Source organism: Tachyglossus aculeatus, chromosome X1 (assembly GCF_015852505.1).
Source record: "Tachyglossus aculeatus isolate mTacAcu1 chromosome X1, mTacAcu1.pri, whole genome shotgun sequence".
Lineage (NCBI taxonomy): Eukaryota > Metazoa > Chordata > Mammalia > Monotremata > Tachyglossidae > Tachyglossus > Tachyglossus aculeatus.
Window position 1 is genome coordinate 95,392,994 of NC_052101.1, and position 72,089 is coordinate 95,465,082.

At 44.9% G+C, this 72,089-nt stretch overlaps 1 protein-coding gene across 1 annotated transcript; it reads right to left on the reverse strand.

The window, feature by feature from the left end:
• Positions 1-22,214: 22,214 nt before the first annotated feature.
• On the reverse strand, positions 22,215-58,075 carry IP6K2 (inositol hexakisphosphate kinase 2). The gene is made up of 6 exons (XM_038771887.1): positions 58,000-58,075; positions 33,322-33,631; positions 30,802-31,024; positions 29,465-29,637; positions 26,296-26,471; positions 22,215-23,007 (listed from the first exon to the last, which is right to left on the reverse strand). Exons 2-6 carry the CDS (start codon positions 33,521-33,523, stop codon positions 22,519-22,521), a joined length of 1,263 nt encoding a protein of 420 aa, XP_038627815.1. The 5' UTR covers positions 33,524-33,631; positions 58,000-58,075; the 3' UTR covers positions 22,215-22,518.
• Between the last annotated feature and the right edge of the window lie 14,014 nt (positions 58,076-72,089).

Here is a 72,089-nt window from a genome sequence, read left to right on the forward strand (position 1 = left end):
TAATAATAATAATAATTGTGGCATTTGTTAAACGCTTACTATGTGCCAAGCACTCTTCTAAGTGCTGGAGTAATCGGGTCGTCCCACATGGGGCTCACACTTTTTTAATCCCCATTTTACAGATGAGGTAACTGAGGCACAGAGAAGTTAACTGACTTGCCCAAGGTCACAGCAGACAAGTGGCGGAGGTGGGATTAGAATTGGCTATTTATTGGTCAACTACCATTTGCTAATAATTGGGGTCCAAGACCCTCCAAGCCTCTTCATCAAGCTCTGTCCATTCTAACTCGTCCCAAGCCCAGCCTCCTTCTCCATGAGGGAATCTTGGGGCCCATTGCCACCACTGACTCCCGCACCTCCGACCTCTTGCGACTGCCCTTTCCCTGCCAGAGAGTTGAGCAAGAAGCTGCCTCAGCTGCCATTCGGGATCCAGCGCAGTAGGTCAGAAGGAGGCCAGATGGGAAGTGGTGAGAGAAGAAGCAGCAATAAGGAGAAACACAAACGGGTCTCTGTCCCAGCCCACATCGCTCCCCACATCCAGGAAGGGAATACAGAGCAGCTGTTAAATCCTGCAGCTCAGGCCAAATGTGCTGGGTGGGGGAAGGGGAAGGGGAGGAGAAGAGAAGGGGGCATAGGGGGATGTTTGTTCCAAAGAGCTGGTGTGGCGGAGTATCGGCCTCACGTGCCTCTGCAGGCTATGCTGACGTTGGCCGCTGCCCCGGCCTTCCCGGCCAGCTGTGTGGGGACTAATTTAGCCTCCACCAACAGCCGCAGTTCCTAGAAATGGAGAAGACAGAAGGTTGGAAGGGGATTTGAGGAAGTCGGGGTGGAGAAGACTCCACACTCATGGTTGGCTCTTTGGAACTTCAGAGGAGCTCACTCCAGGGTCTCCATTCTTGCTCCGGAAATGTCGCTGGCAGAAGTGGGGAAGAACAGGACGCTCACCTAAGTTTAGGCCCTGGGAATCCTGCAAAGCCCAATCTTGCTCTGCCTGCGTGGAGGTGGAGGTGGAGTGAACTTCCTCCCCGGTGGCCTGGCATCCTGAAGGATCTTATTCCAGGATTAGAACCCTGGTGTGAGTCCCTACTTCATCTCAGTCTGGGAGAAGTGGGAATCTGCTGGGCAAAGAGATAGAGATGTCCCAAAGCAAGGACCTTCTATCTGACCACAACCTCCTCACCTGCCTTCTCTCCCACCCCCCCAAATTGCTATTACACTGATCCAAGCACTATCCAAGCCTGATTTGAATATTGCATCAGCCTCCTCGCTGACCTCCCTGTCCTCTGTCTTCCCACTCCAGTCTATACTTCACTCTGCTGCCCGCATCATTTTTCTCAAAAAACATTCAAATACTATCATTATTATTATTAGTTGGGTAGCCATTGCAGAGAAATAGAACAGTGCTTGGCACATAGTAAGTGCTTAACAAATACCAGAATAATAATAATGATAATAATCATTATTATTATTATTAAATGGCCCATTGGAGAGAGCATGAGCCCAAGTGTCAGGAGACCTGGATTCTAATCCCGACTCTGCCACTTGCCTACTGGGTGACTTTGGACAAGTCACTTCGCCTCCCTATGCCTCAGTAAAATGTATTTTATAATCTATAAATTATAGATTATAAATTATTAGATTTAATACCAGATTATTATAGATTATTATTAGATTAAATTATTATATTTAATATCCAATGATAGATTTAATATTAGATTATAGATTATAGATTATAATCTATAATTTTATAATGTATTTTATAATCTATTCAACTCCTGTTCTGTTCTGTTCTATTCACTATTCTAGTGGGCAAAAATAGAGTTTGCCCACTAGATTGTAAGGTTATTGAAGGAAGGGAATCAGACTATTTCTCCCAAGCACGTAAAGCATTGTTGTGCACACAGTAAGCATCCAATACATACGAGCCTCACGGCACTTTAGTATATTTGTACATATTGATTATTCTATTTATTTTATTAATGATGTGTATATAGCTTAATTCTATTTATTTTGATGCTATTGATGCCTATCTCCTTGTTTTATTGTCTGTCTCCCCCTTCTAGACTGTGAGTGGATAGGGATTGGCTCTATCTGTTACCGAACTGTACTTTCCAAGCGCTTAGTCCAGTGCTCCGCACCCAGTAAGCGCTCAATAAATACAATTGAATGAATGAATGGATGAATAAAATGAGTAAAACTCAATACCTGTTCTCTCTCCCCTTTAGACTGTGATCCCCATGTGGGCCAGGGACTGTGCCCAACCTGATTATCTTGTATCTACCCCAGTGCTTAGTGCAGTGTTTGGGACATAACAAACATTTTTATTATTATGTGCTGAAGGATCTTTCAGGAAGATGAGCAGGGCAGAGAGGGAGAGGCTGGAGGCAAGGAGACCAGTGAGGCGGCTGTTACAGCAGCCTAAGCAGGATATGAGCAGAGCTTCAACCAGGGAGGTGGCTGTTTGGACAGAGTGGATGGCCAACTCCTCCTTCCTATCCCCGCGCCCACCAGGACTGCCCAAAGCCGGAGGAGGTAGTGTTTGGGTGGCTGGATGGGTACCCACAGAACAAATATAGTAACCTAGGCAGAAAATACTCATCAAATGAAAATGATACCTTCCACCTCCCCATCTTGGGCACGGCTTCAACTGAGCCCTGCTGCTGCCCACCAACCACGTCGAGGCCTCCAGAATGCCGAAGCTCTCTCAAAATTCTGGGGCCTAAGGCACCTTCCCCCTCCCTTGAGTCCAGCCTGCTCCGACGATCCTGCGGGGCCAAAGATCCAGGGGAGTTGTTTGTGGCTTCTTGGCAGAAACCCTAATGAGAGTCAGTGGAGTAGGAGGGCTATTCTAACCAGCTGTGGCCAAAGCTCCCCAGATCTCAGCTCCCACCAGCAGTGCTCACCATGGTGCCGGGCAAGGAAAATTGCACAGTGGTGTTTCAGAGGGAAAGATAATTGGAACCTGCAGCATGGGGGTTGTGTAAACAGATGACCTGAAAAAACCAAAATACCAGTTCTCAGTGGACCCGGGTGTTAATTTTAAATCACTCTGCCCAGCTGCATGAGAAGGTGGAGCTACCTGCCGCCGGCACCCACTCTCTCACCCTCACCTTCACCACCACCCCATTCTAACTCCCCCCTCCAGTTGCCTTTTTACAGCCTTAGCCCCACTGCTGTTCCTTGCAGCTGTCTGCCTGTTGGTCTCCTCTAATCATAAAAGGCCTCCAGGTTAGGCCTTGCCAGGCAATGTGGGCATGGTCTCAAGCAGGGACCAGAGAGTACGGTGACCATAAAGATCTCTAGAGAGGATGGGGTGTGTGTGTGTGTGTGTGTGGGGGGGGGGGAGAGAGAGAGAGAGAGAGAGAGAGAGAGAGAGAGAGAGAGAGAAGAGCAAACAAAAGGAGATAGGGAGAACAAAGGCAGAAATGTGGAATGGGGCAAGGGAGATGGGAGGGCAAAGAATGGAGGGCTGGGTCAACACACACACACACACACACACACTCTCTCTCTCTCTCTCTCTCTCTCTCTCTCTCTCTCTCTCTCTCTCCTGGCCACTGCCACCTGCCCAGCTGTACCATCATAAGTTGTCTAGGTGGTTTAGTGGAGAGGGCACGGGCCTGGGCCTCAGAAGGACCTGGGTTCTAATCCCAGCTCTGCTACATGCCTGTAGTGTGACCTTGGGCAAATCACTTCACTTCTCTGGGCCTCAGTTACCTCATCTGTAAAATGGGGATTGACTGTGAGCCCCATGTGGGACATGGACTGTGTCCAGTCTGATTCATTTGTAGCTCCCCCAGGGCTTAGAACAGTGCTTAGCACATAGTAAGCACTTAACAAGTACCATAATAACAATTATTTATTTATTATTTTCTTGAAGTCTTCAGGGTAGGCAACTCCTTTGACCCGGCAGCCTATACCCAGACCCCACAGATCTAACCCCAGCTCCAGCCTTGGTGGGGAGTTCAGCTGTTGGCCGCAGAGATCGCTGGGTTCCCTCACCCAGCCGGGGCCTTAGGAGGCATCGGCAGGTCTCCCTTCTTCTAGGGCCAGTGTGGAACTTCCTTCCTGTCCTAGCTTCCTCCACCAAGTTGGCCCAAGGCCTCCTCATACTCCCACATACACAGGGAATCACCTGGCAGCACACTCACTGTTGGGGAAGGGAGGGGAGCCCCACTGCAGAAGGAGAAGAGATGGCTATAAGAGCTGAAGTGGCAAAAACATAGTTCGTCTTTCCCTGTGAGTTTGTCAGACTTTGAATGTCTAGATTGGTGCCTGTCCTCTCTTCTCCACCGGACTGCAAGTTCCTTAAGGACAGGGACTGTGGCTTCTCCTTTGGTGTAACGATCTCAGAGTTCAGCAGTGACAGATCACTCACAACTGAGAACAGCTTTAATATAGAGACCAGTGCGTGGTGTATCCCCTCCTAAAGGGAGATCTGAGAATGACCAGGTTAGTGACTGCTTCTCTATTCCCAATCTAGCAGAAGTATTATTAAGTCCATTTTTAAACAGTATTTACGAAGTGCTTAGTATGGGCCAGGCACTGTACTAAACACTGGGGTAGGTACAAGCTAATCAGGTTGGACATTTGTTAAGCATTTACAAATCAATCAATCAATGGTATTTATTGAGCACTTAGTATGTGCAGAGCATTGTACTAACCGCTCGGGAGAGTCCAATAAAGCAGAATTAGAAGACACTTTCCCTGCCCATAATGAGTAAGCCCTGGGGAAAGGTACGAGGATATGAATTCAGCCTGGTCTAGTCTGTAAGCTCATTGTCGGCAGGGAGTGTGTCTGTTATATTGTTGTATTGTACTTTTCCAATCTCTTAGTACAGTGCTCTGCACACAGTAAGTGCTCACTAAATATGATTGACTGGCTAACTGACTGGTCCCTGGCCCTCGGGGGTTTGCAATCTAAAAGGTGAGGCATCTGCCATCAGAGCCCTGGCATGGGCGGGCACGGAGCAGGCAGGAGTTGACTAAATAAGGAAGTGTCTCTAACCACCCAGGGCCTCGTACGGGGTCTGTGGGTAATCAATCGTGGGGGTGGAGAGCAACACGCATAGGGGTTTTCCAACCGTCAGCTGGGCTGTGTCATCAGGTTGGTTTGGCTCTGCCAACCCAGTGGGTTGGTCTGATTTTCCCCGACTCGGAAACCCTGTGGTTCCTAGACCTGGTTCTGCTCTGTGGCTGTTTGGAAAGCAAACAGGGTACTAGTTTTCGGAAAATCCCCTATCACTAATTTCCAGAGCTTTCGGGTCCCCTTAACATCTCGATCACTCCTCCCCACTGCCAGTTACTCACCATCAAGACTGGGTTGAAAGTCCCCTTTGGGTGGAGGTCGTGCATGGAATAATAATAATAGTAATAATAATAATAATAATAGTACTTATTATTTAGTGCTATTATATAGTGCTTATTATTTAAGCACTTACTATGTGCCAAGCACTGTTCTAAGCACTGGAGTTTACAGGTTGGACATAGTCCCTCTCCCACAAAATCCCCATTTTACAGATGAGGTAACTGAGGCCCAGAGAGGTGAAGCGATTTGCCCAAGGTCACACAACAGACACGTGATGGAGCCAGGATTAGAACCCATGACCTTCTGACTCCCAGCCCGGTGCTCTATCCACTAAGGCACATTGCTTCTCTAATGAGTGGGAGGGGCTCAGCAGCATCTCTCTGGGGCCACTGACGCAGGCCCCAGGGCTCATCAGGACCGGGAGGCTCAGGAAAACCAGATTGGACATCTTGGGATGGGGCAGCAGTATAGGCAAGGTAAAGTCAGGTCACTTGAGAAGCAGCGTGGCTTAGTGGAACGGGCTTGTAAGTCAGAGGTTACGGGTTCTAATCCCAGCTCCGCCACTTGCCTGCTGTGTGGCCTTGGGCAAGTCACTTAACTTCTCTGTGTCTCGGTTACCTCATCTGTAAATGGGGATTAAGACTTTGAGCCCCACGTGGGACAACCTGATTATCTTGTATCTACCACAGTGCTTAGAACAGTGCTTGGCACGTAGTAAGAGCTTAACAGATACCAATAATAATAATCATTATTATTATTTAGTGCCCGGAGCCCCCATTCTCCTCTCCTGGCTGCTTGACACTGCTGCTCCTGCCCGCTACCTGCAGTTATGGGGAGGGCAGGGAGGGACATCTGCTTTGCTTTGCCATACACCTCCCCTCCAGGATTATCTCCTTTCCTACAGCTCCAAGCTAAGCAGCAGCAGCAGCGGTGGTGGTATTGAGGATCGGGACTTTGCTACTGCCAGCAGCAAAGGCCCCCTCCCTCCCCAACTCCCACCGCCTTGGGTTCACACACCTCCCCGTCACCCTGACAAGTAGGGCTGGACGGCATCTACCAGGGGTTTGCATCCATGGAAAGCAGCGTGCTTGGCACACCCTCCTGCATGGCTGGGCATGGGGAAGCCAACGGGGACAGGTGGGTACATGAAGCCTGCATTCAGTTTCAGGTCTCAGGTGGAAAAGGATGATCTTCGCTGGCTCTGTCAGCACCAGCTTGGTCCGAAATGGTGATCTCAGGGCCAAGGCAATCTTCTCTTTCTCGTTTTCACCGGGCCAAATGCTCTCGGCTCTTGTGCCTGTTCACTGTTAGATTGTCCTCTCCCGAGAGCTTAGTATAGTGCTCTGCACACAGTAAGCGCTCAATAAAACCTATTGACTGACGAGGGTGGGCTCTGGATTTCTGCGGTTGTGTTTCAGGCAGGGTTGCGGGCCGTTGAGGCCCGGAGGGGTGGAGTGAGCGAGCCCCTGGTCCACTGTGACTGGGGCAACGGTCTCTGCTGTCTCCTCTCCCGACCACGCTAACCAAGGAGATCCAGGCTGGGTGCTGCTGCTTTCACTTTCCCCACTAGCTGCCCTGTCTTGCTGCCTTATCTCCGCCAAGTCACTACGGCCAACAGTCAGCAGAGGGAAGGAAAGAACGAGATGTCCCAGGGAAGAGGGTGCTGCCCAAAGGGAGAAGGAGTCTGGGGTTTTCCCTCTGTCTGCCCCACCCTGTCAGTTCCTCACGCCCCTGGGTGTTGGGTGGCAGCGGCAGCTGCAGTGGAGCAACTGATGCTTGCTCCTTCTCCCTGCTTGAGTGTGACTGGCAGAGCGCCCAGGACTGGGCAAGGTTGAATCTGGCTCCCACTGGTCTCGGCGTTGGGAGTTTCTCCCAACTTCCACCTCCAGCCCATGAGGACGGTTTGTTCAGAAGTGTTGAAAGTCCTGTTGATCCCAATTCTCTCTTCACTTTCTGGAATGGCCACCCCTCCCAACTTGGACAAACCACATTCCTCCCCTCCTTCAAAACCTTTCCTTTAAAGCCACCTCCTCCAGGAGGGCTTCCCTGATTGATCTCCCACCTTCCCAGTCAGCTTGTTGTGGGCAGGGAATGTGTCTCCCAATTCTGTTATGTTGTATTCTCCCAAGCGCTTAGTATAGTGCTCTGCACACAGTAAATAATAAATACAATTGATTGATTGATTGATTGATGCCACAAACCCACAAGTCACCTCAGCATTCGGGTGTTTAAGTTTAGTTATTGTTGATTGCTTGATTCCCTTGGCTCTCTCATTCTCAACTACTGAATATTCCTCAATTTCTTATCCACTGTCCTCCTCAGTTCACAAACTCTTCAAGGGCAGGTTTCACATTTTATACTTCTCCATGTGCAGTGCCTAAAACAGCTCTGTGCGCGTAGTAGTTAGGTGCTTAGTCGATATTGTTAATACTGCTTTTTTCCCCCATTGGACTGAAAGTATTCAGGGCCTGGGTCTGATCTTTTTTCTACTGTACCCTCTCAAGTGCCTCGTACATGGAAAGAGCGCGGGCTTGGCAGCCAGAGGATGTGGGTTCTAATCCCAGCCCCGCCACTTGTCAGCTGTGTGACTTTGGGCAAGTCACTTAACTTCTCTGTGCCTCAGTTACCTCATCTGTAAAATGGGGATTAAGACTGTGAACCCCACGTGGGACAACCTGATAATCTTGTATTTACCCCAGCGCTTAGAACAGTTCTTGGCACATAGTAAGCACTTCACAAATACCATTATTATTATTATTATTATTATTATTATCATTATTATTACATGGCTTTGAGCCCAGTGAAGGTGATGATGCTGACGCTGATGCTGATGATGGCGTCTACCATGGAGAAGGACAGAGGAGCCTCAGAATTGATCGTAGAGCTTGTGACTTGTACCGTGCCAATCAATCAATCAATCAATCAGTGGGATTTATTAAGCATTTGCTGTGTGCAGACCACTAGACTAAGCATTTGTACTAAGCACTGTACAGTATAACAGAGTTGGTAGAGTACAGAGTTAGTGGGTGTGTTCCCTGCCCACAAGGAGCTTAGAGTCTGGGGGGAAGGCAGACATTAATGTAAATAAAATATTTTATTTATTATATTACCACGGATCATCCCAGCCGGTATGCTCCTACATGGAGAGCTGGAACTAGGGTCCAGAAGAAGATGCTAAATAAATCGCTGCTGCAATATTACTTCTATTGGACCTTTAGAAAAAGCAGGCCTCTGCTCTCCCCTGCATCCCCTTTCCCCCTGCCCTCCCAACAGTCCCAAAGGGCCTCTGGGCTGCCTCATGTCCATATGTGAGCAGTCAGTGTGTGAACCCCAGGTCAGCCCACTACAATCAATCAATCAATCATATTTATTGAGCGCTTACTGTGTGCAGAGCACTGTACTAAGCACTTGGGAAGTACAAGTTGGCAACATATAGAGACAGTCCCTACCCAACAGTGGGCTCACAGTCTAAAAGGTGGGTGGGGGGGACTACAAGGAGCAGAGCACTATACAGGGCTTTTGACAATGCAGCATGTACTAGAAACACCGAGCGGAGGTGTCCCAACTGTATGCCAACATGCCCACAAAGAAGATAAGCACTACGGAAGGCAGAGCAATAATGGTGATATCTGTAAAGTGCTTACTATGTGCCAAGCGGTGTATGAAGTGGGTGGGGTAGAAACTAGAAAATAAGGTTGGACAGACCCTGTCTCATTCATTAATTCATTAATTCATTCAATTCATTCATTCATTAATTCATTCAATTCATTCAGTTGTATTTATTGAGTGCTAACTGTATACATAGCACTGTACTAAGCATTTGGGAGAGTACAATATAACAAGAAACAAACACATTCCCTTCCCACAATGAGCTTACAGTCTAGAGGAGGAGACAGATATGAATATAAATCAATACATTACAGATAAGCCCATAAGTGCAGTAGGCCTGGGAAGAGGGATGAATAAAGGGAGCAAATTGGGGCTATGCGGAAGGAAGCCCCGCGTCGTGCTCATAGTCTAAGTAGGAGGGAGAATGGATATTGAATCCCCATTTTGCTGATGAGGAAACTGAGGCCAGAAGAAGTGAAATGACTTGCCCAAGCTCACCCAGCAGGCAAGGAGCAGAGTCAGAACTAGAACCCAGGTCCTCTGACTCTCAGGCCCCTATTCTTTCCACACTAGGCCACTGTCATAATAATAATAATAATAATAATAATAATAATAATAATAATGGCTTTTGTTAAATGCTATGTGCCAAGCACTGTTCTAAGCACTGGGGGGATACAAAGCAATCAGGTTGTCCCACCTGGGGCTCACAGTCTTAATCCCCATTTTACAGATGAGGTAACTGAGGCCCAGAGAAGAGAAGTGACTTGCCCAAAGTCACACGGCTGACAAGTGGCAACACCGGGATTAGAACCCATGACCTCCGACTCCCAAGCCTGTGCTCTTTCCACTGAGCCATGCTGCAGAGCATCAGCTGTAGGCTTGGCCCTGCCCATGGTGGGGGATGAGCAGATTTCTGCAGGCCACAGTAGTAACCTTAGCCTTGTCAGGGATGGTGGGGAACACTGGGTTGCTGCCTTCCAGGATGTGGCTGTGGTGTTGTAGTGCCCACTGCTATGGCAGGGAAATTTTTCCTGGACTTCCAACAGCCTTGACTTCTCGGCCTCTTCTTCTTTCCCTCGTTTGCTCTTCTCCCACTCTCTTCCGCGTTGCCTTTGCCTTTGGATTTGCACACTTTACTCACCTCTCCCTCAGGCCCACAGCACTTATGTATCTATCCATAATTTATTTATTTATATTAAATGAATGTCTCCCCTTCTATCAATCAATCAATCAATCGTATTTATTGAGTGCTTACTGTGTGCAGAGCACTGTACTAAGCGCTTGGGAAGTACAAGTTGGCAACACATAGAGACAGTCCCTACCCAACAGCGGGCTCACAGTCTAGAAGGGGGAGACAGAGAACAAAACCAAACATACTAACAAAATAAAATAAATAGAATAGATATGTACAAGATAAATAAATAGAGTAATAATATGTACAAACATATATACATATATACAGGTGCTGTGGGGAAGGGAAGGAGGTAAGATGGGGGGATGGAGAGGGGGACGAGGGGGAGAGGAAGGAAAGGGCTCAGTCTGGGAAGGCCTCCTGGAGGAGGTGAGCTCTCAGCAGGGCCTTGAAGGAAGGAAGAGAGCTAGCTTGGCGGATGGGCAGAGGGAGGGCATTCCAGGCCCGGGGGATGACGTGGGCCGGGGGCCGATGGCGGGACAGGCGAGAACGACGCACGGTGAGGAGAGTAGCAGCAGAGGAGCGGAGGGTGCAGGCTGGGCTGTAGAAGGAGAGAAGGGAGGTGAGGTAGGAGGGGGCGAGGTGATGGAGAGCCTTGAAGCCGAGGGTGAGGGGTTTCTGCCTGATGCGCAGATTGATTGGTAGCCACTGGAGATTTTTGAGGAGGGGAGTAACATGCCCAGAGCGTTTCTGGACAAAGATAATCTGGGCAGCAGCATGAAGCATGGATTGAAGTGGGGAGAGACACGAGGATGGGAGATCAGAGAGAAGGCTGATGCAGTAGTCTAGACGGGATAGGATGAGAGCTTGAACGAGCAGGGTAGCAGTTTGGATGGAGAGGAAAGGACGGATCTTGGCAATGTTGCGGAGCTGAGACTGGCAGGTTTTGGTGACGGCTTGGATGTGAGGGGTGAATGAGAGAGCGGAGTCGAGGATGACACCAAGGTTGATGACACCCTTCTAGACCATAAGCTCGTTGTGGGCAGGGAAGGTGTGTACCAACTCTGTTATGTTGTACTTTCTCAAGAGCTTAGTACAGTGCTCTGCATACAGTAAGTGCTCAATAAGTGTGATTGAATGATTGATTGGTTCTTGGGAAGGAAGAAGGAAGCCAGTGGTTAGACAGGGTCAGGATGAGGGTGGGTAGGAGACTAAAGGGGTCCTTATAAGAAGCCACAGGGAGAGAGGCACGTGGAAAGCTCACTCTTGGCCCAAGGACCCTCCACAAATAAGCAGGATGCTTCAATCAATCAGTGGTATTCATTGACCACTTACTGTGTGCAGAGAACTGTACTAAGCACTTGGGAGAGTTCAGTACAACAGAATTGGTAGATACGTTCCCTGCACACCATGAGCTTTCAGTCCAGTCCTGGGCTCAACTTCTGCTCCTTCTGACCAATATCAAGACAGAAAAAGAGGATCAATCAATCAATCAATCAATCGTATTTATTGAGCGCTTACTGTGTGCAGAGCACTGTACTAAGCGCTTGGGAAGTACAAGTTGGCAACATATAGAGACAGTCCCTACCCAACAGTGGGCTCACAGTCTAGAAGGGGGAGACAGAGAACAAAACCAAACATATTAACAGAAGAAAATAAATAGAATAGATATGTACAAGTAAAATAAATAAATAAATAAATAGAGTAATAAATATGTACAAACATATATACATATATACAGGATGGGGAAAGGGGCTTTTCTGGAAGCTCTCAGAGATGGCTGAGTTTGGGGCTGGGAAGCCAAATTCCCTCAAAATCCTCTCTCTCCTAGCCCCTGACTCACTTGACCTCACCATCCCAACAGCACCTCTCCCCCCCTCTGCTTCCCCTCATCTTGGGTACACAGCCAAAGTTAGCTCTGTAATTGGCAGCTGACAAGTCAAAAGGACAGTATTTGTGGATTTGCAGTGTGCAAGAGAACATTGGTCATGCATTAGTCTTCTCAGCTGCACCCACATAGCAGGATTAAGTGATCCAGCATTGGTCATGCCACCTTCTGAATCAGAAAAACTATTCTACGTCGTTCATGATAATGTGACTATTCTGCCTTTCTCTGACATGGAGGAAATGAAGAAAAAGCATTTACTGCTCTCCTTTTCTCAAATGAGTATGATGAAATCCGGCCACCCATTTTTTGTTTAGATGAACTCCCAACCCCTTAACCGGCACCCTCCTCACCCACTCCTTTCCCTTCCTCCCTCCCTCTCTTCCCCATTCCTTATGGACACGGGACATGCTCCTAACCACCCGAGCCGAACTCCTCTCTCTCAGTGGACAGCTGGACCGCAGGGAGGGCCCTAGCAGGTCAGAAACGTGCAACTAGCTGAGGGGTGAGAGATGCTGCTGTGATTTCATCACTTATGTTTTCCTCAGCCTCCTACTCTGTTCCAGATACAGAGTCTTCAGGCCCAACCTCACAGGCCCCATAGTAGAGGCTGAAAAACTGCAGGTTAATAATGATAATAATAAAAATAAGAGTAATCATGGCGGTGGTGTTCGTTAAGCATTCACCATGTGTCAAACACTGGAGTAGATATAGTGGAATCAGATACAGTCTCTGTCTGGCATGGGGCTCACACTCCAAGGGGGAGGGAGACATGGTTGATGTAGAGGCTGTGGGAGAGAAGGTTCTTGCTACTAGGCCAGTTGAGCAGACCAAAGGAGAAGCAGTAGTTCTGTGGTTCCAATCCAAGTAGCATAGCCTAATGGATAGAGTACAGGCCTGGAAGTTAGAAGAACCTGGGTTCTAATCCCAGCTTTACCACATATCTGCTTTGTGGCTGTGGGTAAGTCGCTTCACTTCTCTGGGCCTCAGTTACCTCATCTGTAAAATTGGGATTAAGACTGTGAGCCCCATGTGGGACAGGAACTGTCTCCAATCTGATGATCTTGTATCTACCCCAATGCTTAGTACAGTGCCTGGCACGCAGTAAGCGCTTAACAAATACCATTTAAGAGAGAGAGAAAAAAAGCAGCACTCCTCTGCCCGGGAGGCAGTTGTGTTGTAAGAGAGCAGGGTGGGTGTGGTGGTGATGGTTATAAATTTTTGAAGTTTCGTCTAGACTTTGAGCTGTATGGTTGCTCACGGATGGGTGGGGCCCTGTGACAGGGGCAGAGCTTGGTGTGTAGTGTACTTGATAAGATTCCTCAGTGAGAGAGGCCTCCGGGTCCAGGAGGTATGTCCAGAAGACTCCTTAGCTATACAGCCCATGGCTGGTTGCAAAAAGGTCAACTGTCCTGCGACGAAAAGCAGCGTGGCCTAATGGATAGAGCATGGGCCTGGGAATCAGAAGGACCTAGGTTCTAGTCCCAGCTTGGCCACTCATCTGTTGTGCGACCTCGGGCAAGTCACTTAACTTCTCTGTGCCCCCATCTGTAAAATGGGGATTGAGACTGTGAGCCCCACATGGGACATGCACTGTGTCCAACCTGATTACCTTGTAGCTACCCTGGCACTTAGAACAGTGCCTGGAAAATAGTAAGTGTTTAACAAATAGCATAAAAAAAAAAAAGATGTGCTCTGACCAGGGATCAGGAAGCAGGCGGCCTCAGTGCCACCTAAAGAGGTAGAAACTAAGATTCCAGCTCTTGAGAGACCGATTTGTCCACTCCCAGTTTTGGCTGCTGAATTCTCCTTATTGGACCCTTGAGTTCACAGTGACTAGGAGCAGCCTAAAAACTGTGCCCATTCAGGGTGAAGGGGCCCCCTCTTGTTAAGTAGCACCCCAACCCCCCCAATCTTGGGGCTCTGCCAAGGCCTGACCAGATTGGATCGGTCTCTGGGGCTCCTCATGCAAGTAGAGGGGCAGGAGGCAACTATTAGAGACACATTAAAGGGACCATCTTAAGTCCATTTGTGCCAACCTACCCTTGCCTTTAGGAAATCCAGTGCCAGGGTTTAAATCAATCAATCAGTGGCATTTATTGAGCACTCAGTGTGTGCAGAGCACTGTAATAAGCACTTGGGAGAGTTGGTAGACATGTTCCCTGTCCCCAACAAGCTTACAGTCTAGGGGGAGCTTAAAGAACATTGGGTTCTACCTCTCCCCAGCCCGTCATCTCTCTCCTCTTGCCTTTCACTTATCCTGAGGACCCTTCTGCCTTTCTCTCCCCTCCCCTTTGGAAAAGCACCTCACCTGGGGAAATAGCTTATTATTTTGTCTTCTCTTTTTGCCCCCATTCTTGGGTTCGACTTGTGCCAGGGAAGCTATGGGGAATTGTGTTTGGGGGGAAACCGAGTGGGTTTAGTGGCCTCTCCTGTCAGTGGAGGGGTGCACGGGGTGGGGGGGGGGGGACTAGAGAGGGTAGAGAGGTGGTAACACTGAAACATCTGAAGAGGGCTTAAAATGAGCTTTGGCCCCTTTCCAGTCTGAGACCTCTGGAAGTGATGACTCCGTCATCCCTGTTCCCTCTCGATCGCTTTCCTTTACTCTTTCAGAGGTGACTTGAAAGCTTTCCATCCTCCCGAAATTTTCCACTGACTCACATGGCTGCTGATGTGCACTCCCTGCAGCTCTCCCCATCTCAGTGACTCATGCATTATCAAACGGATTAGAATGATTTTGACCAGTCTTGTGCTGCCCTTGGAAGCTGCTCAGAGACTATTAAGTAGCTGTTAGAACTGAGGAGACCAAGGGAGGAGGGCAACTGAAAAACAATTGGTCGGGAAATGCAGCTTTTTCTCCCCAGGACCATCCAGTGACACTGTCACAGTTTTGAGGTCAAATTTGTTCAGAGCAAACCTTGCTGCAAAACCTCTCTCAGTTCAATCAATCAATCAATGATATTTGATGAGCGCTTATTGTGAGGAGAGGACTGTACTGAGCACTTTGGGAGGGTACAATACAACAGAGTGGGTAGACACATTCCATTCCCCCAAGGAGCTTATAGTCTAGAGGGAGTCTGGGCTCCTCTATATTCCACCCATGCAGTACTGGGTCAGGAATAATTCAGGTAAAGGAAGGTTCCAGGACAGGAAACAGGGGAGGGAGCAGAGCAGGGGCACAAAGTAATTTAATCTCCATGTCTGAGAAGATGGCATCGCTGAAGCAGCGTGGCTCAGTGGAAAGAGCACGGGCTTGGGAGTCAGAAGTCATGGGTTCTAAACCCAGCTCCGCCACTTGTCAGCTGTGTGACTTTGGGCAAGTCACTTAACTTCTCTGTGCCTCAGTTACCTCACCTGTAAAATTGGGGTTAAGACTGTGTCTGTGTGCTATCTTTTAAATGTCCTCTTTCTGTCTCCCCATTCCAGGTGTACCAGACAGGCAGTGGCCAGCTAATGTTCATGAACAAGTACCATGGGAGAAAACTTTCAGTTCAAGGTTTTAAAGAAGTACTTTATCAGTTCTTTCATAATGGCATGCATCTTCGTCGAGAACTCTTTGAACCTGTCATTAAAAAATTGACTGAATTAAAGTCAGTGTTAGAAACCCAGGAATCCTACCGCTTCTATTCAAGCTCTCTTCTCATCATTTATGATGGCAAAGAATTGCAGGAGGTTGCTGTGGATTCAGATCTTGAGGACCTGTCAGAAGAATCATCAGATGAATCAGTGGGTGCATTTGCCTACAAGTCTCGGGCTAGCACCGTGGACATTCGTATGATAGACTTTGCTCATACGACTTGCAAATACTATGGGGAAGATAGCGTTGTACACGAGGGTCAGGATACAGGTTACATTTTTGGGCTCCAGAGCTTAATAGCTATTATTACAGAAATAAGTGATGAGAATGGGGAATAAGCGGTTAAATGCGCACCTGTTTATAAAAGCACTATTGTGACTTTGTAATACAAAATTATTAGCCACTTTATGGTGGTAAAACTCTGGAACAGTTCAAGGAGACTGGTTCAGAAGAGGCATTTACCTACAGGGTGCTGGAGCTAGCACTAGCAAATCTGAGGCTTTAAGTATTTCTTAAAACATTCCATATTTGTTGATACAGATACCTCTTTCTCGTTGTGTGTTTATGTTCTAATAAAATCTTTTTGTTCATTATAAACAATACAGTGATGGTTCCTGGTATGGACTATTAGTAGTGGTATGTGCTAAGTGCTGGAGTAGGCCCAAGTTCAGATGAGACACGGCACCTGTCCCACCTGGGGAGGGAGAACACGCGGTCAGTCCTCAGATGAGGAAACTGAGACCCAGAGCAGTTGGCGACTTGCCCAGTTGTCACACAGCAGGCAAGGAACCGACCTGGGATTGTGAACCCAGGTCTCCTGATTCCCAGGCCCGTCTATGTCCCCACGTGGGACAACCTGCTCGCCTTCTATCCCCCCAGCGCTTAGAACAGTTCTTTGCACATAGTAAGCGCTTAACAAATACCATCATTATTATTATCCTGGATAGGAAAGGAATCCTGAGGATATTTCCCTGACCTCCAGGATGCATCTTCCAGTATCACCACTGAGGCCCAACAACAAGCTTATCAAGCACTTGGGCCGTGGATTGCCATCTGTAGCTCAAAGAGGACAATTGGCTCAAGCAGGGAAGTGCAAGGAGAGAGAGATGCAGCTGGCATCTTTCTCCTGCAGCCTGACTGTTGCTCTGGGCTGAAGGAGCTGCCCTGGATTGGAGGAGCAAGAGGAGTGTGTGGTGCGGTGGGGTGGGGTGTGGAGAGAGAGAGACAGAGAGGGGGAAATGCGGCTGTCTCCACATCTATCTCTATGATTCCCTTCCCTGCCTTCTCCCTCACTAATCTTGAACTATGGCTTTCACCTCTATGAAGTCCCCACCCCTAACACTGCATCTGCAGGAAAATAGTGAGCATGGAGATAGTTTTGTTCACCAGTTTCATTTCCTTTTGTTCCATTTAACAAGCACGTATTAGGTTGCTCAGCGTTTTGCAAAGGCCTTATTAGTAATTTGCGGCTTCCTAAAAGTGTGGTGGCCTGCATACATTGACAATAGCAGCATCCATCTCATCCTTAGGAATGAATTTGATGTGCCCGCTGATTAAGAAGTGTTGAGGACTTACCAAGATGCCGCGCTGGGAGGATAATAATAATAATAATAATGATGGCATTTATTAAGCGCTTACTATGTGCAAAGCACTGTTCTAAGCGCTGAGGAGGTTACAAGGTGACCAGGTTGTCCCACGTGGGGCTCACAGTCTTAATCCCCATTTTACAGATGAGGTAACTGAGGCCCAGAGAAGTTAAGTGACTTGCCCAAAGTCACACAGCTGACAATTGGCGGAGCCGGGGTTTGAACCCATGACCTCTGACTCCAAAGCCCGGGCTCTTTTGGCCAAGTCAGTCTGGGGTGCAGCAAGAAGATTGGGGATGCCTTTGGGGGTCAGCTAAGAGCCACAGTTGCCAACTGAGCTACGCCCCGCTCAAAGCCACGGCAGCCACAAACTAAAGGACGGGTTTTCACCTGGCCTAGGTTGAAAGAGGGGCACATTACACATTTCCCAGCACCAAAAGCAGCAATCTGAGTAGTGTAATTGTCAAATTATAGAAGATGAAATATATATCACCTGCTACCCTGCCACCCTGGAGTTAAAATGTGAGCTGCAGTTCCTTGCATCTATACCTTCATCTTGCCATGTTCATCTCTACTTTCATTCATTCATTCATTCAATCGTATTTACTGAGCACTTACTGTGTGCAGAGCACTTCCTTCTGTTCACCTAACAGTCCTCATCGTTCTGCTTCTTTCACCTCTAGGCTGTAAGCTCGTTATGGGCAGGGAATATGTCTACCAACTCTGTTATAATGCTCTCCCAAGCACTTAGTACAGTGCTCCGCACACAGTAAGCACTCAATAAATACCATTGACTGATTGATTGATTGACCTTCTTGTACTTCTCCCCCACCTCCAACTATCAAAATCTCCGTGACAGCTCTACCTTGTCCTTGGCTTTTTATTTTGGCATCTCAATCAATGGTACTTGATCATATCATCACATGTAATATCCAGATTTCCCCTCTCCTTTAATCCTGGACTAGTTGAAGTTGGGGGCTGATCTAGAAATGGCACTGCTAATGATCTTGTGACCCTGTATGTGCTGTTCTTATGGCTGCCCCATAAATCCCACATACAAATGGGGCAGTGCCACCCAACTCCTTCCAAGTTAGGTTCTCCCTATCACCTCGAACCTATCTTTGTGTCATATTAACCTACCATCCCTCCTTTTTAGATTAGGTCTGGTGCATTGGCTCTGAAGGGGGCACAAGGGTGTAGAGAAAACTTTTGAGTCTGTAATAGAGCTCAAGCAACTCACAGGAGAGGAATCTCTCTACAAATCTAATTGGAACTGATTTTTGCACATATGATGGGCTCGCTAGCAAAACTATCACCTCCAAGGAAGGGCTCTTACCTGGGAAATGTATAGCTCACCACCTTGTATTTATACAGCAACTTTATCAAAATGTTCCCCAAATATCTTCAGATCATCTCCATGAGGTAGGCTGGAGAAAAGTTGTAGCCCCATGTTGACAGTGTGGCTTAGTAGCTAGAGCATGGGCTTGGGAGTCAGAAAGACCTGGGTTCTAATCCCGGCTCTGCCCCATGTCTGCTGTGTGACCTTGGGCAGGTCACTTAACTTCCCTGTGCCTCAGTTACCTCATCTGTAAAATGGGAATTGAGACGGTGAGCCTCATGTGGAACAGGGACTGTGACCAACCCGATTTGTTTGTATCCACCCCAGTGCTTGGTACAGTGCCTGAAATAGAGTAAGCAAACACCATAATAATAATAATAATAATGATAACAATAACTTCTCTGGCCCTCAGTTACCTCATCTGTAAAATGGGGATTAAGAATGTGAGCCCCATGTGGGACATGGACTGTGTCCAACCCGATTTGCTTGTATCTACTCCAGCACTTAGAACCGTGCTTGGACCATAGTAAGTGCTTAACAAGTACCATAAAAATAATAATAATCATCGTTATTATTGTTATTAAGGCAAAGGGAAGTGAATTGGCTTGCCCAACATCCAATTGAGCCAGAAATGGAAACACAGGTCTCAACTCCCACTCATTCTACTGTTTCCACCCCTGTTCTACAGAAATGTAGTCTAGTGAGGAGCAAGAGGCAAGGCAACTGGATGGTCCTACCAAATCTGGTCAACCACACCAGCCTGACACTAAAACCTGGGGATCGGGAGATGATGTAGTCAGAGAAGTGAACTGAGTGTCGAGAATTTAGAAGTCTCTAGGAATACCTTTTCTAATGGAAGTTTTGAGGCATGATCCTCATTAGGAGTGTTTATCAAATACTTCCCATTCTGGGTTCATTGCTTCACCCTCCTTTGAGATTGTAGAAAAACAAACAAAACCTCTCTACCATGACACACACGTGACTGGCATGTGCAAGGCCAGAGAACTACCTCTGCTTACATTTCCGGATATTGCCATTATTCAGTCAAACATATTTATTGAGCATTTACTGTGTGCAGAGCACTGTACTAGGCATTTGGAAGCGTACAGTATAACAAAGTACTTAGTGCATGTCAATAGACATACCCTATCAACCCGATTTACAAGCTCAAAACTTGGATGTCACATTACCTGTATCTAAACTCTCCTGTTCTTCCTCTGTTAATATTTCCCAGATGTGTCCCCTCCTCTCCACCTGTATTATCACCACTCTGGTACAAGACCTTATTACTTCCCAGCTGTAATCTGCTTCTTACTGGGCTCTCTGTTTCCAGACTCTTCCCTCTTGAGTCTCTCACACACAACCACATAGATTATCTTTCTACTGCCCTGATGGAAACATGTCACCCCTCTCCTCAGAAATCTCCAAAAGCTATATATTGCTTTCCACATAAAACCAACTCCTAACTTTGTACTTCAATACTCTTCGTTGGCTGACTCCTTCTTACCATTCTCCCTTCCCACTGTACCACAGCTTATGTTTTGCCCCACCCAGACAAACCAAATAACCTCGTTCACAAGTCTCCCATCTCGACCCATTGCTTTCAAAGCCTGGAATGTCTTTTACCCTTCCCTCAAAGCCCTCTTAAAAAAGCCACCTACCCCAGGAAGCATTCCCTGACTAACCTCTCACCTTCCAGTTCACACCATCCTATCCAGCAGCCACCCTAATCCTTGTGGACACATTTCTTCATTTGTGCTTATCATTTGGTTCTCAAATGAGAGAAGCATCGTGGCCTACTGGATAGAGCACAGGGCTGGGGGGGCGGAAGGACCTGGGTTCTAATCCCAGCTCTGCCACTTGTCTGCTGTGTGATCTTGGGCAAGTCACTTCACTTCTCTGTGCCTGTTACCTCATCCGTAAAATGGGGATCAGATTGTGAGCCCAATGTGGGACAGGGACTGTGTCCAACCCAATTACCTTGTATCTACCCAACCACTTAGTACAGTGCTTGGCACACAGTGAAGTGCTTAACAAATACCACAATTATAATCATCATTATCCCTCATCACCTAGTGAATATTTGTCAATTTGTGTCTGCTTGTGCTCCCCCCCAATCCCCTATTAGGCTCGTTGAGGGCAGGGAGCATGTCTTCTCTATCTTTAGTACATCCTCCAAGTGCCCAAACAGTCATTTCGGGCATTATGTGATTTGGCTAGAAGGCTGTTGAGGAATTAAGGAACATTCTTTCCAAAATGCCCAACTGAATAGAATGCAACATCAGAAGGAAAGGATGTTCTGCACACAGTAAGCATTCAGTGAATACTATTGATTGTGCACATATGCAGTTGAGGTCTAAGAATAGCACAATGTTCTCTTAACCCAAGGTTCTTGCAAGAATTTAACTCCTGTGTTAGAGAACTGACTGTACAGTGTTTAGCCCACAGTAGGAGCTTGAAAAATGCAGCAGATAATTCATTTATTCATTCAATCGTATTTATTGAGCACTTACTGTGTGCAGAGCACTGTACTAAGCGCTTGGGAAGTACAAGTTGGCAACATATAGACGGTCCCTACCCAACAACGGGCTCACAGTCTAGAAGGGGGAGACAGACAGCAAAACAAAGCATATGGACAGGTGTCAAGATAATGAGGCACAGCCCATGCTGGCCATCCTTAATGGGGCTGGGGCAAAACGGAATAGTATGCAAAACTGAAATTAGGGGTTGGGGCCTAAAACCCCTGTAAGTTTAACATCACAGGCTTCCTTTACAGCCCCAGTACCCTGAAGCTTAACAGGTCACTCCACCTAAAGATACATAATGGTGATCAGTTAACAATAAAGTTACTGATAAATTAAAGAGGTGGTACTGGTAAAATTCAGTCATGCTAAACACCACCACCCTAGACTGTCCTTTTTTGTTTCTCCACTTCAATAGGTAACCCTATTGTAGAGCCTGGCATGGGCCAAAGTTCCAGGGCCAAATCCCAGCCCACTATCCATTTTTCTTTAGATTGGCCCTTTTGACTTCAGGAGGGGCTGGAGCCTCCTGTGGAATCTCCTTATGTAGGCATACTGATAACCTTTCTCTTGCTCAATAGAATATCAGGCGCCAGACAGAAAACTAAAGGTTTCACTTCATACAGACTTCTGAGCATGGATGAAATTACCCCTGGTTTTGCGCAAGTCTCAGTGGACTGCAGCGGGGTGGGGGCAGAAGATAAAGAGGGTGCCTAGCCCAAGGCCCACAGACCAGGCCTGTCACAGGTAATAAAAGAGGACTGGCTTCAGTGGAGGGGGCAGGGTGGTCCTGGGCCCCAGAGGCCCCAATATTTTCCCTTTGAAATTCTCTTTCTACTACTCTTCCTATTCCTTTCAAGTGCCATTATGTCAAATCCTTGATGTTGATCCAGGGTTCTTTGCAGATGTTCTGCCCAGAACATGTCAGATCAGCCAATATACAGACTTACAACCCCTCCCCTGCATCCCTCCACGTCAAGAAACCAATGCTTGGTGTGAGCTTGCTATGTCTGGGCTCTTGGTGACCGAGATACCACGGGGCCTAGCGGAAAGAATACGGGCCTGGGAATCAGGAGACTTGGGTTCACAACCCCAGGTCGGTCCCCTGCCTGCTGTGTGACAACTGGGCAAGTCGCCAACTGCTCTGGGCCTCAGTTTCCTCATCTGCGAGGACTGATGGCCTGTTCTCCCTCCCCAGGTGGGACAGGTGCCGTGTCTCACCTGAACTTGGGCCTACTCCAGCACTTAGCACATACCACTACTAATAGTCCATACCAGGAACCATCACTGTATTGTTTATAATGAACAAAAAGATTTTATTAGAACATAAACACACAACGAGAAAGAGGTATCTGTATCAACAAATATGGAATGTTTTAAGAAATACTTAAAATAAATAAAGCCTCAGATTTGCTAGTGCTAGCTCCAGCACCCTGTAGGTAAATGCCTCTTCTGAACCAGTCTCCTTGAACTGTTCCAGAGTTTTACCACCATAAAGTGGCTAATAATTTTGTATTACAAAGTCACAATAGTGCTTTTATAAACAGGTGCGCATTTAACCGCTTATTCCCCATTCTCATCACTTATTTCTGTAATAATATCTATTAAGCTCTGGAGCCCAAAAATGTAACCTGTATCCTGACCCTCGTGTACAACGCTATCTTCCCCATAGTATTTGCAAGTCGTATGAGCAAAGTCTATCATACGAATGTCCACGGTGCTAGCCCGAGACTTGTAGGCAAATGCACCCGCTGATTCATCTGATGACTCTTCTGACAGGTCCTCAAGATCTGAATCCACAGCAACCTCCTGCAATTCTTTGCCATCATAAATGATGAGAAGAGAGCTTGAATAGAAGCGGTAGGATTCCTGGGTTTCTAACACTGACTTTAATTCAGTCAATTTTTTAATGACAGGTTCAAAGAGTTCTCGACGAAGATGCTTGCCATTATGAAAGAACTGATAAAGTGCTTCTTTAAAACCTTGAACTGAAAGTTTTCTCCCATGGTACTTGTTCATGAACATTAGCTGGCCACTGCCCGTCTGGTACACCTGGAATGGGGAGACAGAAAGAGGACATTTAAAACATTTTCTGAACTGAAGAAATTCCATTAAATATTGACCTACATAACACCGCAACACCAGACTACTTACTTAAAATTCCTTGGAAGATGGACACAGACTTTTTTTCCTGTTGTTGTCAAGCTTGTGGTGGTCAGGGAACAGGCCTACCAACTGTTGTATTGTACCCTCCCAAGCATTTAGCATAGTGCATTGCACACAGTAAGCACTCAAATACCATTGACGATGGTGATTAAAATGAAAAGGCTACAGGCGGAATAAGAAGACCTCAGCTACAATTCACCATTTTTTCCAATATATTCAGGAGTAACTGAGAGCTACTAGCAACAGAACCGTGCCCTTTTGAGCCCTTGTCCTCTTGAGCAGGTGTTTAAATGGTGACAGAGGCACATACAGCCCGAAGGTAGGGATAATAACTACTAGTTATGGTACCTAGTATACACTTACTGTGCTAAGTGCTGGTGCAGATTTTACAGATGAGAAAACAGAGGCCCAGAGAGGGTGATTTGCTCAAGGTTACACAGCAAGCCAGTGGCAGAGCTGGGACTAGAACCCGGATCTCCTGATTCCTAGCCCTATGCTCTTTTCACTAGGCCACACTGAGTAGAGAAGATACTATTCTGGCATCTCCAAGTTCCAGAGAAGCAGCGTGGCCTGGTGGAAAGAGTACGGCCTGGGTGTCAGAAGACCTGGGTTCTAATTCCACCTCTGCCACTTGTCTGCTTGTGTGTGACCTTGGAGAGGTCACTTAACTTCTCTGTGACTGTTTCCTCATCTGTAAAATGGAGGTGAATTACCTGGTCTCCCTCCCCCTCCCATCCTCCTAGCCCCATGTGGGCTGACAGGTGGCCGAGCTGATGCTCATGTCCACCCCAGCGCTTAGTGCAGTGCTTGGCACCTAGTAAGCGCTAACAAATACCACCACTTATTAACACTATTGTTACTCCTGGCTGTCCCTCATACTTTTAGTGCAAAAGCAGTCCTCAAGTTACTCAAATACAGATTCTCCACTTTGATGGATTAAGTTGGATGCTCTTTTGTCGATCTTCTAGCACCTTGAGGCCACCCAACTTTAAGGGTCCTGGTGCGAGAAGAGACGCCGTTCCTTTAGGAGCGGTCGGCAATCTAAGACCACTGCCCTTGTACTTCCCTATCCCAGCACTCTCAAGTTTAGGCTTAGATTTTCTGGCACCAGGTGTCATTCTTTCCATTAAAATTTTCAGCAGCTCCTACCAATTGGGCCACTATCTCTTCCAGGAAGGCACGTGAGAGAGATGCTGAGGTGAGTCAGAAAAGCAGGCTTTTGGGAAGAACCAGAGGAATGGAATGGTTATTTGTATTGGACAATAACGATAAAATAATAATAATAATAATAATAATGGTATTTGTTAAGTGCTTTCTGTACACCAAGTATTGTACTAAGAGCTGGGACAGATGGAATTGAGTCACAGACTCTCTGCAAGTAACCTTTCCAGCAGTGTTCAAATGTACTAGGTAAGCAGGAGCAAACTTGCTTTTCAATGCTGTACAAGCCCACCGACTAGGTTCCACCCAAACATCACACCCATGGAATACAACTACTTAACAGCAGAGCAGCTAGTCAGTGTCATAAGCCAGACAAAAAAAACCCAACAACACATTTTCTTCCTAAAATGATTTGTTAACAGGAGGGTAAATCCTTTCAGTGAAAGGATAAAATGGGTCCTCCCTTGTTTCTAAGCCCCAGTCTTATCTCCCTTGCTTAATAATCAACCTCTTATTTGCCCTCTGCATCAAATTTGCTTTCGGTCAGGGAGAGCCTTTCACAAGTCTCTGAACTGCCGATAAGAGTTCTTTCTTTGGATCTTAACAGGTGCAAGAGGGAGCGCAGGCCTAAAGTGGGGGAGGGAGGAGGATGAGGGGTTGATTGTGCTAAGAACAACTGCTGTTATGCTAACTCTATATTAACTGCAAACTATTTGGAAAGCCTCCCATGGGTCAACTAGCTCTCCAATGGTATCTATGTAGATTCAAGGAGGAATTGCTCTATCAAATATCATGCTGGGCTGACTTCCTCCCACATCACCGGCCGGCTGCACTTTGGACACCCCCGTGCCTCTCCGCTCCCCCACCCTCAACAAAGCCTGGCCCAACAATGATCCATTTATTGAGATTCTGGGGAGGAAGGAGGGAGAGCTGGGACTCAGGACATGCCATGTCCTCCCTTCTCCCATGAAAGAAAAGTGCTGCGTGGGCACCCCTTCGGTGCCAGGACCATTAAGCTTTCCTGTGCTTCAACTCTAAGTGAACTGAAGAAGCTAAATGGTGAGAGACTGGGGTTTGAGAAGATAATCCAGGAGGGGAGTAAAGGGGGCCTGTCTGCACGCTCCCGGATGTAAAGGGGGAGAACTGGAAAGACTAAAAAAAGAGGTTGAACAGATGTAAGCCCTGAAGGTTTCACCTCTTGGGAGGAAGGTGGACACAACGGAGACCGGAAAGGAGAAGTGAATGGATCGTAGTGAGCGATAAAATCCTATCCCTACTGTTGGTATTTATCTAGCAGCCCTGCTCCTACAAAAACCTCAAACACTCCACCAGTCTGTAAAAGAGCTCTGGGAGTGAGCCAGAGGGGTTACACAGGAACCAAGGGGATAGAGAATGACTTGACTGACTCGCTCTAGGTCTCAGAGTCCTTTGGCAGTGGAGTTGAGAGATTATAACAATCTACAGCTCCTGACCTGTATACACCAACAGATCTCTTAGAGAAGCAGCACGGTATAGTGGATAGAGCACGGCCCTTGGAGTCAGAAGGTCATGGGTTCTAATCCCGGCTCCGCCACTGTCTGCTGTGTGATCTTGGGCAAGTCATTTCACTTCTCTGAGCCTCAGTTACCTCATCTGGAAAAATGGGGGTTGAGACTGTGAGTCCCACAAGGGACAGAGACTGTGTCCAACCCCATTTGCTTGTATCCATCCCAGGGCTTTAGAAGGGTGTCTGGCACATAGTAAGCGCCTAACAAATACCATCATTATTATTATTATTAAAGACAGCAAATGCTCTTATCACCATTCTGAGGGAAGCCAGATGACCAGAGACAACACGTATTGGGTGTTTCTATCTCCACCATAGTCCTAGGCTCCTTATGCACTTTTCACACTGGAAAGACTAGCGTTTGCTCCCTGCCACAAAGATTCGACCATCCATCCAGATCTTACGGCCTCCTCGTCTACCATTCAATAACAGTGCAGGTTTGACTCCCAAGGCTGGGTGAGACTCACCTGCATGCCACAAACTCGGACCCCAATAACTGCAGAAGTGCTCTGCTGACACTTCCGTATCTGATTTGCTTTTTTTTCCTCAGAGGCATCATCTCCGTGTTGCCGGGTCCCCATCTTTAGGTCCAGGACACAGGGCACCTCATATCGGGAGGTTAAATTTTCCAGTAAGATAAATTCTGGATGGTTAAAGAAAAGCCTCACACAGAAAACACCATTTTTTAAAAAAGTGCACATCAAACACCTCCAATCTTAACAGTGCCCAGGAAGTGCTAATACCAGTTGTTTGTAGCTTAGTAATCTACTTTCACACCAGAGAATTTCAATTTATTACAGATGCTATTTCCTTTCCATTAAAAAGTCTGTAAGAAAAATGAAAGTGGTAAGGGAAGGAAAAAAGTGCTGGGGATGGGGGGGTAGGATAGGGAGAAAATGGGTAAAAATTATCTCCGGCAAGGCTCAATTCCATAAGACTTGATCCTCAAAAGGCCTCAGAGTTACCCATACTAGCTGAAGGTATGATATGCCTAATGAGCAATGAATACCTGCTTTTCTTGGGCCCTTCTCTTGGACTTACAATAGACTGTACCAGCCTCCTCCCTTGGAGCCTGCTCTCTGATAAATAATAAACCCTGGAATTAACAGAATTCTGAATTGGCACACCTGATGTCTGGTGAACGAGATTTAGCATTTCACACAACCAGAAGTGGAGCATCAGGCTTCTTGAGTCCCCGGAGAAGCCAAACTGGTCAGAGAGTGTGCCAATTCCGGGTTACAAGAACAGACCAAAGTTTGGGGCACAATGCTATGTTACACACTTTCCAAACCACACTGGGCTGTTTAAATCCAACATGCAATTCACTGAGAGGGATCTGACACAAAGGGAATTCATCTCCCAAAGCTGAGTAATAACTAGAAGAATTTCAAGATCAGTAGCGGATTCTGATTTGCAAGCTTCCTGCCCCCTTGAATTAAGAAGTTTCACAGTCAAAATTGCCCCCCAAAGTCGGCTCTACAGGAGCACTGTAATAATTTATTCTAAGACCTGCGGAGTTAAAAGATAAAAAAAATAGTGACTCTTGTCCCTCGATAAGTATTGAAAACTCTCCATGAGCATTTGGCTACTTATACATACTAGTAAGACAGAAGTCAGGCTTGTTCTAAAAAGCAGCGCTTCATAGGCAGTGCATTTTTATTTCCTAAGAAAAACAACTGTCATTTGGAGAATTTGGAAACATTTAAGCATTCCAACACAAAGGGAACATGTACGGAACATGTGCACATTATTCAAACGGTAGTCAATCATCTCAGAGGTGGGTAGGTTGAACACCTCTTCAAATTGAATCTTGACAATGGGTACAAAAAGGCTTATAGATGGTGGCGTGACACAGCATAAAGGTTAACACTAGGTTTTATTCTGAGTTTTATAAGTGCTTGTACTCAGTGTCTGCACAATCACCTTATACGTACATTTTACCTTCTTAAAAAGGCTATTTCTACTAAAGGACTTTGAGTGGTCCAAATCAGAGTTTCAGCATAAATGAAAACTCCACATTTTATAAATGACCATATTAAAGGACAATGATTATGTCTATAGCCCTCACAATATTTCTGTTAAAAAAATGAGCTTGATGGGACAGGAAATATTTTACAACTAAAGAAACCCAAATTCCACCTTCATTGGGAGATTAAAGCATTTCAAGTGAGATTTAAAAGCAAACATCTGTAAGTCTTTAAATGCTCTGGTTTATTTTTTGAGGAAGAGGTAGTGGGGGCTAGAAGTCAGACTTCCAGAAAAACACCAAAAAGAGCCAGCTCACTTATGCTTCAAGACTGCCGATAGCACACAGACATGAGTTAAAAATAAATAAATAAATAATCAAGCCCAGGTTAGACTTCTTCCATCACTTACAGCAATCATCACAATCGATACATTCTCCCTGGTAACAATCCAAATACCTCCCCTTTATGTACCATTATCATCAAACTCTGTCTCTGATAATTTGATTTCACTTTTTTCTAAGCCCACAGAGGAAACTGAGATCACAGGGTAGAGCTGGGTGTAATGGCCACCCAGAAAGTCCTTTACTTTCTCAGTTTGGAATCAATATTGTCTCCCATTTACTCATTTTACTTAACCACCACCTGCAACATTCCCATGGAGGGATGCCGGGTGCTCCCACCCTCATGGTTGACAGGGAACACCACCCTCCTGGACTTACCTTAGCATGAGCAGCAACATTTCTGCTCCTCGACCCCTGGGGTCCCCAGCGCATTCCCTGCCCAAAGCAAAAATCCAGCTGCCAGGACGAAAACCCCAACTATTGGGACCGCTGATTATTTTCTTCCTACACTCTAAGAGGCACAAAACACTGGGCTGATGAAGTCCTCGGCCTGTTAAACTGAAATGGGAGATGAAACCCCTGACATCTTCCTATTATCAGCCGAGATGCAAGCAGCATCATGGGTGCAAAGGGAGCAAAACAGACATTGCACTCTTCCATGGGCTTTTTTGCATGTACATTTTTCTGACTCATGTTCTAGGCAACCCCCAATATGCATGCCCAAAACGTTCAATGATCGTGAGATGTTGGCCTGAAGTTAGATAACTATGCACACAGATGATATAAATTATTAGTCCTTTTATAGCTCATCAAGAAGATGAGAAGCAGCGTGGTTTAGTAGCCAGAGCATGGGCCTGTGAGTCGGAAGGACCTGGGTTCTAATCCCAGCTCTGCAACACGTCTGCTGTACGACCTTGGGCAAGTCACTTATCTTCTCTGGGCCTCCTCATCTGTAAAATGGGAATTAAGAGTGTGAGCCCCATGTGGGACAGGGACTGTATCCAACCTGATTAACTTGTATCTACCTCAGTGCTTAGAACAGTGCTTGGCACATAGTAAGCGCTTCACAAGTACCATTATTATAATTATTAACATCTTCAGCTTTGCTTTGCAAGAAACGCATTCCTGGCCTAATCAAATTTCAAGCCACAAATATAAGTGATGTATTTACATTTACATACAAGTCCCTGGATAGCAAAACATTGCTAGATCAGTTAAAACATAGCACTCGTTCAACGCCATTTATCAAGATGGACAAAGCCAAAGGAGACGGACTTCCCAGTGACCATATAACCAGATGCAGATAGATTGCTTTTAGCAAAGGATACTATATTGGTTTCGATGCTTTGCATTTTCCTTCATTCGCTGTAACTGCTGCTGGTGACACTGCATACTCCAAGGATTGTGATGTTTAAACTGTGAACTTATAGTTCCCTTTTTTTCTACGCCGTAGTATAAAACTTCAGATTTCTTTAGCCACTCAAATTCTTCTAATTTATGACTGTAAAAGAGATAATGATCTGGTATTAAAGTATTATGTTGGAATCGGGATGTCAAGCAATGCTTTCTAAAACAATCAGCAACTGAAGGATAAGAACAGCTTCCCCCCTTCTAGACTGTAAGCCCGGTGTGGGCAGGGATTGTCTCTATTGCTGAATTGTAGATTCCAAGCACTTAGTTCAGTGCTCTGCACACAGTAAGCGCTCAATAAATACGACTGAATGAATGAACTTCTGCTATTGAGTGCAGGCGGGCAGGTTCAGAGAACTACACGTGGGAGACACAAGCATGAACAAGGAATTGGCTCCTAAGACTTTGTTCTGACCTTTTCCAACTGAACCCTGCTAACAATTTCTGACCTCAGCCCATTCGCTGTTTCTAAGTTGGCTTACTCACTGACATTTCACGCTGCTTTTACCCATCAGCTGACATAATGTATTGTGTCTGGGACCAGGCAAGTCCCGTACTGAAATTTCATCCTTAATCGAATTAGCTCATTTAGTCCGATTAAATACTTTGATTGATGAGCACAAATGTTCACAGACTATTAAGCGGTGACAGGAAAAGATTTCTACCCTGAAACGTAGGGTAGCCGTTTACCATTACAAATGTATCAGGTTTCCCATTGAGCCACATACACACGGGACTGTCCCCATTTGGGGGCACAAGATCCCAGTTTGAGGAAAAATGAAACCACGTTTGGGATTTGAGGAATCCCCACACTCAGCTATGCCCCTTTCACAGTAGTGCTAATGGTGGCAAGGTTCTTAGATTGGATGATTCTGTTTCCATCAGCTGCTGAGACAAGGATAACAGACATGGCAGGGAATGTGCCTGTTACACTGTTAGACTGTACTCTCCCAAGCATTTAGTACAGTGCTCTGCACACAGTAGGCACTCAATAAATACGACTGACCGACAATTGGACATGCACAGTCTTAAACCTGGGCACTATCTGGGTGATCCAAAACAGATCAAAATAAAGTCACCCTTTAACATTCTCGGGGGCTAAACTTCCAGAAGGGATGAGAGAGCACATACTGGAAATCCAAGACTGAAATTAAACTGGGTTTGTAGACTTCAGGGCTGAATTCAGGGCACTGGATTATTTAAAATTATTATTATTCCATTAAAATGCAGTTTTCCTTTCAGTTTGCATACCCACCTTTTCATTTTTTCCTCTTTTCTGTGTTGTCGGACCCATTCCTTGGTGATCTTTTCATTTTCTAATAAGAGAGTCTTTTTGTTAGTCCACCTCAATAGCTTATTTTTGGGTTCGCAGTCTGAATTATCTATACTGTCCAATTTACCATGGTCCCCTTTTAACGGATATGCTATTAAACACAAATTTCCAACTTCATCCTCTTCAAAGCTTACTGATACCACACCTACAGGGGGGAGGAGGAGGAGAAAAGAATTTAGGATTGTCCAGAAAGTGCATTTTATATAACACAATTTTAACAACTTTTGTTTTTGTTTTTTTCTCTTACCCTGGTCCTTAGTTTCTATCTTGCCAGAGGCTCAAAACTCATCTGCCAACCTAACAAATATCAAAACATCTAGACAAGATGACACCTCGGAGAAGATCATTTAATCATTGAAGCAAAACAATGCTGCAGCAGGAGTCTTCTCTCGCTGATCAACTGAGTCATACAGGAATCAAATAATAACAGGAGACGTTTTCCATTATTGAAAATGTTTATTAATTTAAAAGTGATTGGTCTGACTCAAGGAGAGATGTAAAAACATCGGCTATTTACATCTTTCTGTGGAAAATATAATATCCTGCACAAATACCAAAGGCTTTAGGTTTTGCGCTAGAGCAAAGCCCAAAGCATTCACTTGGACACAAGTTTGGCAGAAGGTTAAATAGCTTCCTAGGGAAAGGAAAGACTTGCAAGCAGAGCAAAACAAAGAAAAGAAAAAAAAAACCCAAAAAAACCAAAAAAAAAACAAAAAAACAAATCACACAATACAACAGATACTACTTCAAAGGCTTCCGCTCAGTATCACCACGTTTAATTTCACAGGCCTTTTTCTTTTTTGAGAAATTTACTTTATTGATGTTGCAGTCTCACGAAATAAAAACAAAATGCAATACAAAGCAAATCGGATTGAGGTACACAGAAACATGGTGAACCTTGAAAGCATTTTTTTTTTTCTCCTCTGAGTCTCTAGAGCACTGCATTGTTTTTTTTTAAGAGTCTTTGAGGAAAGTGCTGACAGGGTTGCCCCCAGTGCCAGATGAGAAAGTTTCAGCGGTTATCGAAGAGCGTTGCAGTTACAACTGGCTGAATGCTTTTTCTCACAGTCCTCTCTCTTTGCCCCAAATCAATCAACCAATCTGCTCAGTTCTTGCCGCTCTCATCACTCGAGTTCTCGGCGAGAGACTGGCACTTCTGAGGTGGGCTGGCGGCTCTGGGGCCTACAGTAGCTGGGGTAGGGAGGTCAGAAGCTCTGACTGACAGTCCTGCTGCCACATAGGAAAGGACTACAGGAAAAAGGGGGCAAGTGGCAGCGAGCCAGCTAGCAAATGGCCTTTGGCTTTATCCTGGAAAAAAACAACAGAGAAGGACCAACAGAGAGGCCCACCCCCCTCCCCCCTAGTCCCTCCCCTGTTCCCAAAAAAGACTCAACACATACACACACACGCACACTCACACACACTCTCTCACACACACACACAAGCACATTGAAGTACAGATGTCCATTACATTTTTTGCTTGGGAAAGCAACAAATTCGACAGTTCTAGAGAAATTTGCGCTGCTCCAATATCTTCCACACAAAGACAACACACAAATTTAAAGTGTCTCATAGTGACTTCTTTTTCCTCAATTTACAAGTAATGTGAAAAAAAGAAAAAGACTGGTGACTCTGAAGTCCAAAAAATGAACTGTTTCAGTACTGACTTTACAAAACAAATTCTCAAGAACAGAGTTTAATAAGTGGCTCTCCGCCGGTTAGCAATTTCTGAGATATTCCACAACAGCAAAGGATTTCAGTTAACCAATGCCATGCTCAACAGAACTGGAATTTCCACTCCTACATTCCTTCTGACTCAGCCTCTTCAGGCTACTTGACCCCTGCCTACCTAATTTCCTTGATTATTTTTTTCCATAAGGGCAAAAACTGGCTGAAAATATTAAAAAAAGGTTTAAAAAAAAATTTAAAATTTTCCGTTATCCCAGGACTACATTAGTGGCTAAGAGTGTGTTAAAGGGGACACGGACACAAAACACAGTTCAACTTGGACCAAAAAATAAATCTACAAACAAAAATTTTTTTAAAAAATATTGAGCAATCTTACCCAATGCTTGAAAACAGAGTGTTTGTGCGGGAAGAGGGAAGGAGGGAAAATATAGAGAATGAAATGTGACGTGTCAGTCAAATCATTACGGAGAACATTTACAAGCAAACACTTACCTGATCTCGCCTAAGGAAGATATGACTATCACCAGCAGAACTGTTCTATTCTAATGCTGTTAGCCAGCCCAGAGACCCACTGGCAAGACATCTCCACCCTTGCATCACCACACAGCCTGGCTCGAACAACATCAAAATACACGAAGAGAAAAAAAAAAAACCCTAAAATCTCCTCAAGTTTGAAGAGGCTTTAAGGAAGGCGTGATCCTAGAACGTACAAAAGAGAAAAATCCAACACTTTACAGCAGATTGCTATCTTACCTTTATACTGGGGAGTAAATTTACGCATTTCTCCTGGGAGAGTCTCATAGAACTGGTGTTCCCTCTGGATGAGGGGCTTACAGATGGTTTTTTCATTAAACCGGAGGACACAGGAGTGACCCCCAACCTGATGGACAAAAGGTTCGAGCAGGACCCCACTTGCATAATGCTCCACTTCCATGGCTCCAAATGCTGGGCTCATCCTTGTAGCACATTAGATGGAGCACTGTGGCAGTTGCTGAGGGTAGCTCAAAAGAAGAGATTTCCAAAAGTCTGTCCCTTAAAAGCTTCCTTTTCCAGCTCAGAAACTCTGTTGGAAACAAACACAGTAAAATCCTCGGCCGTAAGTTACTTCATACAGAAAGAGTCCTAGTCCAAGCTAAGGCAATCGGGAAGAGAAAGCTATTCCATAAGCTGCTCCACCCTCCTCTCCTGGGAGGCAGAAACTGAAATGATCCTTTAGAGCCCTGAGCAGCTAGACAAATAAGAATGAGATCATCCAGAGAAGACAAACAATACGGCAGGTTCCTCCCATTTCAGGGCCAGCCAATTGGGAGCAGAACTCAGCTGCTGGAAAGGACCATTCCAGAGGCAGAGGAGGAAAAACTAGGAAAAAAAAAAAAAGGAGTGCTAAGAGGAATAGGCTGAAACAAACAAGCACGGGCTGCACGCAGCCCCTTCCTTGCTGTTCTTCGCCAACCCTCACAGAATTAGCAAGAGAGGCTCGTAGCGGAGAGCTGGCACTTTCAGCCCGGTTATTTTCATTGTAGAGATTGGAGTCAAAACAGCTTAGATCCACGAAGACCGATGGGAATTAAGGTGGACGTCTTCTTTTACAACTGACAGTTACTTGCAATTAGCTTTCAAAAATAGAGCGGACTAAAAACCACGCAGATTATACAGTAAAGCCCCCACCCCTTAATAAGCAAGGAAAATTGGAGTTGTTGTCCCATTTTGCCAATAGATCAGTCCAAAGCCATTTAAAAACTGAAAATCCATAATGTTCTTATACAATTTAAATCTTGGTTGAAGACAACGCCTGAGTGCATTTGAACCGCTTGCCATATTGATGATTGTTTTTTGTTTCAACTTCTCTACAGAGTCCTGTCACCAAGTATATTTTCTGTGACTGTCTTTTAGCGGGTCTACACGCATCACCCTCTCACCGAACTACAGGCTGAACTTAAACCTCAATAACCTCATTAGCAATGCAACACAAAACCCAGCTGTAATGATTAACTCATTTAAAAAACCACCTAGCTGCGGCCCCTTAAAGAATTATATTCTAACAATAGTGCACTTGATTAAAAGGAAAAGACACAAAGTTTTCTAGGTCACTGGTTATTTTTATCCATTCAATCCTGATGGGCAAAACCCTTAATACCAAAGTCCTTCGACTTAGGATGCTGACCACAGCTCTGATACGCAGTGAACTACACATTGTGAGAGTCCACTTCATACATCCAGATACTAAGCTATATACTATCTTAATTCAGATAAAATCCAATCAAATTCTGGTAATGGGAAAATATTCACCTGCATACCTGACATCTGAGCACTGACAAGGGGAAAGGTCTATGACACCTAGAAATATGAATTTTCAAAGTGTCCTAATGCAAGAAAGGTCAAGCCCATTCCCAGTAATATTGAGAGCTGCTTCAATTCGGGTTAGATTCCAGTCAACTTGCATTCAACATTTATATACCTCTGTGGGATAGGTCAGTGATATTTTTTTCAAATTTAACAAATGGAGGCAGCAAAGTTGTAGAATCCCTCTCTGCAAACTGAATGTCCCTTCATTTTCTCCCTCCACATACCTGCCCCTCAAACCTCTGGTCTACAGAAATACCATTTCCACCAACAAAACTAAAGTCACAGAACATCTGTAGCCAGGCCAATAAAAACCAAGTTTCCTACACTGATTTGATTTACAAAATTTGTTTCTTGAGAAGAGGTCAAGGAGTAAGCTTATTAAAAATGGGCATTTTCTGAATTACTGGCCTATCAGCCTGTGAAATAAGCTCCTGGAAAATGAATTGAACCAGTAATTTCAGCAGTACTATTGATGGTCTCTTTTACAGTACAACAAAGTTTACAATGCACTTGCTGCTTGATCAGTTGATACTGATTCCATGCAAAGCACCACAGTAAGCGCTTGGGAAAGTGAAACAAAACGGGTAAGACAATTCCTGTCCTCAAGAAGCCTACGACAGGATGGCAGAAACAGCCACCACATAATTTATTTAGGAGGTAAGAGAATGGAAATATAGCTATTTGAATAAATATTTTCAGAGTGGAGCATAGCATGTAAGCTCCTTGTAGGCAGGAGGCAAAGCACTGCCTTACTCTGTACTTCCCAAGCACAATATCAAGTGGGAGCTCAATACACACTACTGCTAGAGTGTGTAGACGTGTACTGCTGATCCCTTGCCAAAGTCCTCCCTCTGGCCTGGAACTCCCTTTCCCTCCCAATACTTGCCCATCTTCAAAGTCCTCGATAATCGTACCTCCTCCACTAAACCTTCACTTCCCCTGTTCGCCGTCTCACTGACATCGCCTATACACTTGGATCTGTACTTGGATCACCCCACCTCTAGCTCCACAGCACTTAAGTGCTTATCCTTTTATACTCTGCCATTTTGCCAATCTGCATTTCAATGCCTGTCTCCCCCTATAATAATAGTGGTATTTGTTAAGCACTATGTGCCAGGCACTGTACTAAGCACTGGGGGAGATATAAGATCATTGGGTTGGACACAGTCCCTGTCCCATATGAAGCTCACAGTCAATCCCCATTTTACAGATGAGGAAACTGAGGCACAGAGAAGATGAGTGACTTGCCCAGGGTCACGTAGCAGACATGTGGTGGAGCTGGGATTAGCTTGTAAGCTCCTTGTGGTCAGGGATCGTGTCTACAGTTCCCAGGTGCTTAATTCAGTGCTCTGCGCACAATAAGCACTCAATAAATATCATTGACTGAGGTGGGATTTAGCACGAAGGAGGTCACCGATGACCTTGGAGAGAGAAGTTTCCATAGAGTGAAGAGGGCGGAAGCCAGATTGAAGGGGAGCAAAAAGAGAATTGGAAAAGGAGTGCAAAGATTAGGGGACCCAGACGAAACTTGGGGGGGCCTTCAGTTGGGGGTTGAGAGGTAGAAGAAAAGCCAGCAAATGGGAATAAGACGGCTTAATACTGAGGAGTTTGCATTCGCTATTTCAATAGGAACAAATAAGAAAATGTTCAGTAGATATTGGCAGACAGGATTCCAAAAAGCATATCATGAAAGGAGCAGTACGGCCTAGTGGATAGAGCACAGGCCTGAGAGTCGGAGGACCTGGGTTCTAATCCTGGCTCTGACAACATTATCTGTTGGGTGACCTTGCGCAAGTCACTTCACTTCTCTGTGCCTCAGTTCCTTCAACTGCAAAATGGAGATTCAACACCTGTTCATCCTACTTAAGACTGTGTGGGACAGGGACTGCGTCTGACTTAATTGCCTTGTATCTTCCCGAGCACTTTGAACAGTTCTTGACACATAGTAAGCTCTTAACAAATACCACAATTATTATTGTTATCATTAGTAGTTGTAATAATAATTTAAAAACTGTTTTCATTTATGGTACACAAGTAATCACATCTACCTTCAGATGAGCTTGATACAATAAGCTTGAATCTGGCCCAATTTACCCCATTTCTTGGTATTTGGTAGGCACTTAATACCATCATTATTAAAATATTCATTCACTTTTGTGAACTGGACGAAGATAAAACTGTTAAGAGATTATCAGTTCGATATTTTAATGAGTACTTTTAAAGTAGTGTTAACAGGGATGTAATGTAGTGTGCAGTTTTGGGGAAGGATTCCTTGAGGGATCTGCTCAAGTGTCCTGAAGACACCATAGAAAGCTCAGATCTCTAATATGTACAGTTGGAAACTTTGGGAGTTTTATTTTAACTTTGGGTTGCCCAACTTTTAATGACAAGATCTTCTCACAAAGCAAAAAGATATCTGAGGGAGAAAAGTTTGTTGAAGAAAGGGAACAAACTCTAAACGACTTTAGGTCAAGCAGTTTCCCCATATCCCCAGTGAGCTCATTATCTGATGTTTGACTTAGCAGCTTGTTTGCCTCCCTCAAATGTACAGGAGGCAATCTGTAGGGTATTTGTTCCCTGTGCATTTAGGTTACACTAGAGTCATCTGGGTTTGGAATGATCATGTACAATGACTCAGTAGGAAAAATAATGCTAACTTCACAAAATGGGCCTGAAGAGTGGACTGCATTTGTTGATTGGGAATTTAATCAATCTATATTATTTACCTTCACTCCGCTGCCAATTCCCCTTCACCCTTATTCTTAGATTGTGAGCCCCCTGAGAACTATGGGACCATGTCTCACATCCTTGCATCTACCCCTGCCCCGAGCACTTAGTACAGTGCTCTGCACACAGCAGGTGCCCAACAGATACCATTAAATGAATTCATACAAGTGTTGGGTTATTTAGGCAGGCAATGGTGATAATCTCTAAAAACATAATCTAGTGGAAAATCCAGAGACCTACTTGCTTCAATAATCAAGACTGCTTAGGTTAAAAACTACTGTTGGCTATTGCAGCAAAGGTAAATCCAAATGATCAAGTATGAACAGCTTCACCACCAAAATATGGTTTCCTTAGTTTCTCTGCTCTATCTCTGACTCAGTCTCCATGACAAATATGATCCCACCTTGTCAGAAGAACAAAAACAGCCACACTAGGACAGACCAATGGTCCACTCAGCCCAGTGAATCTGCAGAATGCCATCTACACAACTTTCCGGGGAAAATGATTCCCTATGCGTTAGCTGCTCCTGGACTAGAAAGGCATACCTTCCATTTTGAAACCACCTCTTCCAACTGCAACGGATGTCCCTACTTCCTGATATCATTGTACTTCATCAGCAGCCTTATTATGTTTTAAATACCAATCACGGCTCTTTATCAACCTTCATCCTTCTTAACCTTGTCCACCTGTCCTCTTACTGAAGCCTCTCCCTTCCTCCCGACCACTGTGGTTGCCTTTCTCAGATGGCTATGTCCTTCCCCAAAACTGCACACTACATTACATCCCTGTTAACATCACTTTAAAAGTACTCATTAACATAGTGAATCTCTTTACAGTTTTATTTTCATCCATTCACAACAGTGAATGAATAGTTTAATAATGATGGTATTTATCAAGTGCTTACTAAATACCAAGAAATGGGGTAAAGATTCAAGTTTATTGTATCGGGCACAGTCCCTGTCCCATGCAGGACTTAGGTTTAAGAAGTTGGGTGAGCAAGGATCTCATCCCCATTTCACAGATGGGGAAACAGAAGCCCAGAGAGGTGAAGTGCAGCAGACCAGTGGCAGAGCCAGAATTAGAACAGGGGGCTCAGGGAGCTCCTAACTTCCAGTTCCATGCTCCTTCCACACTGCCTCCCATCCTTCCTACACAAAGATGATGCCGCAGATGCTGAAGTTTCCCAGTGGACACAAACCTGGCTGAAAAGGCCAACACGGACCGATAGGTCAGACCCCACCATAGACAGTCGCAACAGCTTCTTATAACGGGCAGATTTTTGTTCATGTCCTTCTCTATAAAACATGTGTCTTTTTACAAACACACACAAAAAGGTTGTTTTAACTGGGTGCACACTCTAATCTTTCCAATGGCTAGCATATTAGAGAGCACAAGATTGTTGTCCTTTTGCAAAAAGATGCCATTGCCTCCGGTTGAAATTACATATTCCTTTCAGAGAGGAAGAGGGAGTGGGAGAAGGAAGATACATGCATAGAAAGGGCCCACAGGCAGCAGAAGGGTCTGGTAGAGGTCATAAAGAAGGAATAGAGACCAGTAACCTCTCATATTTAATGAATGGGTAAGAATGTCCTCCTTCTGAGTTTTGAAAATCCTGACGAATGATCTCCAGGCAGCCACCGAACTGATGCTTATCAACGAACTTCTCAAATACAATGTAGACTGGAACTTATGGTCATATTGGGTAATCAACAGAGTTAAGCCTGGACTTCTATTTCATGCTTCAGAGGAAGTATTTGTTCATGAATTCAATGCATAAGGTACCTTGAGAAAGTTCCTATAATTTGCTTAGCAGGCAGACATGGCAAATCAATTTCTTTTTATCATGAACACTGTTCATTCCCTTAAGCACACCCTCTGCCTCCATAGCTTCAACTTTGGCTTTAAAATGCTAAACTAATGCCTTCTGGCACAAAGGATTTCCAGTTACCAGTTACAATGAAGCTCCCAATCTCCCATAGCAAAAAGGCAGCTACTTATGCTACCTTATTCTTTTTTAATGCTATTTGTTAAGCATCTACTACGTGCCAAGCACTGTTCTAAGTGCTGGGATAGATACAAGTTTACCAGGTTGGACACAGTCCCTGTCTCATATGGGGCCCACAGTCTAATAATATTAATAATAATAATAATAATGATAATAATGGTATTTAAGTGCTTACTATGTGCCAGGCACTGCACTAAGCGCTGGGGTGGATACAAGCAAATCAGGTTGGACACAGTCCCTGTCCCAAGCGGGGCTCACAGTCTTAACCCCCATTTTACAGATAACAGAGGCACAGAGAAGTGAAGTAACTTGGCCAAGGTCACACAGCACACAAGTGACAGAGCCGGGATTAGAACCCATGACCTTTTGACTCCCAAGCCCATGCTCTATCCACTATGCCATGCTGCTTCTCCACTACTACTAACTATTCTTACTACCACCTACAGTTGAAATTTGAATCTAGTCCCCCCTTTCCTTCCAGGCTTCATTTCAGAACAAGCAGCAGTGAGTTGCAATCCATCACAGCATGATACATGGCAGTCTAAATTGGAGGAAAGAAGATTTAATCCCTATTTTACAGATGATAATTTTTTAATGACATTTATTAAGCACTTACTATGTGCAAAGCACTGTTCTAAGCGCTGGGGAGGTTACAAGGTGATCAGGTTGTCCCACATGGGGCTCACAGTCTTAACCCCCATTTTCCAGATGAGGTAACCGAGGCACAGAGAAGTTAAGTGACTTGCCCAAGGCCACACAGATGACAAGTGGCGGAGTGGGGATTTGAACCCATGACCTGTGACTCCAAAGCCCGGGCTCTTTCCACTGAGCCACGCTGCTTCTCTGTGTTAACTGAAGCACAGAGAAGTTCAGTGACTTGCCCAGGGATACACAGCAAGCACTCGGCAGTGCTGGAATTAGAATCCAGGTCCTCTGACTCCCAGGGCATCTGAGGACAGACCAAAATCTCATTAATGAAAACTGATGAACCTTGGACAAAATGTGCACCTGCAACCACTGCCATCACAGCAAGTGGAAGTGTTACAAAATTCTATCTAATCTGCACTACTGACCGTTAACCAACCAACTTAGTTTTCATTTAGAACATCTCTGTGAGAAGGGGTTCCTCTATCTACAGGTGAGATTAAGTGGTTTTACTGAGGTCCCAAAGCACATTAGGATCAAAGCTAGGATTAGAATGTGTGTGATTTTTATTCCCACGTATTTTAGATAGCCTGGAATCTGCCTAAAACTCCTATGGCCAGTCCAAGCGGGAGCCCGCTGTTCTAGACTGTCTATTCTAGACTGTGAGCCTGCTGTTGGGTAGGGACCGTCTCTATATGCTGCCAACTTGTACTTCCCAAGCGCTTAGCACAGTGCTCTGCACACAGTAAGCGCTCAATAAATATGATTGAATGAATGAATGAGCGGACTGCAGACTCCTTTGGCCCAACTCTTCACCCCAGGCTTGGCTCAGTACCAGATCAGTGCCCATCTGGCTGAGTGAATTCAGGGTTTTGTCAGATAGGGCCCCCACATATCTTCAGAATGATTTTCAGCCTCATTATAAGCAAAAAGGTTATTCCTCAGATTTTCACAAAACCCACATGCACACAAGTAACAATTCACTTATTATTATGGTATTTGCTAAGTGTTTACTATGTGTCAAGCACCATTCTAAGCGCTGGGATAGATACAAGTTAGTCAGCCCCTGTCCCATATGGGGCTCACAGTCTAAGTAGAAGGAAGCAAGAAGAAGTAGAAGTAAGCTCAGTGTGGGCAGGGAGCTTGTCCATCAACTCTGCTATATTGTATTCTCCCAAGCGCTTAGTACAGTGCTCCGCACACACTAAGCACTTAATATGATTGATTGACAAGCACTGAATCCCCATTTTACAGATGAAGAAACCGAGACCAGAGAAGCAGCACGACCTAGTGTTAAGAACACAGACTGAGCCCCTTCCTTCCTCTCCCCCTCGTCCCCCTCTCCATCCCCCCCTTCTTACCTCCTTCCCTTCCCACCTCCTTCCCTTCCCCACAGCACCTGTATATATGTATATATGTTTGTACATATTTATTACTCTATTTATTTATTTATTTTACTTGTACATATCTATTCTATTTATTTTATTTTGTTAGTATGTTTGGTTTTGTTCTCTGTCTTCCCCTTTTAGACTGTGAGCCCACTGTTGGGTAGGGACTGTCTCTATATGCTGCCAATTTGTACTTCCCAAGCGCTTAGTACAGTGCTCTGCACACAGTAAGCGCTCAATAAATACGATTGAATGAATGAATGAATGATGAACACAGGCCTGGAAGTCAACAGACCAGGTTCCTAATCCCGGTTCTGCCACCTGTCTGCTGTGTGACCTTGGGCAAGTCACTTAACTTCTCTGTGCCTCAGTTACCTCATCTGTAAAATGGGGATTACAAATGTGAGCCCCACGTGGGACAACCTGATCATCTTGTACCTCCCCAGCACTTAGAACAGTGCTCTGCACATAGTGCTTAATAAATGCCATTATTATTATTATTATTATGACTTGAGAGCATAAGACAAGACCCCAGCATTTAGTATAGTGCCTGGCACATAGTAAGTGCTTAACAAAAACCATTAAGGGGGAAAAAAAAAAAGAAATAATTTGCCCAAGGTCACCCAGCAGGCACCTGGCATAGTTGGGATTCAAACCCAGGTCCTCTGATTCCCATGCCCATGCTCATTCCACTAGACCATGCTGCCTCTCGGTTAAAAGAGATTTTATAGTTATATATTTTGAAGCAGCATAGTTTAGTGGGAAGAGCCCAGAGGAGTCAGGGGATCTGGGTTCTGAATCCTGGCTCCACCACTTGCCTGCTGTGTGACCTTGGGCAAACCGCTTCACTTCCCAGTGCCTCAATGCCCTCATCTGTAAAATGGAGATTCAATACCCATTGTCCCTCATCAGACTGTGAGCCCCAGGGGACTGTGTCCAACCCGATCATCTTGCATCTACCCCAGCTGCTTAGTACAGTACTGGGCACAAGAGTATGGGTTTAATACCACAATTACTACATATTAATACTTTATTCACAGGCATAATAAGGACAGATGACTTTTCAAAGAGCCACGACCAAAATCAAGCCCCTTTTGAACAGGAGGAGGAGTTTTATAATAAGAACACTGGTACCAGTCGGGCTCAGTTCCTGTCCATTTCCGTGCTTAATTTTCCTATTACAGTTGTAATGGTTAATGGGAAATATCCATACCCAATATTTCCACGTGCAGTTAAATTGCTTTCTAAAAAGTTTTGATAGTCTGAATACCTTAACATAACATTGTCCCTTTCCTATGGAGAAGAAAAAGCATAGATCAGGCAAAATACAATTTCAGCCCTCAAAATGTACCAGTACTGAAAAAGTGAGGACACTATAGCCTAGGAACGTTTGAGTGGGGACGTGATTGAAGTTAACAAAATCATGCATGGTGTGGAGTTTTTACAACCTTACAGTATTTAATGCAAAGCAGTAACAGGTAGCCAGGGATTAGAACATTCTGCTAGTGGCGGACATAACAAAATGGAAATTTGTACCAAAAGTTGACAATCATGTTCATATTCTCAAATCACATATTCCCACCCCATTAATAAGTCAATGGTTACTACAACGTAATTTTACTGTAACACGAGGTTCATCAAAAATGCAACTACCATGTTATAGCAAGAAGTGACTCTACTGGGATATTATGAGGATGGTTTATAAAAAGTGCTAAAATTACAGGGGAAAGAGGGTTATTAATTCAAGTTACATTAATGCAAATGTAATAATACATTTCCCACCCTAGAGAACTACTTGGCTCTCTCTCTAGAATCTCATCCAAACTGGGCAAAGCACAATAAGACAGTCAAGAACAGCCTCACATATTCAACACCTAAAGTAAATAATGCCACACAGAAGAGGATTCAATCTGTGGTCATCTGATTTCCCTGTTACCATTTCAGTTTTTCAGAAAATGACAGTCATGGGTCAAATATACTCATCTACTGGGAGTGAAAATTTGTGACAGACAAGAAAGTAATCCTTTGTGCTGTGGGAGGCAGAGAAGTACAAAGATAAAACATCAAACAACTAAAACCAACAAACCCTTCAGCCAAAGACAACACATACAAACAGAGGCTGAGAATAGCTGACCAGTGGTATTTTTGTTTAAGAGATGAATTAAGCCAACAATTGTTGAGCCCTGATTATAATGAAAATATGGCTCTGCTCCAACAGCCCAGCCCTGCTACCCTTTTTCCGCTTTCCCTCAGCTCCATTTCGGGTTCAGAAAAACAGTCAGGCCAGAACCAGAGAGGGCCGTAATAAGTAATTTCTTATTCCCTGTATGGCTATTTTATGTCATAAAAACTCTCACGCAACGATTAGTCATACATAAATAGGAGCCTGCTGGAAAAAAGAATCATTTGAAAGTAGAGCTCTAATTTGATGCTGCACTTTTCCTATCATCTTTTAGAAATTCTTCTGAAACCAGCCAGCAGTAGAAATAGTTCATGTGGAGGCTGCCACATAAAACAGGGGAAAGCTCTACAAGACTGGAAAGGCCCAAATGTAGGCTCCCTTCTCCCTGCAAGTGGCCAGATCAAAGCTCAGGGAAGCCAGTCGAACCAGCTCTTCACTGGAATCTTCAAAAGATTCTGCCAAAGTGCAAAACTGACCAGGCAAAAACCATATTCCTCCCAGTTAAAATGTACTTTAAGTTCCTCACCTTCCGTAGCTTCATTCTAGGGAAAGCAGCCAGTTATAAACGTGCTGCAATTTAGGTAGAAGCAATCCTCGGATTTACGAACACTGCTTCCTGAAAACTGTGCCGTCTTTAAGACAAACCATTAAGTCAAACTGATTTTTTTCATAGGAAACCGTGCTATAAATGGGGGAACCACAATCAGATACTTTGCTTTCATCAAAATTACACAGAATTGCGTACTCAATTATAGCGGAGCAATATAGCTACATTAACGTATTTATACTGAAGCAGAGAGGTGCCACGATAGGATAGCTGGGTTTTACTTCCCCAGAAAACAGACATGTTGACCTGCCTGGCAATCAGGAAACCAACCCCACCAGGTCTCTCCTGCTCCGCCCTCTTTATAAACTTTCCTCTCAATTTCCTGGTGATTCTCAATCAATCCATTGCATTTACTGAACACTTACTTGGGAGAGTGCAATGCAGTTCTAGACAGACTCTCTGCCCTCAAGAGGCTTAGAGTCTAATGGGGGAGACAGACATCAAACTAAGGGAAGCAACTGAGTATAAGGATATGCACCTAAGTGTTCCGGAGTGGGGAGGATGAGAGCTTGGGCTGGGAAGAGATGTGATTTCATTAGGGCTTTGAAGATGGAGAGAGAGTCAGTCTGTGGGATATGTGGGGGGAAAGGGAGTTTCAGCCAGGAGGGAGAGTGAGCAAGGGGTTAATGGAGTGTGAAGCAAGAGCGAGGGACAGTGACTAGGTCAGTGTTAGAGCAAATTGTGCAGGCTGGGTTGTAAGTGAAAGAGGAGTAAAGGTAAATAAGGGGGAAGAGAGCTGATTGCATGCCATGAACTCAACAGAGAGAAATTTCTGCCTGTAGCAGAGTTGGATGGACAACTTGAGGAGTGGGGAGATATGTGCAGAACTTTTTTTTTAGAAAAATGATCCTGGCAACAGAGTTAAGTTTGGACTGAAGAGGGGAGAGGTTGGAGATAGGGAGATCAGTGAGGAGGCTGATGCAGTAGTCCAGACAGTACATGACAAGTGCTTAAACCAGTGTTTACAGAGAGGAAGGAGTGAATTCTGGAGATGTTGCAGAGATAGTATCGACAAGATTTAGTGACTGACTGAATATGCAGGTTGGAGGAGAGATGGACGAGTAAAGAAAAATGCCAAAGTTGGTGAGTCAGGAAAGACGGTGGTATTGCCTACACAGTGATGGGAAAGTGTGTATGCGGGGGTGTGGAGAGGAGAGAGTTTGGGGAGGAAGAGGAGTGTAGTTTTGGACATGCTGTGTCTGAGAACAGCAAGATATGCGGGACTACAGAGAGGGGGAAGAAGCTGACTGCTATGCACCCTCTACATGGTCTGTGTTCCTGGAACTAGTGCTGTAAACGGTATCAGTGTTGTAAAGTCAAAACCAAACGTGCTTGAAACGACTTAAGTCCAGGACTGCCTGCATACATTCTTTATGTGATATAATTATTTAAAGAGTACACCAAGTCTCTTTCCTCCCTAATTCTGTTTGAAGTCAACAAGGTATCAAAGGATCTTTTGTAAGAAGGTAATTATTGTTCTTTTAGAAGTTCACCTTTCACCTGCCTGAAATTAAAGGCGTGGGCCAAGTATTTAATCAATTTTTTTGAGGAGGGCACTTTCTTATGCTTAAGGTCAGCTGTGAGAAGATACACGATATCTAGGAACCACCAGAACAGAAATGCACACTAGTCATTCAATTTTGTAACCCACTCCAGGTCCATCCTTCTAGACTGCGAGCCCACTGTTGGGTAGGGACCGTCTCTATATGTTGCCAACTTGTACTTCCCAAGCGCTTAGTACAGTGCTCTGCACACAGTAAGCACTCAATAAATGCAAATGAATGAATGAATATCAGGGAGGGGCTATGATGAACGGCACACATCATAAATGCATTACCTGCCCCTGACCTCCAAAGGATTGGCTCCCTCAAGAGACTTAGGTCCAGTAGCTACATAGAAAACACCCACCAAATCAGATTAAGAAATAACTGGACGAAGATCCCTCTTCTAAAGGCTGTAGAGGAAATGAATTGGGTCTGCTGCCTAGCATTCATTCCATCATATTTATGCTTTCAATTGCAGAGCACTGTGCTAAACACTTGGGAAAGTACAATATAATAATAAAAAGCACATTCCCTACCCACAATGAGCTTAGCAGCTTGGAGGAGTGGGCCCATAGACAGGAGATGGGCCCACTTTCCCGGGCAGGGAGACTGGAGATCATCCGGACACCAGGGCAAAAATAGAGTTTATCCCATAATCTGATCAGGTGGTAACCCGACTTGGGAAAACAAGAACATGATCGGGGAATCCGGGGTAATTAGACTAGATTTCCAAGAACATGAGTAAGCGTCCCAAACTGTAACCAGAGGAACTGGGAGACGGGCAGTTTCGGAGCATTTGTGATGAGGTTCAGGCCTGGGTTTGTGAAGGTAAGTCAGAGGTGGAGGTTGGAAAGAACAGCTGCACTACTCTGCTCCCCAAACCAACAAGCAGAAAGCCCCAGAGCTCCCATAAACGATCGTAGGCAGCATGGAAGTCAGGATCAGGAACCACCTCCTCACACAATGCCCCACTTTTGAGTCTGTTAGTTGGTTCTCTCCAGATACATGTGTTTGCTACGCTTTTTAAAGAGAATGCTTTTGAGAAATACGGGAAAGTTCTTCCAACAACACACATCTGTGATGTCAGACGAAACACATACAGGAGGGTTGGTCAAGATCAATCCTATTTATTGAGCATTTACTGTGTGCAGAGCACTGTACTAAGCCCTTGGGAGAGTACAACATAATTAGCAGACACGTTCCCTGCCCATAATGAGCTTACACTCTAGAGAGGCGAGACAGACATTAACATGAATGTTAATTCAAGACATTACATTAAGATGTAAAAACTAGGATGAGATTCTTCAAGAATTTAACTCCCACAATGTTAGAGCAATGGCTCCTCTCTGATGTTTTATTTTGTCCCCTTTAAAGATATCTGATGAAGCAACAGTTGTAGCCAACATAGGAAAACTGTGAAGTTATTTTTGTTTACGAATGTCTGAATATAATTTCACACTCCCCACCTGGCTTTATGAGGCCTGAATTCTATTTGAATTCAGGGGACCTGTTAATGTTCAATGTACCAAGTTCACAGACTACTGGCAAAGCAAACAAGAAGCAGAAGCAAGGAAGCAATTTTTAGAAGCAACACTGATAAATCTCAGCCCCTTTGGCTATTAAGACAAAGCACAACTAGTCTTCTCTCAAGTTACTTTATACAAATTAAGACTACTGCTGAAATTCATGGAGAATGGAGATGGAGACTCGACGGGACCCAGAACTGAGACTTGAGGGACACCCACATTTGGAAGGTGGGAGGTGGAGGAGGAACCTGCAAAAGAGACTGAGAAGGAATGGCACTAGAGATAGGAGGAGAACCAGGAGAGGACAGTGTCAGTGAAGTCAAGGTTAGACAGTGCTTCCAGGACAAGGGGGTGGTTGACGGTGTCAAAGGCAGCCGAGTGGTCAAGGAGGACTAGGAGTAGAGGCCGATGGATTTGGCAAGAAGGAGGTCAATGGTGACCTTAGAGAGGGCAGTTTCCATGGAGTGAAGGGGGCAGAAGCCAGATTTGAAAGGGTCTACAAAAGAGTTGAAGTGGGAGCAAACAACTTGCTCAAGCTGTTTGGACAGGAATGGTAGGAGAGAGATGGGGTGATAGCTAGATGGGGCATTAGGACCACTGAAGGGTTTTGTTTGTTTGTTTTTAGGATAGGAGATACATGGGCGTGTTTGAAAGCAGAGGAGAAGGAGCTGCTGGAGAGTAAGCAGTTGAAGACATCAGTGAAGAAGGGAAGAAGGATGGATGCCAATGATCTGCCGGTCATCACCAAAAAATAAAATACATTAGTCTTCCTAATTCGGGAAATGGGAGAATAAAACGTTATGAGACATTATTACCAAAGTTACAGAAATGCTGAGGGGGAAAAATATTATTCATGAAGCTCCCCCAAAAAGAGGCTTCTGCAAGAAGTACTGTTTAGAATTCTAACTACACAAAATAGAGCATTAAAACTGCACAACAGGACAGTGCTTTCTAGTTCTCTGGAGGAAATTACTAACTTTTTGCAGAAAATTTCTGGACAATGTCTTAACTCTTTGTTTAGCCCAGGATCCTTTTTGTAATAGGAGCCTAAGTTCATTCATTCATTCAATCGGATTTATTGAGCGCTTACTGTGTGCAGAGCACTGTACTAAGCGCTTGGGAAGTACAAGTTGGCAACATATAGAGACGGTCCCTACCCAACAGCGGGCTCACAGTCTAGAAGAAGTACTACTCAACAACTAAAAATTGGTAATTATATTATGCAGTCCATAAATCCAGCTATGCAATTTTAACTTGGCACTAAGAGCTTACACACTCTTCTTGACTATCTGCTCTAATTGCTGGCCAGTGTTAAGATCTTCCAGGTACCACATAATCAAATGGACACACTTTGCAGCATTTTGGCGGCCCCAAGGATGAAAATATTTCTCTGAAGTCTTAGCCTTAGCATTCTATTTAACACTCTTGAAATGCAGCTTCCAGGCACATTAAAAAAGTGCCAATGCAACTAGGTTTATTTACTTGCACCATTTCAGTCTCCAATAGATCAAATGAATATAAAATATTAAGCCAAGAAAGGGAAATGAAAATAAAAGGGGAAAAAAGGGCTTTTACACAGCCAACATGTTAAAACACTGTGAAATACTCCTATTAGGCAAGTTATAAAAGTGTCTTGACAAACCTTCTGGTACCTGTACTGCTATGGCCAATGTTTAGTTGAAAACATACACAGTATTCAGTGGGTAGAGGAAGTCATGGAATGTAATCCACATAGTGACACCGACTTCACAATGCAAACAATTTATTGCCTCGCCACCAAACAGTAATCGGCAGATTGGGCACTCAGAGACTGGAATGCCACTCTACGACCCAATGGTCTCAGGATCCAACACTTAAGCTCCATCTTTTGCACAACATGATCTGAACACAAACACGTCGGCATTTCACACGATATAATCCTTTTCAACAAACACCACAAGACTCAGCTCATATTTACTGTCTCTAGTGTACACCAAGCACTTACTTCAGTGCTCTGCACACAGTACACTCAAATATTTACGATTGCTAACTCAAGAACTCACGCCCTTGCTTCATGTTTTGGATAAAATGCTGTTGGGGAATTAAGTTACTTCTTAACATGGAGCTCGTCAGGAATCTAATCAAGTTACAATACAGTAGAATGTACTAAGAAAATGGCTTGGGTTGTGCTGTTTGTGGCAGCAGATATAGTTTTTCTGCTATATCCTACGTCCTGCTGCGCTCCCTGGGAAAAAGCATTATTGCTATGCTGAGACTACTCAGATGTAGACAGACTCTAACACACCACATTTAAATTACATTCTTTAGGAGAGTCGGCATGCTTGACTGTAATTTGAGCAAATGACTATCAAGATGTAGAATGTGCATATGTTGTGTTGCTACTTTTGAAAATTAAACCCTGTCACTTTAGACAAGCAGCAGGAAAAACATTAACAAAACCACTTCGAAGAATCAGAATTGTTTAAGCCTGCTGTTTAAATTAAGTCACCAGTTTTTTTTTTATAAAGCACCAGTTAAAAGGGGCTGTTGATCCACATAAATCTGTAGAGGGAATTCAACCAAAATCCATCAACTGCTTACTTAGTCACTCTAGTCTGATTCTTTAGCGTCTAGAGAAATATGGTGATGTCCCACGGTTTAATTTGGTTACCCACAGGGGCAGAAGATGAAGAGAACTGTGCCTGAGTAGCCTGGGTGGCAGGACAGTAGCAGAAGATAAAGTTATCTAGGAAGGGTGAACGACAGAACAAGGGCCCAGGAACATGGCAGAGGTAAGTGGGTGGATCATCCAGTAAACAGGCACTAGAAGTGCATTAAAACTATGCATCAGTTTGATTTTTCCTGCCATCCAGTGACAGATTCAAAAACTGTACACGTCCCACCTGCTAGCAGAAGTCGTCTCCATGCCGATGGGGAACCTAGTTCCTCATGCTGCATTTGGTACTGTACAGTACATAATAGGCAAGAAAACTAAGCCTTATATAAAGGCAGAAAACCAATTCTCATAACATATTTGCTAAATGATGTGCACATTAGGTATTAAGATGTCACAAAATTACCTTCACTACAATATATTAAAGATAACTATTTAGCATTTAACATACCATCAGCAACACATCACACAAACTCCAACAGCTGAATCAAAGTGAAAGCTTTTTGAAACTCTTTGAATTCAAAGAGTTGACAATTGACAATTCTTGATATCACAAAAGCCTTCGGCATCCATCACCCCGCTGCTACTTAAGTATTCCGATCAGTGAACTATAGCCACATTTTAAAGAAAGCTGGGAAATCAAAGGACAAGGGCAGAAAACCATGACAAATTCTAATGATTAGAGTATTATGTAAAAAAAGCTAAGTATAGATCATTTCATGATGGTACCTTGGGGCAAAAACAGCTGGGGAAATATACTTCAAGTCATAGACAGTGCCTATCAAAAAATTATTTAGAACTCAGGGGTTGAGTCTGGGCAGGGAAGAGGAGAAGTGGGCACTTAGCCAATTGATCAGTTAGCCCAAGGGATAATTCAGGAAAAATCCACTCTGAGGTCCAAATGATCCATATGGACTGTCTGCATTGAGCAAATCAAACGGATAATCTGCCAAATTATCTATGTCATTTCAGCTATGCAAACCTAGCCAGTGTTAGAAGGAATGTACAAAGATATGGAAAGTTGAAAACATGTAATGTTTCTTTCTCTCCAATCAAGTGTTATTTGAGTGTTCAATTTGTGGAGAGCATAGTACTAGATCACTGGGGAATTATGAAGTTGAAGAGAAGCAGCATTGGCCTAGCGGAGCATGCGCTAGCCTGGGAGTTGGATGACCCATAGTAAGTGCTCAATAAATACGATTGATTGATTGATTGATTGACCCGGGTTTTATACCCAGCTCCGCAACTTGCCTACTCGGTGACCTCGGGTAAACTGCTTCATTTCTCCGGGGCTCAGTTTCCTTATCTGTAAGACTAAAGTTCAAGCACTTAGTACAGTGCTCTGCACATAGTACACATTAATAAATACTACTGATTGACTGATAGAAAGAATTGGTCAACAGCAGAGCCAAAAACTAGAAGCTAGGTGTCTTAATTGGCTCATTTGCCTCAAAGTACGAGCAGGAAGCATCTGAAAAAAAAAAACAACAAAAAACCCAACAACACTGCAAGATGTCTTTTCTGTCAAAGCTCAATTTCAAAAAAAATCAAGCGTTTCCTCTTTAGCGCTAAGAATTTATCAGATAATGCTACTCATATGATACATTCTGTCTTCTCCGTAAATTATTAAATTACAAGGCAACTGGGCAAGGATAGGAATTAAAGTGTATTTTAAGTTTAAAAAAAAGATACGAGTAAATTAAATTACTTTTAGTTAATTTACCAGGTTAATCTGCAGATCTTTTCAAGTGTGCATTTCATAGATAGAAAGAACCACTTTCTGCTCAGTTTCAAAGGATAGAACCCTGAGTGTCCAGTCATAAACGGACTAGAAAAAACAAAAAAAAAAAAAGAGGGAAAAAAAATCCTCTTTTCTTACACTCTCTTTATAAACCCAGCAATGGAAATTTTTAAACTGCAAGCAAGCAACAGAGATGCTTAGCTAATCTTGGGTTGCTTAGATACCAGTGACATGGCATTACTAATACAGAGAACTATGCATCACCCACATAAGATTGACAAGTGGCTCATCTACGCTAGTGGGTGGAATTTCCTCTTAAAACGCCCTTAGAGTTCTAACCTACAAAGACCTCTCCATTAACTTCACTATTTTATCACATTCCAAGCTTCATAAGTGCAACTAAGCATCAATTCCACTTGATAAACTTTGTTTCACATTAAATTCAAACAGAATAGGCTCCACACTTGCTCTCAGGAATTGTAACACTACAGACCTAGACTGTCTCCTCTCCCCATCAGCACCATTCCTGAACTTTCCCATTAGTAATCCATTACGGACTGCACACTCATCCAAACTTTCTTAAATTACGTAAGATTAAAGATCTTTCAAAAAATACTTAGATCTCCAGAATAGTTTGGAGCATTTGTCGATACCGTCCCCAAATCCCAATAACCTTTTAAAAGAAAACTAATTCCTTTCCCCAAGACTATTTTATTACCCTTTGAACTACAAACCCCAAGTGGGAGAGGTACTGTGTCCAACCTGCTACCCCAATGCTTAGTACAGTGTTTGGCACAGAGTAAGCATTGAACAAATATCACAACTATTATTATTATTATTACTACATCTGAACTTTGCTTAGCAGCATGATCTAGTGGAGAGAGCACGGGGCTGGGAGTCAGAAGGACCTGGGTTCTAATCCCAGCTCTGCCACTTGTTTGCTGTGTGACCCTGGACAAGTCACTTCACTTCTCTGTGCCTAAATTACCGCATCTGTAAAATGGGGATTGAGACTAGGAGTCCTATGTGCCTGGCACAGAGTAAGCACTTAAATACCACAATTATTATTAATATTGTTGTTGTTATTCTCAAAGTACTGACATACAGGAAGGGATCAATTCTGGTTATTTTTTTTTTCAAACTATACATTTCAATGGAATCTTGACCCAAAGATCAGAAACTTGCGGCTCGGGTCACTCTACATTTATGGGCCTAAGTAAAATTCAATATGAAGTTAATATACTAAGATACTTAGGCAAATACATTTATTTATATATACTAGCGTCTGTGTCTCCCTCTAGTCTGTAAGCTCGTTGCAGGCAGGGAATGTGTCGCACTATTGCGTTGTACTCTCTCAAGTGCTTACTACAGTGCTCTGCACACAGGAAGCACAATAAATAACTTAGGGAAGCAGCGCAGCTCAGTAGAAAGAGCACAGGCTTGGGAGTCAGAGGTTATGGGTTCTAATCCCGGCTCCGCCACTTGTCAGCTGTGTGACTTTGGGCAAGTCATTTCACTTCTCTGTACCTCAGTTACCTCATCTGTAAAATGGGGATTAAGACTGTGAGCCCCATGTGGGACAACCTGTTCACCTTGTATCCTCCCCAGCGCTTAGAACAGTACTTTGCACGTCGTAAGCACTTAAATGCCATCATCATTATTATTATTATAAATACAACTGATTGAAAGTACAAATAAACTCAACAGAAGATTCAATACAGGAAATTGATGAAAAAATCACCATTAAATTTAGAAATCAAGCCAATTTCAACCAATTATTTCTTCTTCTAGACAATTTTAACGCACTGATCTCAGAGTGTAAGCTCCCTGTGGGCAGCAAATGGGTAATTTCTTTATTCTGTTATTTCCCAAGCACCTAGTATAAGACACTGTACCAGGAAGGCATTCAAATACTAGAACTACTAAAATAATTTCAAATATTTTTAATTTAAAAAAACTATTTCACCAATGATAAATACCACCCACTACAAGAATTTTCAGAAACAAACAGAAAAAACAGTTCCTGCATAAAACAACCTTTACAAGTTCTGTAGGAGGTATTACTAAGCTATAATACAATTTTAATAATTGGGCTGATGTGTACAGACTGGTTTTCACTCTGCAGAACTAATTTAACTCCTGTTAACAGAATGCTACGTAAAACCATTAAAAGCCCTCTGAACAAACCTGCACAGAACATTGAAAAAAATCAGTTCTTTACAGTAATGAAAATTTCACAACTGCTATTAAACTTAAGCGCTTTTCATAATTAGCTGATTATGTGAATCACACAGCACCTAGCTTTTGCTAAGGGTTAAGAGACTTTTCATTTGACATTTCCCATATTGGGAAATTCTGAAAGGATCTACAAATTTATTCAGTATTTTCAGGCAATATGAAACTGTATTAAAGGATTCTGAATATTTCCATCACCCCATTTTCAAGGGGTCCTGGCAGAGATAACTGTACAAACAACTGTATACTATTTCACTTGCTGAATAAAACTGCCACTGAAATGAATGCAGGAAACTTCTTTAATGAAACAACTAGCCTACCTCAAACAATTCACAAAGGTATATGCTATATGCAGACTTACTCTTATGGACAATTGTAGCCAGGAGAAATACTTCTATTCAGATCATCTGAAGAAGTCTCTGGCTTCACAATAATGAGTATATACTTAATTCATGCCTGAATATTAACGCATAACTTGAGTTCTGACCTGGACAAAACAGTGGTCTCTAGCAATTAAATCTTCATTATTAATATTTTTGTTGTATTTGTTAAGTACTTGATATGTGCCAAGCACTGTTCAAAGCACTAGGGTAGATATCAATCAGGTCCCACAGAGGGCTCAGTCGACTACATAGGAGGGAGAACAGGTATTGAATCCCTCATTTTGAAGATGAGGAAACTGAGGCACAGAGAAGTTAAGTGACTAGCACAAGGTCACAGAGGAGGCAAGTGGTGGAGCGAGGATTAGAACCCAGGTCCTCTGAGTCACAGGCTATGCTGTTTCTTGCTGCATTTACAGTATGAAGGATTACTACAATTTCCTAAAGTTTAATTTCAGAGTAATCAGATGTTTTTAAAGATTGTTAGATGTAGAGCTGAATCGTTCCACAAAATGGCATTATGATTCCCGTTATTTCCCAGCAGGATTTTCAGCCACCTCGAACACACGCAACAGGGGAATTTAGGTGATGTACCTTAATAGTCTAAAAGGGTCACTGGCTTCAGCATTAATTTCAAAGTTGGTCCATAGCAATGTATGGGTGACACTGGATAGAAACTTGTGAATTGAATCATTAAAAAAAATTAGAAAGCAGTATTACAAGGAGACCTGTTCACAATGACATCCTTACAACCTGACGCTTCCCAACACAGGAGAAAAGGAATTATTCATTTAGGCAGTGTTTCCCCCCAATGTGAAAATATGCCCCTTAGTTTACAAACCTTTCTGGACAGTGATCACACCTAGCAGGTGCACTGGTATCTACTGCGACCTGAAATTTATTCACACAGATTAAGAGAGCCTGGGCCATTTTCCTGAAATAATTCAAGAAAAACACCATCTGGGCATTCGCAGAACTGAGAGAAAGGCCAGTCAATATTACCACACCTGACTGTGCTGGTTTGTGACAACGAAAAAATAGTTAATAAGGGCCCGAACTGTGGCCTGCAAGAAGGTGCCCCCCGCCCCCTCCCCGGTTAGCAGGAAGCAGAGACAGATCTAGAAGCAGTGTGGCTCAGTGGAAAGAGCCCGGGCTTTGGAGTCAGAGGTCATGGGTTCAAATCCCGGCTCCACCAACTGTCAGCTGTGTGACTTTGGGCAACTCACTTAACTTCTCCGGGCCTCAGTTACCTCATCTGTAAAACGGGGATTAAGACTGTGAGCCCCCCGTGGGACAACCTGATCATCTTGTAACCTACCCAGCGCTTAGAACAGTGCTTTGCACATAGTAAGTGCTTAATAAATGCCATCATTATTATTATTATTATCTAGTACAACAAATAACGGGGAAATGTAGTTTGAACGTCTCAGCTGGGGGGACGATGAGACCCATTAAATGAATAGTCACAACAACGGATGGAAAAAATTTTGGGAACGAGGAAGAACCTTGGCTAAGAGCAGGTGGCCAGGGAAAAGATAGGACAAAGCGGAAGGGCAAAGGAGACAAAATTCGGGCGGGACCTCGGGGGCAACACAACCGCGGGAGGGGGAGAAATCAATCAATCAATCAATCGTATTTATTGAGCACTTACTGTGTGCAGAGCACTGTACTAAGCGCTTGGGAAGTACAAGTCGGCAACATATAGAGACAGTCCCTACCCAACAGTGGGCTCACAGTCTAAAAGGGGGAGACAGAGAACAAAACCATACATACTAACAAAATAAAATAGAATAGATATGTACAAGTAAAATAGAGTTATAAATATGTACAAACATATATACATATATACAGGTACAGTGGGGAAGGGAAGGAGGTAAGATGGGGGGCGGAGAGGGGGACGATGATGATGATATATTGCCGACTTGTATTTCCCAAGCGCTTAGTACAGTGCTCTGCACACCGTAAGCGCTCAATAAATACGAATGGATGAATGAGCGGGACGAGCATCTGAGGAGGGGGCCCGGAGGGAAACACCAAAGTCATGTCATGTACAAGTTCATGTAGAGAAGCAGCGTGGCTCGGTGGAAAAGAGCCCGGGCTTTGGAGTGGGAGGTCATGGGTTCAAATCCCGGCTCCGCCAATTGTCAGCTGGGTGACTTTGGGCAAGTCACTTCACTTCTCTGTGCCTCAGTTACCTCATCTGTAACACGGGATGAAGACTGTGAGCCCCACGTTGGACAACCTGATCACCTTGTAACACCCCCCCAGCGCTTAGAACAGTGCTTTGCACACAGTAAGCGCTTAATAAATGCCATAATAATAATAATGTAGCGAAGCATTGTGGCTCAGTGGAAAAGAGCCCGGGCTTTGGAGTCGGAGATCATGGGTTCAAATCCCGGCTCCGCCAATTGTCAGCTGGGTGACTTTGGGCAAGTCACTTCACTTCTCTGTGCCTCAGTTACCTCATCTGTAACACGGGGATGAAGACTGTGAGCCCCACGTTGGACAACCTGATCACCTTGTAACCCCCCCCCAGCGCTTAGAACAGTGCTTTGCACACAGTAAGCGCTTAATAAATGCCATAATAATAATAATGTAGCGAAGCACTGTGGCTCAGTGGAAAAGAGCCCGGGCTTTGGAGTCGGAGATCATGGGTTCAAATCCCGGCTCCGCCAATTGTCAGCTGGGTGACTTTGGGCAAGTCACTTCACTTCTCTGTGCCTCAGTTACCTCATCTGTAACACGGGGATGAAGACTGTGAGCCCCACGTTGGACAACCTGATCACCTTGTAACCCCCCCCCAGCGCTTAGAACAGTGCTTTGCACACAGTAAGCGCTTAATAAATGCCATAATAATAATGTAGAGAAGCATTGTGGCTCAGTGGAAAAGAGCCCGGGCTTTGGAGTCGGAGGTTGGCTCCGCCAATTATCAGCTGGGTGACTTTGGGCAAGTCACTTCACTGCCCTGGCCCTCAGTTCCCTCATCTGGAAAATGGGGTTAAGACTGTGAGCCCCCCCACGGGACAACCTGATCGCCTTGTCACCTCCCCCGTGCTTTGCACATAGTAAGCGCTTAATAAATGCCATCATTATTATTATTATGTGGAATAGCCAGGAAAGCTGTAAAAGATTTGAGGGAGCTGGACTGAGTGGGAGGGGAGTAGGGGGTTATCATCATCATCATCAATTGTACTTATTGAGCGCTTACTATGTGCAGAGCACTGTACTAAGCGCTTGGGAAGTACAAATTGGCAACATATAGAGACAGTCCCTACCCAACAGTGGGCTTGCAGTCTAAAAGGGGGAGACAGACAACAAAACCAAATGCTGACGGCAAATGGGGGGGGTCAAAACAGTTATCCATAACTCGCCTCAAAGGAGACCAAGGCAAGGGCAGGATATGGGGCGCGGCCCGAGGAGAGGGAGGAGTGGAGGGGGCGCGTTAAGGTTACCTGAGACTCCGACCGAGCGATGTCGCCCCTATTGTTAGGCTCCAGTCAAAATGGCGGCCTCAGCCGCACATTCCCCCCCGCCCTATACTTCCCAACCCTTCATTCGCATCCTATTTCTTCTATTGGCTAAGGCGGGGCGAATCTGCTCATTGATTGGACGGGCTGAAAATGCCCTGTTGCTAGGGCGTCCGGCAGAGGAGACGGTAAATTCAGGGGCAGGGAATGGGAGGGGGCTTCATCATCATCAATCGTATTTATTGAGCGCTTACTATGTGCAGAGCACTGTACTAAGAGCTTGGGAAGTCCAAATTGGCAACATATAGAGACAGTCCCTACCCACCAGTGGGCTCACAGTCTAAAAGGGGGAGACAGAGAACAAAACCAAACATACTAACCAAATAAAATAAATAGACTAGGTATGTACAAATAAAATAGAGTGATAAATATGTACAAACATATATACATATATACAGGTGCTGTGGGGAAGGGAAGGAGGTAAAATGGGGGGATGGAGAGGGGGAAGAGGGGGAGAGGAAGGAAGGGGCTCAGTGTGGGAAGGCCTCCTGGAGGAGGTGAGCTCTCAGCAGGGCCTTGAAGGGAGGAAGAGAGCTAGCTTGGCGGATGGGCAGAGGGAGGGCATTCCAGGCCCGGGGGTCGATGGCGGGACAGGCGAGAGCGAGGTACGGTGAGGAGATTAGCAGCGGAGGGTGCGGGCTGGGCTGGAGAAGGAGAGAAGGGAGGTGAAGTAGGAGGGGGCGAGGTGATGGACAGCCTTGAAGCCCAGGGTGAGGAGTTTCTGCCTGATGCGCAGATTGATTGGTAGCCAGTGGAGATTTTTGAGGAGGGGAGTGATATGCCCAGAGCGTTTCTGGACAAAGATAATCCGGGCAGCAGCATGAAGTATGGATTGAAGTGGAGAGAGACACGAGGATGGGAGATCAGAGAGAAGGCTGATGCAGGGCTTCTGTCACAGTGAAGTCTGGTGAGGGTTTGAGGCCCAGTCGTGTCTTTTAGGCCTTGTGCACAACCGGTTCTTTATCCAGGATCTGGCGGCCTGGCTTTTGAGCTTCTTCCACGCCGAACTTTTCGGCTGCATGAACGTGATGGATCAAGGTGGGTGGCAAAGCCGGGGTTCCTCTTAGTCCTTCAATCAATCAATTGTATTTATTGAGCGCTTACTGTGTGCAGAGCACTGGACTAAGCGCTTGCGAAGTCCAAGTTGGCAACATCTAGAGATGGTCCCTACCCAACAGTGGGCTCACAGTCTAGAAGGGGGAGACGGAGAACAAAACCAAACATACTAACAAAATAAAATAAATAGAATCATCAATCGTATTTATTGAGCGCTTACTATGTGCAGAGCACTGTACTAAGCCCTTGGGAAGTACAAATTGGCAACATACAGAGACAGTCCCTACCCAACAGTGGGCTCACAGTCTAAAAAGAATAGATATGTACAAGTAAAATAGAGTAATAAATATGTACAAACATATATACAGGTACATACACACATACGCATCGCAGCCTGAATCCAACGCACCATGGCTTCAGTGGTCGAAACAACGATATAGGAAAAAGGTCTCAATAATAATAGTTAGGCGCTTACTATGCGTCAGGCACAGGATTAAATGCCGGCGTAGATGCAGGCGAATCTGATTAGACGAAGTCCCTGGCCGACCCCGGGCTCAGGCTCAATCCCCATTCTACAGATGAGGCAGAGAAAAGGGAAATGACTTGCCCAACGTCACACGGAAAAGGGGCGGAGCTGGAATTAGAACCCATGACCTTCTGACTTGCAGGCCGGTGTTCTGTTCATTATGTCATGTTGTTCTCTTCCGCCGGTCCAACACCAACCCCCCCAGCCAAAAAGTAAAATAAAATTCCCTCCATAAACAAAAACCACAGTTTTCCATCCTGAATCACTGGTCAATAAGAAAAAAAATGTAAAGGGTGCTGTGTTACCTGATTTTTTGCTAGATCTGGGTTGGATTTCTGACCCTGGAGCAGATTCCAAATGGAACAGGTGTATTGTTCTTATAGTCATTGGACTCTGGATAAGTATATGTGTCTTAGCTACCCGAGAACACTGGGATCTCTCTCTGCCAAACCGCGTCAGGCGGCTCAGGTCATCAAACTTGGGGACCACTGCCTACCGTCCGGACAGCCGCCAAAACACAGAGATGTCGCTTCCGAACTGTTGCGGCCTAGGAAGGGCCGTTCCTTCATCTTCCCTTCCCCTGCAGCCCAGCCTGAATCCACAGTGGAAAACAGGTGTGGCTGTTGGACTTCCTGGAGACAACGACCCGGATTTTTACACATCAACAGCTGCCTGCCTTCATAACCCGGTCCTCTGTTTTCGCTTCTTGACTCTCAAGGACCCGCATTCAATTCAGCAATTAATCACGGAACTAGTAGATTCAGTACTTACTACCGAGGATGTACGCCCCTACGACTCTTAAATTTCTCTGACTTCACTACGTTCCCTCAATCCCCTCCCTCCATCCAATCACTCCCCATCCCTTGCACTGCCCCTTTCCTCCCCCAACTCCCCCCTTGCACCATCTCCTTCCTCCCCCTGCATCCAACGGCCCCCCCCACTCCTTGCACCACCCCAATTTTTCTCCCTCCATCCAACCATGCCCTTCCTCCCCTTCCATTTAACCGCCGTCCCCACACTTCTCCTGCACCCCTTGGAGTCAGAAAGGACCTGGGTTCTAATGCCAGCTCCACCACTTGTCTGCTGTGTGATCTTGGGCAAATCACTTTACTTCTCTGTGCCTCAGCTACCTCACCTGTAAAATGGGGATTTAGACTGTGAGCCCCATGTGGGTTAGTCAATCTGATTAACTTGTACAATAATAATAATTATGGTATTTAAGTGCTTACTATGTGCCAAGCGCTGGGTGGATACAAGCAAATGGGGTTGGACACAGCACTTAGTACGGTGCCTGGCACAAAGTAAGCACCGAATAAATACCATAAAATAAGCAGCAGCATGGCATAGTCGAAGAGCACAGAGTCAAGGTCATGGGTTCTAACCTTGATCCTCCACTTGTCTGCTGTGTGACCTGGAGAAAGTCACTTCACTTCTCTGTGCCTCAGTTACCTCATCTGTAAAATGGGGATTGAGACTGTCAGCTCCACGTGGTTTTTTTTTAATGGCATTTATTAAGCACTTACTATGTGCAAAGCACAGTTCTAAGCGCTGGGGAGGTTACAAGGTGATCAGGTTGTGCCACGGGGGGCCCATAGTCTTAATCCCCATTTTCCAGATGAGATAACTGAGGCACAGAGAAGTGAACTGATTTGCCCAAAGTCACACAGCTGACAATTGGCAGAGCAGGGATTTGAACCTGTGACCTCTGACTCCATAGCCCGTGCTCTTTTCACTGAGCGCATGTCCAAGACTGAGCTCCTTATCTTCCCTCCCAAACCCCGTCCTTTCCCTGACTTTCCCGTCACTGTAGACGGCACTACCATCCTTCCCATCTCACAAGCCCGCAATCTTGGTGCCATCCTTGACTCCGCTCTCTCATTCACCCCACACATCCAATCCGTCACCAAAACCTGCCGATCTCACCCCCACAACATCGCCAAGATCTGGCCTTTCCTCTCCATCCAAACCGCTACCTTGCTGGTTCAATCTCATCTTAACCCGACTGGATTACTACATCAGCCTCCTCTCTGATCTCCCATCCTCATTCATTCATTCATTCAATCATATTTATTGAGCACTTACTGTGTGCAGAGCACTGTACTAAGCACTTGGGAAGTACAAGTTGGCAACATATAGAGACGGTCCCTACCCAACAGCAGGCTCACAGTCTAGAAGGGGGAGGCAGACAACAAAACAAAGCATGTGGACAGGTCATCAGAATAAATAAAAAAAAAGCTAGATGTACATTATTAACAAAATAAATAGAATAGTAAATATGTCCAAGTAAAATAAATAGACTAATAAATCTGTACAAACATATATACAGGTTCTGTGGGTAGGGGAAGGAGGTAGCACTTAAATTCCATAATTATTATTATTAGTAGTAGTAATAATAATAATTATTATTACGGCACGAAGATGGAAAGTGGCAACTTCAGGCTTTCAGCTAGGTGACTGCTGTTACAGAATTACTCTTGATCTATTTTACCTTACCTTGGACAAGTAGAGCCAGAGGAGTCCCTTGCAATCTCCTGGGAAAGAGGCAAATTCAAAGTGATTTAATCCGTTTTCTGTTTCGCAGGAAAATGTAACAAGGTGAAAACTACAAAGACCTTTAACTGCCTATGTTTTGCAGTGTCGAGATTCCTTCTTCCTACTGACAACCTAATTATTAGTGAGCATGCATTGTCTCTAACTCACTGGAAAACAGGGGCCACTGTAATTTCATCATTCCCTCTTCCAGATTCCTTCACTTTTGGAGAAGAACTGTATGTAGAAGAGAAGACATGGAGGCTGGAGATTGGCAAATGAAATAATTAATTATTTTAAACCATCCCTGGCATCTGATCCTTCAATGTGATTACATTACCTTCATTAAGATAAACTAGTAAATTATGTTCATATAGGAAACCACCGAATGTCTTCCTCTAATTTCGATGCTAAAAGAATTAAGATGGAAAAAATACTTTTTTCAAAGCCATTAAGGCTTTTCATCTGGATTCTGCACCACAGACATCATAATTGCCTCTAGACCACTGTAGGAGAAATGTGGAGAGCAGAACCAAGACCTGCATTTGGTCTTCACTGATGTACAAAAGGCTTCCAACTCAATATATTGGAATTGTCAGTAGGATGGTCTTTGTAAGTTTGTCCAGGAAAGTTCATTTCCATCGCAAGATCACTCCACAGTAGAGTTCTGGATCAAGACTGCTTCATGATACGATTAGCTGTTGCAAATGGTGCCAAGCAGAGCTGGGTTCTTGAACTGATGCTTCACCCTAATGTCCTCGGCCTTGCCTGCTGATGCACTTAAGGTCATGGAATGTGGGTTCCCTAATGCAGTATTAACTAGGCAATGGAATCCTGAACTTGTAGAGACTTTGTGTTATGAAAAATTTGGCAAAGACTCATCTTAAGCCCAGTGTGGGCAGGGACTGTCTCTCTTTATTGCTGAATTGTACTTTCCAAGTGCTTAATCAATCAATCAATCAATCAATCGTATTTATTGAGCGCTTACTGTGTGCAGAGCACTGGACTAAGCGCTTGGGAAGGACAAGTTGGCAACACATAGAGACGGTCTCTACCCAACAGTGGGCTCCCAGTCTAGAAGGGGGAGACAGAGAACAAAACAAAACGTATTAACAAAATAAAATAAATAGAATAGATATGTACAAGTAAAATCAATCGAGTAATAAATACGTACAAACATATATACATATATACAGGTTCTGTGGGGAAGGGAAGGAGGTAAGGCGGGGGGATGAAGCGGGGGAGGAGGTGGAGAGGAAGGAAGGGGCTCAGTCTGGGAAGGCCTCCTGGAGGAGGTGAGCTCTCAGTAGGGCCTTGAAGGGAGGAAGAGAGCTAGCTCGGTTGATGTGGGGAGGGAGGGCATTCCAGGCCAGGGGGAGGACGTGGGCCGGGGGTCGACGGCGGGACAGGCGAGAAAGAGGCACGGTGAGGAGATTAGCGGCAGAGGAGCGGAGGGTGCGGGCTGGGCTGGAGAAGGAGAGAAGGGAGGATCCTCCTGTCTCTCCCCGCTTCAGTCTATACTTCACTCTGCTGCCTGGATTATCTCTGTGCAGAAACGCTCTGGGCATGTCACTCCCCTCCTCAAAAATCTCCAGTGGTTGCCTGTCAACCTATGAATCAACCAAAAACTCCTCACTCTCGGCTTCAAGGCTGTCCATCACCTCGCCCCCTCCTACCTCACCCCCCTTCTCTCCTCCTACAGCCCAGCTCGCACCCTCTGCTCCTCTGCCGCCATTCACCTCCTCACCGTGCCTCGTTCTCGCCTGTCCCGCCGTCGACCCCCGGCCCACGTCCTCCCCCTGGCCTGGAATTCCCTCCCTCCACACATCCGCCAAGCTAGCTCTCTTCCTCCCTTCAAACACCTACTGAGAGCTCACCTCCTCCAGGAGGCCTTCCCAGACTGAGCCCCCTTTTTCCTCTCCTCCTCCCCTCCCCATTGCCCCCCCAGCCCTACCTCCTTCCCCTCCCCACAGCACTTGTATATATTTCTACAGATTTATTACTCTGTTTATTTTACTTGTACATATTTACTACTCTATTTTATTAATGATGTGCGTATAGCTATAATTCTATTTATTCTGACAGTTTTGACACCTGTCTATGTGTTTTGTTTTGTTGTCTGTCTCCCCCTTCTAGACTATGAGCCCGCTGTCGGGTAGGGACCGTCTCTATATGTTGCCGACTTGTACTTCCCAAGCGCTTAGTCCGGTGCTCTGCACACACTAAGTGCTCAATAAATATAATTCATTCATTCAATCTTATTTATTGAGCGCTTACTGTGTGCAGAGCACCGTACTAAGCTCTTGGGCAGTATAAGTTGGCAACATATAGAGACGGTCCCTACCCAACAGCAGGCTCACAGTCTAGAAGGGGGAGACAGAGAACAAAACAAAACATATTAACAAAATAAAATAAATAGAATAAATATGTACAAATAAAATAGAGTAATAAATGTGTACAAACACATATACAGGTGCTGTGGGGAAGGGAAGGAGGTAAGGCGGGGAGGAGGGGGAGGAAGGAGGGGGCTCATTCATTCATTCAATCGTACTTATTGAGCACTTACTGTGTGCAGAGCACTGCACTAAGCGCTTGGGAAGTACAAGTTGGCAACACACAGAGACAGTCCCTACCCAACAGCGGGCTCACAGTCTAGAAGGGGGAGACAGACAACAAAACAAAACATATTAAAATAAAACAGAATCTGTACAGATAGAGTAATAAATACGTACAAACATGTATACATATATACAGGTGCTGTGGGGAGGGGAAGGAGGTAAGGCGGGGGGGAGGGGGGAGGGGGAGAGGAAGGAGGGGACTCAGTCTGGGAAGGCCTCCTGGAGGAGGTGAGCTCTCAGTAGGGCTTTGAAGGGCTTAGCAGAGCACTGTGCTAAGCGCTCGGGCGAGCAGGAAGCAAGAGAGTTGGGAGAGGGGTGTCCCTGGCCTGCAGGAGGGTGGGGGTCGCTGCTCACGGTGCGCCGCGGCCTCCACGAGCTCCTGCAGCGCTTCAGATGAATGAATGAAGGGTTGGACACAGTCCTTGTCAGAGTTGCTTGTATCCACCTCGGCTCTTAGTCCAGTGCCTGGCACATAACAAGTGCTGAAATACCATAATTATTAATTACTATTAAATCCATCCCTGTCATCCTGTCCCATCGCCACCCCTGATTCCCCTCTCCCCATAGCTCACTACTATCAAACCCCTCCCAACTCCTTGTGCCGTCCCCTCCCCACACACTTCCCCCGCAGCCTCAGCCAAGTGCAGCCTGTGGACACCCCTTCCCCACGCCCCCCCCATCATAGGAAAGCTTCCCTTTATTACTGACCTGTTCCTGACCCATTCACTGCTCCTCCTCCTCCCCATTTGAACGGTCTCCCCTGCCGCTCTCTTCAGAGGGGGCTTCATATTCTCCCGTTCAATCGCTTAGTACAGTGCTAAGCGCTTAGTACAGTGCTCTGCACATAGTAAGCGCTCAATAAATACGATTGATGAAAGGGGGAGATGTCAGCTTTCTTCTCGGCCCCCAATGTCATGTCCACACCACCCCTCCTCTCCCTAAAATCTCCCCTCCAGGCCCTTCCTCCTCCTGCCTCTTCTTCAACTCTCCCAACCTTCCCAGCATTATCTCAAGAGAAGAGCTCCTGCTTTCTCTCAAAACCACCCCCCTCTCTAAAGAAGCAGCATGGTCTAGTGGATAGAGCACAGGTCTAGGTGTCAGAAAGTCAAGAGTTCTAATCCTGACTCTGGCACTTATAATAATAATGTTGGCATTTGTTAAGCGCTTACTATGTGCAAAGCACTGTTCTAAGCGCTGCGGGGGATACAAAGTGATCAGGTTGTCCCATGTGGGGTTCACAGTCTTAATCCCCATTTTACAGATGAGGTAACTGAGGCTCAGAGAAGTTAAGTGACTTGCCCAAGGTCACACAGCAGACATGTGGCGGAGTCAGGATTCGAACCTATGACCTCTGACTCCAAAGCCTGTGCTCTTTCCATTGAGCCACACTGCTTCTCACTTATCTGCTGTGTGGCCTTGAGCAAATCACTTCACTTCTCTGTGCCTCCGTTACCTCATCTGTAAAATGGAGATTAAGCCCTATGCAGGACAGGGACTGTGTTCAACTCAACTGTGTCCACCCCAATGCTTAATACAGTGAATTTTCACGAGGCCAAGGCCCTTCACTTCCACTGGGTAACAAAGAAGTTCGATCCCTTCCTCATAGGGTGGCCACTGATGTCCCTCGCACATACTGGACAAGGAGATACATGTGCCATCACAGATATTATGCCAAGCACAGAGCATGACGATGTCACAGGCCATTTGGTGGAAGAATATCAATTTCACACAATTATAAAGCATTTTTTAACTGAACCATTCATTCATTCAATCGTATTTATTGAGCGCTTACTGTGTGCAGAGCACTGTACTAAGCGCTTGGGAAGTACAATTCAGCAATAGCGACAATCCCTGCCTACAACTGGCTTACAGTCTAGAAGGGGGGAGACAGATATCAAAACAAGTAAACAGGCATCAATAGCATCAATATAAATACATAGAATTATAGATACATACACATCAAAACACATAAGCAGGCATTAATATAAATAGAATTATAGATACGTACATGTATACACAAATGCTGTGCGGTGGGGGCGGGGGTAGAGCAGAGGGAGTGAGCCGGGGGATGGGGAGGGGAGGGGGAGCTGAAGAAAAGGTGGGCTTAGTCTGGGAAGGCCTCTTGGAGGAGGTGAGCCTTCAGTAGGGCTTTGAAGGCGGGGGAAGTGTGATTGTTTAGCGGATTTGAGGAGTGATGGCATTCCAGGCCAGAGGTAGAATGTGGGCCAGGGGTCGACGGCGGGACAGGCGAGAACGAGGCATAGTGAGAGGGTTAGCACCAGAGGAGCGGAGTGTGCGGGCTGGGATGTAGAAGGAGAGAAGGGAGGTGAGGTAGGAGGGTGAAGGTGATGGAGAGCTTTGAAGCCAATAATGAGGAGTTTTTGCTTGAACCACCTTCCTCTCCCTTACTCCAGAGCCATTACATTCCCTTGCCAGGCCCATATGAATCCTGATGGGTGGGGGAACAGGCCAGCTGAAAATCAGATTACCGGTATAAAGCCAGGCAAATGACCATGCAGTTTCCTCACTCCATAGTGACTTTGGTGAAAGAGAGGAAAGGGGATGTTTCATTTTTTTCATATAATAATAATGATGGTATTTGTTAAGCCCTTACTATGTGCCAAGCACTGTACTAAGCGCTGAGCACTGTTCTAAGCACTGAATGCCCCAGTGACTCGGTGTGGGGAGACAGCAGCAGTTCCGATCTTTCCCATATTCCACATTGACTCTGCATGGTGTTCAGTGCTTAGAACAGTGCTTAGCACATAGAAAGTGCTTAAATACCATCATTATTATTATTAGGGGATTAGGGTAGAGGATGGAAGAAGGATTTAATGGCTGAATGAAGAGGAAGGGGTGTCAGAGGAAAGGGGGTGGGGAGAGAGAGAGCAAAAGAGAGAGAGACACATACACACAGACTGAGACCTCTACCACCCAGTAATCTCTACAGGGATACGGCCCATTTCATCAGGGGCCAATCCTTCCACTTCTGCCCAAGTCAATTAGCCTGTCCCGAGCCATGTTTCCACCAGAGCCCTAACAGCTGGGGCTACCTTGCAATCAAGTTTCAGACCTGCACATCTAGGCCTCCCGAAGTGGCCAGAACCCTGGAGCTTGCAGGACAACCATGGCTGCTCTCCCCTGCCAATCTTCCTCAGCCCTTTCCTGCCCTAAATTGGGAGGGATATGCATGCCAATGTGGCACAACTCCACCCCTCAGCCTAGGTACATGTCCCTGAAATTTAGGGACTGTCCCACCTCAATCACCATATCTAATCATCTTATTCTTAATTCAGCTCTTGCTTCAGCACAAAGCCTACTCTATTGCAACAGGCCAAGGAAAGGACTTCACTCACGTAGTCTTCTGCTAGTCCCTCTTTTCCCGGTCAGCACTTGCATTTAGCCTAGTTCAAGCCACTTGTAAGCATAGGGTCCAGTTTTGTCAAACTATCCTTCCATTCACCTTGCAAAGAAGTGGTGGTTGCTGAGGAAATATTGCAGGGGCTTTAGCTAAAATGACGCCTCACTGTGACAGTTCCAGTCACTTTTGAAGTCAGATGCCCAATTGCACCCCACAGGGTCCCAGTACCCATGGGGATATACAGCTAGGACAGGGACTCCCCACTAGTGTACCCTGAGATTTCTCTAGTAGTTTACCATCCTGTGATTCAGATTTAGAGCCCCCCAAAGGGCCCCGGAACCTCTTGCACATCTACCCCCTCCAGGCACCTGAGACAGACTAATTCTTCTTGTGCCTCTGGCATTTCTCCCTTCTTTTCTAACCACCCCTACCTTTCCTTATCCAATTCTTCCCCTTTGTTTGGCTGTATTCCAGCTGATGTCAGCAGGTGAGTGACATCCCACACAAAACGGCTTCTTCTGGGAGGGATCTCAGGGAGTGAGCAGTTTATTCTAAAAACTTCTGGGTCCTTCCCCTTTTCTACTTATGGAGCTAGCCTAGCTTGGACAATCACCCTCATCCTCGCATGGTTATGTTCTCTGCGGACATCAGCTCACAGAGTGGATCTTTATTCAGACACTGCCCTTCTGACTCAAGTGTTCATCATCCTGATCTTAGATGTTCTTTCTCTAACAAGCACAGACTCAGTAATGAGGCCAGGAGTGGGGCCCAGGTGCCTTGGAAAGGAAGTGGTTAAGATCATTACAGTTTAGCTCTGATTGGATCCTGTACTCAGGACCCCTAATCTGTAAATTCCTTGTGCGCAGGGATCTTGTCTACCAACTCTGTTGTACTGTGCTCTCCCAAGTGATTAGTACAATGCTTGTTCACTGTAAGCGGTCGATAAATACCATTGCTGGCAGACTCCTTCACAGAGGCCCAGTTAGTAAAATTTTATGATTTTCATCATCATCTAGTACAATACTATTTGAGTGCTCATCTGCAAATGGCCATGTGTCCCATGCAGTCACAGTGCAAGCTCAATACAGTGCCCTGGCAAAAAGCCACTTTTTGGAGAAAAGTCAAGTAAAGACCTCATTAGCAAAATGGTAAAGGAAGAGCTTTGTCACCTAGAGACTTTAGCAGGATGCTAATAAACAAGCAATACATGGAGGCTGAGAAGGCTCTGCATTCTCTGTCTCCCTCTTCCACTGATTCATTTTTCTGCCCCATCTCCAGGAGTGCAGTTTTCCCTAACAACAAAATACATACAGCATATAAAATTATAATCCCAGCTCTGCCATGTGCCTGCTGGGTGACCTTGGGCAAGTCACCTCCCTTCTCTGTGCCTCAGTTCCCTCATCTGTAAAATGGGGATTAAGACTGTGAGCCAGCCCCACATGGGGCTTGGACTGTGTCCAACCTGACTAGCTTATATCTACCCCAGCACTTAGTACAGTGCCTGGCACATAATAACCACTTTAAGTTCCATTAAAAAAAATTCACCTCAAGGCCTGTCAGTCAGAACACTGAATAAGTACTTACCACTGGGTACGGAGCATAAGCATTGTTCTAAGTTTTAGGGGAAACTACAAAGGGAGTAGATAATATCCAATCTGCTCATCGGGGTCCCTACGCTAGCCTCCATCCCATTCCTGACATTCTTTGTTACTGCCCTTGATGGTGCTCTTTCTCACAGAGATCACTATTCCTGCTCCCTCCATAGGGCTTAGCTCTGTGGCTCTTTACTCCCCAGCTGCTCTGATGACTTCAGCCCCATCGATTCCCCCATTCCCTTCTCTTCCTTTTTCTTCTTCCTCCTCCTTTCCCTATTTCCTGTTCCTAGCCCTCCTGTGGCCCAGCCCGCCCAGCCAGTGGTTTCCTGTGAGCCAATTAGAGAGCTCGGTGGTTACCCCGGCAGAGAAAACATTCATTTTATCCATATATACGGTAAGCTTGTTGTGGGCAGGGAATGTGTCTACCAACTCTGTTGTACTCTCCCAAGTTCTTAGTACAGGGCTCTCTGCTCACATTAAGTGCTCAGTACATACCATTGATTGACATATATGTACTTTATACATTTAGCAAGGTTACAGTCTAATGGGAGGAATAACAGAAATGTGCATCAAGGTTTTGAAAAACAATGCAATTTATGTCTTTTCCCCCATCCTCAGCACTTATGTATATTCAATTAAATGTTCAATGATTTACTCTGACATATTCAGGCTATCAATCAATCAGTAGTATTTACTGAGCACTTATTATGTACAGAGAACTGTACTAAGCATTTGGGAGAACACAATACAACCGAGTTAGCAGACACATTCCCTGCCCACCAGGAGCTTACAGTCTAGAGGGGGAGACAGACATTAATCTAATCTATCCTTGTTTTTCCTCCTATTCCCTCTATATTTAATTTAGGTCTGCCTGCCTCCCCCATTAGATTGCAAGTGCCCCTGAGAGCAAAAACTTGGGTATTTTGCCTCTACCATACTCTCCCAAGCTCTTAGTAGAGTGCTCTGCACATAGTGGGTGCACAACAGATACAGTTGATTGACAACTACTCTGAGGCAGCACTGGGGAAGGGAATGTAATTGAGTTGGTAAAATACAAAAAACAAAAAAAATACAAAAAAAACAACAAACCACCACTAGGTCTGCAGTTGGAAGATACTAAACTCAGCTTCAGACCTATTATAGACATTGGCTTTTCCTGTGGTTCCATTTAACCCAGCTGTAAAGTATCACAGGCAATTCAGTATATAGAGGTGACACCAGAGGCATTTATATGGGTAATTTAGGGTCCAAAGTGGATGAATTGAGGGCTGGCTTTTTCACTCTGAATTATCCAGATAGGCTGTTTATACCCCAGATTCATCAGAGAATTGCCAGGCTTCACTTCACTGTCCTAGGGGTATTCAAAGAATTGATTGATATTTCAGAGACATTAATTCTTTTGAGAACTCATGGACAGAGATAAATTAAGGTTTTGATGAGATCGAAACAGTCATTAAAGTTCACCCCATTTCCTTCTCCCCAGAGGACACAGTAAACATTCAATAAATATGATTGAGAGAATGAATGAATACTTGAGTCCCTCCCTCTAGACATGTCAACACTGCAGGAGAGGCCTGAGAGTCAATGGATCTAGGTTCTAATCCTGCCTCAGACACTTGCCTGCTATGTGTTTTTAGGCAAGTTGCTTAACTTCTCTATGCCTCAGTTTCCTCACCTGGAAAATGGGGATTCTATACCTATCCTCTCTTTTCCTTAGACTGTGAGCCCCGTATGGACAGAGGTGGTGTCTGACCTGGTTATCTTATATATGCCACAGCTCCTAGTACTGTAATTGGCACATAGTAAGTGCTTAACAAATACTAATATTATTATTAGCTTGGAACAACAGAGATGATGAAGCAATGAAAATCGGGGGGAGAGTGAATTGGGGACAGCCAAGGGGGCCCTCTTTCGCCCTGTTCAAATAAAATAGTTTTGAGGCATCTAGCAACTGGAAAAGGACAATTGCCCATTTTTTTTAAAAAAAGACAGTCTTGAACAACTAACTTCAGCAACCTAGTCTCTCTTGGCAGACGCATGAAACATTGTCTAATGATATCCAAAAGCCCAGCTGAGCACAGAGTACCAGGTAGTAACCAGCACGGCTTTGTGAAGAACAAACAATTTCTTTCTGTGATAACCTAATTTCCTACCATTAAGAACAAATGTCCTTTCCAAGTGTCTAATTTACTTCTAAGGAGTATCCCTAGGTCTTTAGGGAATACATTCTTGTGATTTCATCCACTTCAAAAAAACTACAGTTCATGAGGGAGACAAATTAAAATGTTGCTTCTAGCTGATTAAGATCTGGACAGGCCAGTTTTAGTCAA

Bases quoted from the DNA above. Each gene is read 5' to 3' on its own strand.
- IP6K2 (XM_038771887.1), bottom strand. From the start codon at position 33,523: ATGAGCCCAGCATTTGGAGCCATGGAAGTGGAGCATTATGCAAGTGGG. The intron at 26,472-29,464 runs GTATCCTTTGCT...TTAACCATCCAG, and splicing joins AAAGCATCGAAACCAATATA to AATTTATCTTACTGGAAAAT. The intron at 23,008-26,295 runs GTGAGTCTCACC...TCCCCATTCCAG, and splicing joins TCCGAGTTTGTGGCATGCAG to GTGTACCAGACGGGCAGTGG.